Source organism: Toxotes jaculatrix, chromosome 22 (genome assembly GCF_017976425.1).
Source record: "Toxotes jaculatrix isolate fToxJac2 chromosome 22, fToxJac2.pri, whole genome shotgun sequence".
Lineage (NCBI taxonomy): Eukaryota > Metazoa > Chordata > Actinopteri > Toxotidae > Toxotes > Toxotes jaculatrix.
The window spans coordinates 42,862-111,279 of record NC_054415.1 but is presented as its reverse complement, the minus strand read 5'-3'; the positions used below and the strand labels follow the sequence as shown (position 1 = coordinate 111,279).

Below are 68,418 nucleotides of genomic sequence, written 5' to 3'. Positions count from 1 at the left end.
CCAACCAAACAGAACAGAGAGAATACTACGTGTCCTATGTGTCTCACATAGAGCTGCGTCGATAAAATCGATTCTTCTATTCTCATTTTATTTTGTAAAGATCGATTTGTACATGCTCACGTACGAATTCACGTCATCGAATTCACGCATGCGCGTGTGGTGTGAAGCTACCAAACAATGAACATCGTCGGACAGTAAACAATGCTTAGTTAATGTTAAAAATAAAAAAGTGCAAACTTAGGCATTACTAAATTATGTCGGACAGTAAGCACTGCGTACTGTCTGACGCCATGTTCATTGTTTGGTAGCTTCACACCACGCGCACATGCATGAATTCGATGACGCGAGTTCGTACGCGAGCACGTACGAATCGATCTTTACAAAATAAAATGAGGAGAATCGACACAGCTCTAGTCTCACAGTCTTGTTCTGTCCGTCCCAAACACAAAGACATTCAGTTTCCTCTGATATGAGACACCGTGGATCGTTTCTCAGATTTATTTTCTGTTTCTATCAATTTACTGATCGATTGATGAGCAGCTGGTTTCAGCTCCGCTCGTCACAAAAATCCAGGAGAAAGATTTAAACTAAAAACTATTCAATCAAACAAGTAAAACAACATCAATCAGATCTTTGATCGGACCCTGGCGTCCCGCCCAGCTCAGGCCTCTGCTCTGTGTTTGGTCCTCAGCCAGTCTGTGTCTCGGGGGGTCGGACATCTTTGTGTCGGTCAGAGAGAACAGTCCCACTGGTCAGTTCATCTCTAACATCAGTATCAGTGGAGACACAGGAGCTAACGCCATCAGACTGTGTCTGACGGGGGACAAGGCCGACTGGTTCTACTTAGAGGGACGGACCATCAGACTCAACACGTCCATCTCCAGAGTTCTGGACAGAGAGGTACACCTTACCTCACCTGAGGCTACAACGCGTGACGTCCCAAAACATCTCACCTGTAAATAAACACGTCTGCTTCAGGTGGTCACAGTAAATAAGTCTCAGAGACGTCTGTCTGTCTGTGTCTCAGGTTCAGGGATCGGTGCTGATCGCAGAGCTGACCTGTTATGAGGACGATGTCACTCAGGTACGTCACCTGTCCAACCACTGCAGTAACATTAATGAGTGTAACTCTGTTCTGAGCAGGAAATAAACCTGTTTCCTCAGAGTCAGTCCAGGATCCTGGTGGAGATTTTGAATGAAAACGACAACAGACCAAACTTCGTGCAGGACACAGTCGAGCCGTTCAGCATCAGTGAGGTGAAGAGGCCGAAAGGTGCAACTGTCAGTGCAGCTCAGGTTTCCTGGTCTGAGGTTTAACTGACCCGAGACACGGAGACATTCCTGTCCACCTCTGTCCCGATCAGTAGCTGTGATCACAGTGCTGCTTTGCTCTTAGTAACATAAACCACCAACCATAGAACACACACCTATACACACCTGTAACCTAACACCTGTAAGCTATCACCTAACCCAGAACAGCAGACACCAAACAGGAAACGATAACGTGAGCAGTAACGTGTTTTCTGTGTGCAGCTGACGGCCGTGGACTCTGTGGTTTTCACTGTGAAGGCAGTCGATGCAGATGGAGACATGATCAGTTACATCATTGATCAATCATCAGTAAGATCAGACACACTTCTGTCCATGTCTAATACATGTATTTGTGAACACACCGGGTCATGTGACTGAACACACCTGTCTCATGTCACCTGCAGCCCGACGCCCGCTTCTTCAGGATTGATCTACCAAACAGTGGAAACATAGTTCTGAACAAAGCGCTGGACTATGAGACCAGAACTCACCTGGAACTCACCGTCTGGGCCCAGGTAACGCTCAGCCACACACACACACACACACACACACACACACACACACACACACACACACACACACACACACACACACACACACACACAGCTCAGACTCCTTATTAAACTTGATCCTGAAAAGTAAACAGTGAAAACAGCAGATGTTTGGAGAAACGTTCTGTTGTAAACATGTTTGTCCTCATGTTCTGTAAACAGGAATCAAACACGATGGAGAAGTTCAACACGTCTGCAGTTTTAACTGTGAACATTGAGGATGGAGATGACCAGTATCCTCACTTCCTGCCCTGCACACCTGTTTCTCCAGGTGTTCCTGTCTGCATGAACCCAGCGTACACAGCCAACATCACACAGAAACACCTCGAAGCTTTGAGGACTGAGGTAAATGTGGAATCTGTGCTAACGGACTGTGCGTCCATGTTAACGCCTCACACGAAGGTCAAGTGATTTGCTGTGACGGTGGCGTAAACATCATATGATACAGATGATCAGGGTTCATCCTGATTTATGGACGGGAGACGTTTCTGTTTACTCGATTGTTTACTGTCTGCATTTGTTATTTTGATGTGTCAGTGATAGGTTTGTTGTCTAAAACTCAGAGTGTGTTTGTTTTCCTGTTTACGGTTGTGATGATTATTTGTGCATGTTTACGTGTTTGTGTGTTTCAGGACGTGGTTCTGGAGTTTTCTCCTGGTCCAATCAGAGCAGAGGACGGAGACAGAGGAATCAATGCTCCTCTGATCTACAGCGTCCTGTCAGGTCAGAGTCCACGCACAAACACGACGCCGCATCAGGAGGCCGTCGGTCTGAGGAGGATTTGATTTGCTGAACAATTATCAGCTGATGATGATCAATAGCTCACTGATCAGCTGACTGATCGATTTGATGTCTGTTAATTTTTCTAGTAAAGAGGCCAAAGATTTAACGGCTGCAGCTTCTTCATTTTAATAAAACAAAAACAGGACATTTGAGGACACTGAGGGACAGTTTCCAGTTTTCGTTATGAAACCAACGTCAGCCAAACGTGAATCTGATCGTGTGTGTAAAATCTGTGTGTTTGACTCAGCAGGTGATGATCAGGGAAGATTTGTGATCAACAACAGGACAGGTGAGCTCAGGTTAACCCGAGCTGTGAACAACCGACGACTGACACCAAACTTCACGCTCACCGTCATGGTAACGTCCCTACTTCCTGTTTGCCGCTTATATATTATATTATACTCTTTGTTCTCTTCATTTGAAACTGATCGTTACGAATGAAGAGAACAAAGAGTATAATCAGTTTCTCCTCACCTGTCCAGGTGCGTCAGGCTGATGACAGGCTGAAACACAGCGTGGCGTCAGTTATGGTCAGAGTTCTCTACGACAACAAGTTCCCTCCGGTTTTCAACAGAACCACCTTTAAAGGTTTCATCATCCAAAACTCTAGCCCCGCCTCCATCGTCTCCACCTATGGGAACCAGGTGTTACAGGTCCAGGTGTTAGACCTTGACTTCTCTGATGTAAGAGCACCCAAAGCGCTACTTATACTGTCACCTGTATCACACCTGGTGATTCATCACTGCTGTCAATCACAGGGCCTGAATCCAAACATCCACTACTCCCTCCATCCTCTGTCTGGACTGTACCAAGTCACGCAGAGGGGGGTTCTGATTGCCAGGACAGACCAGCTGCGCGCCTTCGACAGACACATACTCCAGGTGAGTTCTTATGTTTCTTTATGTTCAGGTGCTGCTGCCTTTGCTGTTACGCTGCAGCTGCAGTCGTGATGCTCCTCGTCCTCTCTGATCATTTTAGATTCATGCATCTGCTTCGCTCTGTTCCACAGGTGAAACCATTCATAAACAACTGAAGCCAACTGTCTGTCCACTGAAGATTCCAAATAAGATGTAGCTTTGTTCTAAATGCACAGAAAATTGGACAGAGTTTGGTTGTAGGTTGGTGTGAACAGGCCTCACGTGTGTTTGGTCTCTGCAAAGCACTGATTGGTTCTCAGGTCAGACTGATTTGAGAACAGCAGGACAACTCAAACTAAAAGCTTCACAGTGTGAATCCACTTCAGCTGCATTAGATCTGAGCCACGGTTCAGTGTGAGTCAGGGAACATGAATGTTTCTGACGAGCTGCAGAAGAAAATCCCTGTGATGTTCATCCCGGTGTTTGGTTGTGACGCAGGTCGTAGCCAGAGACGAAGAATCAGGAGAAGAAGTTTCAGCCTCGGTGGACATTGAAGTCCTGCAGAGAGGACAAACAGGTGAGCTGAAAGCTTTAGGACTGAAACACTGTTGGACCCTCGGTAAACACAGATGAGATACCTGCATCAGGTGTTCAGCTCAGTGTCCAGGTCTCTGTCAGAGCCCTGCAGGTATCACAAACCTGGAGCAGGTAAAGGAAGATCCAGATGATCCAGATGTGTCTGTATGGACCAGAGTTCACTTTGTCCTCGGACCCAGTCTCAGTGACAACATGGTTCATTCGTTCACGTGCTGAACACAGATGCTGGTCTCCGTCTCTTGTTGCTCGTGGTGCATTCACTGACATTAACCCTTCTCTCTGTGCAGTCCCCAGCGGTGCGTTCACTGAGCAGCAGATGTTTGGGGACGTGGACAGCAGACTGGCCGGAGGAATAGCAGCGATGATTCTGCTGATGTTTCTCTCAGCTCTTCTGTTTCTGCTGCTTCGAACAGTGAAGAGACAACGTTCACAGCGAGAACCTGAGGAGCACAGGGCGGTCGCTGTGGACAAGCATCCAAACGTGGTATAAACTCAGACACTGACACTTTAAAACACTGTCACAGAGCTGTTCTGTGATACAGCTGCTGTCGCACACAGGAAAATAAAAAAGATTGTACACGTAAAGAATCAGCGCTGATCCTGAAAACTGAAGAAACATTTCAAACTCAGTTTATCCAGTGTGAGGAGTTTTTGATTCTGTTTACTGAAGTAACGTTTTCAGTCCAGAGTATTTTCACTGCTTACACCTCTGCTCTCCATCTGCACCTGTGTGAAGCAGAGGATTCGATTCAAACTCTTGTCTCTGTGATATTTCCTCTGTAGCATTTACTGTGGTTTCAGACGGTGAGTTTACAGCTGCTCTGCAGCCTCTGATGTTGTGATAGTCGGTGTGGACTTCCTGTCGCGCGTGTCTGTTTATAGCCTACATGAGTGTGTGTGTGTGTTAGAGCTCATTCATCACCTGTGCTCAGGGCGGAGGTGAACAACCTTTGTGTTTGACGTCCAAAGTGACACGTGACCAAACACAAAACGACGTGTGAGTCGACGTGAACTGCAGGTGTGTAAGACTCAGCTCCTCAGGTGAACCTGCACAGGTGTCCCGCTGTGTCTCAGTGTGGATCATGTTTTTATTTGAAAAGATTCTAATCAACGCGCAGACAGTGAAATCAGACTGCAAGCACCTGTGTGAGGTGAACAGTACCTGAGTCACAGTGTGTAACTCAGGTCTGATAACACACTGATTCATGACGCAGACGCCGACCTTCCTCCTGCTGTGAGATGTGAAAAACTCAAGATCACAGTCAGAATCACAGCGTCTGACAGAGTCTGAGCTCTGAGTCGTCTGAGTGAACAGGTGTGAACTCTCTTCTCTCTGTGAACAGGTGAATTCCAGTCAACCTGTTTTCTCTCTGGACGACCCTTCGTACAACAACAGAGCTTTCAGTCATCGCAGCGAGTCTTCTTCACAGTCAGAGAGTTTACATGGCCGACAGGGCGTCTACACGAGGAAACTCTCTCTGCTTCATCCTGCATCTTCTCCATCCGGCATCATCATCACTGATCCCGCACACAGATCCAGACCTGGTCTTCATCCTCCACCGTCGTCGCCTTCGAACACCGTGAGCGAGCAGCAGCTGTAGACGTCAGGCTGAAGGGAGACGAAACACCGTCCGCCTGTGAGTCTACAGGTGTTAACAGAGACAACGTCACTGTGGGGACTCCTCAGAGACACGACAGCGTGGAAACCAACCAGTCAGAGGACACATTACTGGAATAGGAAAATGATCAGCAGCCAATCGCAGGACAGAAAAAGAAAATTCAATGATGAACACCTGAGAGATTCGATGTGAAATCAGACTCATGCTCCACTGACGACTCTTCTTCTTCTTCTTCTTCTTCTTCTTCATGTCTGTCTGAAACTACAGTTCAACTTCGTGGAGAAAAGTGTTGATCAGATTCACAAAAAAACTAAATGGCTGAAGTGTGAGGTCACGTGTGTCTGAATGAGAATAAAAAATGTTTGAAACATGAGATGTTTTTTACACCAGCTCCTTTAAAAATATTTGACCTGATTTGTTTCTCAGAATATTCTGGAGTCATGTGTTCATTTTATTTTGAACCTTAAATTCACTGACTGAACTGTTTGTGATCAAAGAACAAATCAATAATTGTATCAGATATTTGATCGGCGGCTCCACAGCAGATCTTCACTCATGAATCAATGATCAGATCTGAAGCAGGTAACACAACTTAAACACAACGAGCGACACAACAAACCACCTGCACACACCATGACACAGATCACACACCTGAACACACCTTAACAGGTAACCTGACACCAAAATGGCAACACTGACACAACTCAGCAGCTCTGACTGTGACAGAAGGAGCTAAAGAACAAAACAGCAGCTACTAGAGACGTTTAACACATCAGCAGCGTCACGGCTTCCTCACACATGAGCATCAACACACACGTGATATGTTTATATTCCCACACATGAACACAGAGCCACTACAACAAACACAGATATGTTTGACTCACCCTGTGTGAAGAGAAACTTCCATCATGGCTGCATCTCTGGACTTCAGCTCCTTCACAGTTCAAAACTCCAAACGACATTTTGGATAATTTGCTGTCCATGTCCCTCCTGTGTCCAGGTGCTCAGGCTCCTTCTCTCTCTGTCCAGGTGTACTTTCACAGCAGTCAGGTGTTTGGTTGATATTAACATGAATGGGTGTAGCTGTTTGCAGTCCACAGCTGTGACAGTTAGTCTGCAGTGGCAGTATCTTCCTCTAACAGTAAAAAGTTGTTTTTTACAAATGAGGTTTGGTGAGGCTGCTGCTGCACCTCTGATGTTCCAGTCTTTTTACAAAGATAAAGTTTGAAGCTGATGTGACATCACTTCCTGTGACACTGCCGACTTCCTGTCAGCCCGCCCTTTGATCACACCCACAGCTTTCAACTGATGAACTCATCATCAGTTTATGTGCCAATTATCCAATGACAGCTTGACACATCACAGCCCCGCCTCTACAGGGAACTGCACCTCCAACAAAGAAACTTCAAAATAAAAGTGCAGAAGAAAATATCACGTCAGTCAAAAAACATGTAAACAAATGATTTATTTAAAACTTAACACATAGAAGTGATAGACCTCATCAGTGCACACACATCATACGTGTATATGTAAATATACATGTATTGTGTGTGTGTTTATGTTTCTGTCTGTTTTTATGTTAAACATGTTTTGAGAAACTAAATTTCAGATCAATAAATGAATCAATCACCTGATCAGTGTCAGATTTTATTTCATAGAACAAAAACAGAATTCACAGGTAGATGATTCATATTTCTATCACCACAGATTTACAGAAATCAGATCAGCAGTTACAGCTCCTCCTGCTGGTCGAGCTGTTGTCATGGTAACCAGGGAGAAGAAAGAAGCATGGATCAATAAACAGGTCGGTTAGAAAGATGATATCAGACGTTGTTGATCCTCAGGATCAATTCAAACGTTACACACTGACATATTTTATGATCATACACATCATCAGTAAAAATTTTCAAACAGCTGCAGATGTAAACAAATGTAAACAATCTAAACACTAGCAAACAAAAACAAACTCAATGTGTAGAAAAACAGGTGCAATGTTCAAGGTTTCATCCTGTTAAAGGGAGTTTTCCTTTGCTGCTCTGTGGTGAAATGTCTCTTTCTCCGTCTCTAACATCTGGTCTGAACCTGCTCTGTGTGGAAACGATCGTCAGATAACTTCTGTTATGATCTGGTGCCAGATAAATAAAACTGATTTGAATTAAATTAAATATTTAAAGTTTATATAAACACAAAACATTAAATTCTAAATCAGTGTGAATACAAATAGTAATAAAAGTGCCGTGAAAAAACAAACCTGGTGAAATGCACGTGTATGGGCGGCAGGCGGCGCTATAACAAAACCAGCACTGACATTAAACACTTTTTTTCCTTCTGTCAAAAAAACAAACACAAACAGTGAACTGAGACATGATGTGTGTTTATATCTGTTCACACGTGTTTATTTGTTTTGATGATGAACTCTGTAAATAACCAGTCAGATTAGACACCGGGTTAATCACTGTTAGTAATCAGTTGGTGTTAGTATCATTGATATTTAGTCAGTATTATTGATAATTAGTCCGTATTATTGATTATCACTACGTATCAGTGATTATCTCAGATTTGTTCTTTTTAGTTTCCGTTAGTTGCGGAAGGAGGAAGGGAGGAACCTGACCCAACTTCTGTAAAACCCAGCGGCTCCTTCAGACTGTAAAGTTACCTGTGGAGACACGCAACACACCGGAAACGACTTCACAATAAAACAGTGGACGCGCACTTTACTGACCCTGTAAAACCTCTGGAAATCAGAAAAACACAGAATGAAGATTTTATTCTGGAAATCAGTAAAATACGTGAAACCAGATCCAGTGAAACGGCTGATCCGGAGTCAGATCTCAGTGCACTCACCGGAGACTTGAATCCAACAAGCTTTTATTTTGGTGGCGATGAGACATCAGAGAGGAAGTAGTCCTGGTTGTGTCAGACCTGACTCTGGTCTGATCCGGATCGTCGGGTTTCATCACGTTTCTGTTTCTTTCCTGATTCTTTCAGTTTTTCTGTCTGAGATTCACTTTGTTTGTTTGTTTGCTTATTTGTTGACGTCACCGCGACGCTATAGAGGCTTAAGATCTGAACCCGCGACTGTTTGACGACACACAGACCAGGACCAGGTGAGTTCATCATCAGGACTTCTGCACACACACACAAATGTGTGTTGGCTTAGTTTCTCTGATTAAACACAGAATCGGATTTCTCGGGACCATATCGATCCGGATCTGGATCCGATCTGATCCGGTTCTGTCTGGTCTGATGTGCGCTGTACTGATCTGAGATCTGATCTGTGACTCACTGACTTCCCAAAACTTTTAAGGAACAAAAACAGGATGAAAAACTTGAGCAGCCTCGTGTGACAGAACCTGATCAGGATTCAAAATGCTGCAAACTTTATTGAAACTGCGGACCAAGACAAAAAGCACAGTTCAATAACTGATATTTAAAACTGATCAGAGACCGATCCCAGATCAGTGTGGTAGTTTTCTGTGTGTGTGTGTGTGGGTGCGAGGACCAGTTTCACTTAAGCACTGAGGGTCGTGAGGACGCGATCACCATGGTAACTGGGACAAATGTCGGGTCGCAGCCACTAAGAAAAACTGTTCAGTTTTAAAATCATTTAAAGTTCACGTGTTTTACAGCAGCGCACTGGTGTTTGCTGAGCCCGTTTTCCTGCTCCCAGTTCTCCCAGTCCCCCTCCAGTATGAGCGTCCAGCCTCGGAGGATCCGTCTGAAGCCGTGGCTCCTGGCGCAGGTGAACAGCGGCAGGTATCCCGGGCTGCAGTGGCTCGGTTCAGAGCGTCGACTCTTCCAGATTCCCTGGAAACACGCCACGCGCCACACACCGGCGTCAGACGAGGAAAACACCATCTTCAAGGTCTGAACAACAACAAACAGCTGAGAAACAAACAACATGGGGTCGGTCTCCGTCTCCACCTGAGTTCAGATCTGCTGAAGCTTCAGTGTATTCACCTGTCAGGTGTTCAGTGGAAGCAGGTGAAACAGACAGTCAGTGGTTACTGATTGATCACAGACTGATTCCGAATCAGCAGAGAAACCGTTTCCAGCTGCTCAACTTCAGCTCCAGAAAAATAAAAACACACAACACTGAAAACATGAATGAAAAGTGGAACGTGAAGCTGCTTCTCACGGTTTTCTTTCACAGTTTGAACTGATGAGGTCACTTCCTCTTCCCTGTTTCTGCTTTTATTCTTCAGTCACCATCACATTCAACCTTTAGGTGAATTTACTAACATTTGGTTTCAGCGTTTTTTCTGCTTCTTAAGGTGGTATTTTTGTTTTAAGAAAGAATTAGTTTCGAGCAGCAGTGGTAAAAGAACAAAGTGAAACCAAAGCACAGTCTTTACATTAAATACATATGTTAACATGCACATGTATGTAAACCCTGCTCTGTGTCTTCCAGGCATGGGCTCTGGAAACAGGTAAATATCAGGAAGGTGTGGACGAACCTGACCCCGCCAAGTGGAAGGCCAACCTTCGGTGTGCTCTGAATAAGAGCAGAGAGTTTCAGCTGAAATACGACGGCACCAAGGAGACGCCGGTCCAACCGTACAAAATCTACGAGGTCTGTGAGCAGCCGGCGAACACAGGTGATCCTCGCCTCCCCGATTTTATACGTGAGCGGCTGAAGCTGACGTTCAGGTTACGTTCTCTGTCGTCTGTCTCGGAACATCTGTGAGTTTACTTCAGATCACAAAACACTTCACTTAGAGTCTGATCCTGATCCTGATCCAAACCTGACGTTCGCTTCTCACAGAGGAAAGTTGTTCTTCAACAAGAGTTTTTGATCTTTCAGGGAGTTGAACCGTGTTTTTACTGGTCTGATCCCAGTAAACTCGTCAGCAGATCACAGATGTTTGTTGCCATGTCGAAGCCCTGATGTCTGACTGCCACTGTTTTTTCTTTCAGACGCTGTCGATGAGGATGATGATGAGGAGGTGAAGAGTAAAATGTGTAGAAATATGAAATACTCAGTTTAGCTTTTATCACCTGACTGAAAAACTTTACTGTTTCATCCTCAGATGCCCAACCTGACGGACCTTACCATCAGTGAGTACAACTGTCACGTCACGGTCTTCATGGAAACGAGGTGGTAGAGGCTGTCGTGATGATATCATATGATGATGTCATGTCTCCTCAGACCCCAGGATCGGTGACCCCCCCTCCTTCAGCTCCTTCCCGGCTCATTCAGATGTGAGTCGGTTCGGTTTATCTTCTAACGAGACCTTCGGACCGCCTCATCTGATCCCGATGCCCCTCCTCCCTGACGGAGTCCTCTCTGTGACCTCTGACCTCCAGGCTCAGGGTCACGTGGTGGATCAGGGGAGCTTCGTCCCTTCTGTGGGACTCCCTAACGGGCTCCAGGACCTGAACTCTCTGCCCCCTTCCGCTTCTGCTCCACCGGGGCCAGACCTGATGGAGGGCGGCGGCATGAGAGGCATCGAGAACCAGGGGGACACTCAGAACCACCAGCCCTGCAAGTACGACCTGCTGAGCAGCGTCCCACGTGAGTCTGACCTTTGACCTCTGACCTTTGACCTCTGACTTCTGTTCTGGTTTTACTGATGATTTACAGCAGGAACGATCAGAAGGTGTAACTTCAGCGTGTCCAGTAAAAGGTCTTGATGGGTCCAGAAGGTTGGCCCGGATTCAAACCTATCTGCAGAAAGAAATGTTGAACCGAATGGACCAGAGGACAGTTTGACCTGATGCATGAGAGACTTCAGAGATAAGTCCAGGTTCAGGAAGGCTAATGTGGATTCTGTCCTAGTCCTTGATCAGAGGTCCAGCTGTTTACTGTTGCAGGGACCCTGAAGGGGCCACGGGAGAGTGTCCATGCAGCCTACATGTGACCTGTAGAAGGTTTACTTTCACGTCCTCTGGGTATCTTGTGGGGAGTACTGTGGGAGTGTGGACATCAGGACTGACATCAGGTTTAAGTGGTTTATTTGTCCCTCAGTTGGCTCTGTTGCTTCACCTGGACGTCACGCCCACCTGTTGGCTCACAGTGATGATGATGTGTTTGATGGTGTAACAGGTTCTGTGGTTGAAATGACTGATATAGTTAATTCAAACAACATTGTGAGTCATCAAGACAACTGCAACAGTCCTCTCTCTCTGTCGCTGTAGTAACAGATCTGGACCTGAAGTTCCAGTACCGGGGCCGGACCATGGGCTCTCTTACTGTCAGTAACCCTCAGGGCTGCCGGCTGTACTACGGGCACTTGGAGCCGACACCTGAGCAGGTGGACCTGTTTGGACCCGTCACCCTGCAGCAGGTCCTGTTCCCGGGGACTTCGGAGATCCAGAATGAGAAGCAGCGGTTCTACACCGAGGCCCTGCTGGATGTGATGGACCGAGGTCTGATCCTGGAGATCTGGGAACAGGACATCTACGCTGTCCGCCTCTGTCAGTGTAAGGTGTTCTGGTCTGGACCGGGCATGCCCGAACAGGGTCCACCAAACCCGATGGAGAGGGAGAAGAAGATCAAAGTGTTCAGCCTCAACGACTTCCTGCAAGGTGACGAGCTTCACTGCTCTAGTGTCAGAAACCTTTTCTCTAAAAGTTTCGTTTTGACACGTCAGGTAAAAGTAAACGTTCTGTCCTTAGGACTGATCCTGTTCCAAAAAGGTGAAACTCTGAACCCTCCACCCTTCGAGATTTACTTCTGTTTTGGGGAGGACTGGCCAGACAAGAAACCCAAAGAGAAGAAACTCATCATCGTCCAGGTCAGTGGGCAACACTCAACCAACTGGGGGCGCTCCAGCTCATCTGCTGACTTCAGCTGTTAAAAAGGTTCCTGCTGCAGTTTTGTCATTGGGACCAACAGCGTCCTCTGAATTTAGTTATTTGACGACACTGAACCAGGTTTGGGGTTTGTAACAAGCTTTGGAAACCTGAACCAAAGATTTTAGGGATTTTGACTAATTTGAACCTGGTCCTCATCATCCAGGAGTTACATGGTTGTTGTGGTTCTGGTTGTCCAGCTCTAACCTGGTTCCCGTCCTCAGGTGGTTCCTGTGGTGGCTCGGATCCTTACTGAGATGTTCTCTGGAGAACTCAGCTGGTCCACAGACAGCATCCGACTACAGATCTCAAACCCTGACGTAAAGGACCAGACGGTGGAGCAGTTTAAAGAGCTACAGAGGCTCCTGCAGAGCCAGCACATCCAGGGGCCCTGGACCCCCAACGTGTCCTGATCAACACATCCTGCAGCTCCGGACCCCCAGAATCCCCTGAACGCCAGGACTCTGACAAGGGGGAAGGTTGATCATCAGCACCAGGACTCATGGAGGTTCAGCAGGACCTGAGAGCAACGGAGGATCCATTTCCTGTCCAAAGTCTGGTCCAGGAAGTGTCTCACTGATCTGGTCCTTAATGAACCTGTCATGCTGTGAAGTCCTGGTCCAGGCCAATGCTGCTGTGATTGTTTCAAGAGAATCTGCTAAAATTTTCAACAGATTATTGATAATTGATCAAAACTAATCAGATCAAATTTCAGAAGAGATGAAAGTTTCGATAACATCAGATCATTTCAAAGAAAAATCTGACGGAAAAAAAGTTTTTAACTTTTGTTCGGCTGAAAAGAAAATCTCGTCTGCAGAGAAAAGTCAAACTTGTTGACTTGTCTGATCTCAGCGTTACAGGAAGTGAAAACGCTGGTTTCCTCTTTATGAGCTGATCATCAGTGTTGACCTGTGTTAACCTCTGACATGTTCAGTGTTTTTACCTGAGTGTTTCCTCTCGGAGAGCGTGCTCAGCATTTCAATAAACGCCGCTGCAGTGTTCGTCCATACACGTTTTTTTTTACTTTAACCAGGAAACAAACTGAATCAAAATAAAAAGCAGATTTAATGAATCAGGTTCCACAGACAAACTGAAAACACTCACAGAAAATTAGTTTTTTCAGAGCTGAGACATTTCCTGTATAAATCGATCAACAAGAAATTAATCAACAATCGACTTTAACAGTTAATAGTTTATAATGTTTAGAGAGAAAAACAACATTTTCTGTTTCAAACTTTTCCGTCAAATCGAATCTTTTGGTTTTGGACTCTTGAGCCAAACTGAAATAAATAAATAAATAAATAAATCCTTTTAGATTTAAATGGACAAACTATAAAAACATGAAGAGCAGGATGTTTGTTCAGCTTCTGTTTCCTGTTTGTTTACTTTTCACTGTTTTGTAAACAGATCCACGAGGTTCAGCTTTTCAGGATCAGGTCTGAGTATTTAGGTGATAAACAGAAACCAGTCTAACCAGAACTCCCAGCAGATGGGGTCTGCACAGGTAAAGGTAAACACAAAGGAAGGAGGTGTAATGAAGACATCACATTACCCAGAGGGCAGCAGTGACCTCACCTGTTTGCCTTCATTAGACGGGATCAGAATACAGAGCAGGTCCTCACCTGGTTCACACCTGTAAACCCCACAGACCCTGACCCTTTGCACCTGCACAAGGACTGAAGCTCTGAGGCTCTGCTGAGGGAAACAGCTGATAATAATAATAATAATAATACATTAAGCTTGTACAGCATTAACAGGGGAAACAGCAGTAAATCAAGTATCAGCCTCTCTGCTGGTTAAACTGGAAACTTCCCACTGTCAGGAAACTCGCATCAAACCTCAGTACTGAACTGAACGCTGGGTTTGGTTGGTCGGACGTTTGAAGCGAGCAACTTTAAACACGCTCAGGTAAAATCTCACCTGGGTGATTTTCAGTCTTCTCATTCTGGTGCACCAAACCTGAGCGGACTCAGCACTGCCCCCTGTGGCAGGTCGTCCTTCGTCAGACCTGCTCAGCTGCAGCTCTGTGGATCAGACGTCTCACACAGAACAAACAAACATTAAAACACTGAACAATCACTTTGTTGTTTCAGTTGTTTTTTTTATTGTTTACGACAAAGCTACATCACCGACGGCGTCGTGGCGTCAGTCTCTCCATCTCATCACAGTTCACTCACTTTGTGGAAAAACAACTAAAATTCAACCAAAGTTTAAAAGGTCAAAGGTGACGCCAAATTCTCCAGCATAACGCCTCCTCAGGCAGCCGCTCAGCCAAGAGAATCATGGGAAATCTTTTGGCTCTTTTTATGGCACGGACAAAAAACATCACGACCAAAGTCCCAAAAATAAATCTTCTCTTAAAAACTGTTGACCAGGCACGTCCTCCATCCGCCACGAGTGAAGATCCAGCTAGACTGATCCGCAACAGGTCACTGCTCCTGGTCCTGACCCTGCCCACCTGACACCTGCTGCAGGTGAGCTCAGGTGAGGTCAGGGGTCAGATCAGTCTGTCCAATCAGTCCTCACTCTCAGTCTTTCAGAGTGATTCGTCCTGTTTCACATTCAAAGTCCCTCCATCATCGTCATCCTCACCGTCGTTTTCACCATCCTCCCCTTGTCCCTTTGGATCCTCGTCTGCAGTCGCAGCTTTTTGCCGTCACCTCTGAACGTTGGTCAACGAAACATTTAACCTTGAGACGAAGAAAAAGTTCAGCACATGATGGATACACTTATTTTCCCGTGTGTTCAGGTGTAAATGATTAACGGACAAAAATCTTTGTTGCAACACTGAGCAACGTTTCTGTAACGCTGGAATCAAACTGTCCAATTCAAAAGCAGCATTTAGTGTTTGCCAGGTTTACCTGGTTAACAGCTGACAGGTGTGTGACACATGTTGGGAAAGAAAAGCTGAAGCTTCAAATTCACCAAATGAAACAACAAAATGTTTAAACTACACCTAAAGGTTTTACAGTTACCTGTGCTGAGCAGGTCGTAGCTATCGGAACAGTCTGGTGAACTCTCTGATGGCCCAGCAAACCTGTTTACACTCCTCAGCACTGGAGAAACAAACACAGTAACAACACATCCTAATTTATTCTTTAGAGAGAGAGAGACACGGTTACTATGGTGACAGACACGGTTACTATGGTGACGGGCAGTGACCTCAGTCTGATCCTGATACTAACCTCTGATCCAAAGTTTACCATTTATTATAAACAGTAAACCTGTTTGTGTTTTACAGGTAAACTGCTGATCAGATTCCAGCAGGTGTAAAGATATTACTGACACACACCTGTGTTTGCTGGCTGAGTCTGACTGAGTCTGGCTGAGTCTCCCTCCTGTAGCTCAGCATGTTCAGGTAACCTCAGCTCAAGTGTCTGACTCACCTGATTTCAGGACAGGTGTGAACTTGCTCTAAAGGCTCCGGTTTTTCTGCGTTCCACCTTGAGGCCGACACGTCTGAACAGAAACCTGTCACCTGCCTCGAGATGCTGAGACGACCAATCACTGATCTGAGTGGGTCTGTTCCACACAGAGACGACCAATCACAGCGTCCCTGACAGCTGTGCAGATCCAGATTCTTCAGGTTTGCTCTGCGTTCGTTTAAATGTCGACATGGTACCTGTCGACATGTTACCTGTGACTCCTGTGTTTAATCAGCTGCGAACATTTCTCTGATGTTGGATCACGTTCGCCTGAGAGCCCTGATAACCTCTACATGTGACTTATACGTGTCAACCAATCAGAGCGCTCAGTAACACCTCGCTGCAGCTAACCTCAGGATCTGATCCAATTAGAAGCTCTGATCCGGCTCAAGCTGGAGACAAAGTTTGGACAAACACCAAAGAGTAAACCGCTGAGAGGGGTCGGTCAGCTGATGGTGATTTGAGTGTTGTAGGCGTCTCACCTGGTGACCTGCTTGTGGAAGTCAGTCAGCTGTTTGTGAGTGACGGTCACAGCTCCTCCTGACGTCTCCTTCGGTAAACCTTTCAGAGCGTTTTCTAACCAGCGACAGAACGTCTGAAACAACACGGAGACGTCCCACAGCGGTCAGGACACGAGCGACAGTAACGAACGAACCTGCGCAGGTGTGTTTACTCACAGGTCTGTCGAACACCATCACCTCCCACAGCACCTCGGCCACGTCGGGCAGCGTGTACGGCGGCAGACAGAAACAACACGAATGCATGAGCTGAGTGATGAGCTGCTGACCGTGCTGCTCCATGGCCTGACCAATCAGCTGCTTCCTCACCTCGAAGTCGTCCTCGTGCTGCAGAGAGACGTTCGTTACGTTTGTGATGTGAAAGCACGATGACAGACGACAGGTGCAATTTGAACCTTCCAGGTTTAACGACATTCAGTGTCTCGTAAACTTTAAATCTCTGAGCTTCGCTGACTCACGTCGTTGGCGACTCCAGTGTGGACGAGGTCTCGGACAAACTTCATGACGCTGCAGTTGGCGTCTCTGTGGTCCAATGAGGTGGCAGCAATCGCACACTGGATGATGTGAATGATGATGCTGCTGCTGAGTAAAGTGACGGGACTCCTCTGCACAAACCTGAGTGGACACACAGGTGTCAGAGGAAGTTCCTGAGTCAGCTCTCAGCGAGTAAATGTGGTCAGGTGACCCCGCAGACTCACCTGGTGGCCAGTCTGAACAGGTCGTCCACAGTGTCAGGATGATTCCTCAAACCGTTCGGCTGCTCCAGCAGCTGGAAGGTCGGCATGCACAGAGCCTGAAGGAGGAAAGGTCATCTTCATCACCACCATCAGCCAGGAGTGACTCACACCTCAGACCCAGGTGGATTCTTGTCTACAGGTGTGTGTTCACCTGGTCTGGAGGTGAGTTTACCTGATGGACATTTACGGTGATGTATTGTTACCTGTAACATGTCGAGCAGTCCCTGCCTGCAGCCTTCCTCCATGCCGTACTCGTCCACCAGGATGCTGCCCAGGTACAGGAAGCAGGAGTGTGGATACACCTGGTACACATTCACCATCTGATGACACCCAAACACGTGAACACAGGTGAAAGTGTTTACCTGAACGATCAGAGTGACCGATCAATAAGAATTTAACATCACCGATCAACCATGAAATCGATGCTCTACCAGAAGTGTGATGTAACAGAGTAACAGCGCCTCCCAGAGGAAATGACCCGTACCAAAGGATACACAGTCCAGGTGTGTCAGTCAACCTATAACACAGTACACACGTCTCACCTGAGTGACAAGTGGCTGGAGCAGGGAGGCGGAGCCTTTCCCGACACATCGTACAGCGAACCTGAGACAGCGACAGCACCTCTCCACAATCCTGTTATCAGCCTGATGAGTGTTCAGAGTGTCCGACAGCACCGGCCAGATCTACAGGTGAGTTACACAGGTAACGTATGTCAAAAATATATCATCTGAACTACAGGTGAAAGGATACAGGTGAGACAGGTTAATATCTCGTGTGATCTACAGGTAGGTCACATGATCATGGCTGACTTTTTTATATGTAAGTATTCAAATGATCCTCCCAGGTAAACCACATGACACAGGTGAGCTCAGGTGTTTTACCTCCTGGATGACTTTCTGACAGGGGTGAGTCTGTCCGTTCTCTACAATGGGGTTTGTGTGTCTGAAGGAAAAACAAACAAAAGCTATGAACACCTCCAGTGTTCATTTAAATAAAGTTTGAATACAGTTTGACCACAGGTAAATACACAGGTAACCTCACCTGAAGATAACAGCCAGTCTGTCAAGCCAGACGGTGGGATCAGCTGTTTTACCGTTTGTGGATTCTTCTGACAGAAGCTGAAACAACAAGAACATGAAACATGTTTTCAGTGTGTGTGTGTGTGTCATTTAACGAGTCACACAAACACACAAACACACAAACATTAAACAATAAAACACAAACACACTAAACCTCAGTCAAACCCGTGAACTCTGACCTTTTTTAGAGCCATGACCTGAACGGCACAGAGGTCACTGAGACACTCTGCAATCTTCTCCAGAGGAAGACGAGCCAGGACCAGAGCTGTACCTGCACAGTCAGCACAACAGGTGAGAACATCAAGATCCGTTTTCACATAAATCTACAGATTTAAATACTTCTATTCTTATGTCACTTCCTGCAGCTTCTGTCGATCACAGGTAAATAAAGGTGCACTACCCCGAAGATGTGTCTGTGGGTGTACAACAGGTGTACCCACGTACCTTTGAGCAGTCCTACGGCGGCCTCTGTGGACAGGGCGAAGGAGTCGAGGGAGCGTGCGATGTCCAGCAGACCCTGGAAGTGTTGAGCCATGTGATCTCTGCAGACCGAACAAATGTTGTGGATCGCCTTTGCTGCCGCCGAAGCCAGAGGTTTTTCTCTGAGACCTTTCATCAGGTAGTTCAACACCGGGTCTGACAGGAAATAAACCGTTTGACAAAATAAAAGTCAGACAGCCAGAGGTTTCTCTCTGAGACTCTGGGCACTGACAGGAAGTCCGGCCTAAAACTAAACCTCCATCACAAACAGTGGTTACAGGTGTGTGATCTACCTGTCTGCCTGAGGTGAGTCCTGACTACAAACCTGAACGTCTGCTATTGTTTCATCAGTTAAATCTTGGCGTAGAGAAACAGCTAGAGCCTGAAACTGGCTGATTTTTGTCTTTGATAAGATCAGGCCAAAAACTCATCTGCTTTTATTTTTCAGACGCATCTTCTTACCGAGGAATCTCGGGTTTCTGTCCACGACCTCACTCATCTCTCCAACCAGCTCGATGCTCGTGAACCGAACAGCCATGTGGACGCTTTCAGGAAGTAAGACCACCTGCTGCAGCACCTCTGACAGCGTCGGGTTGTTCTCTCTGAAACAGTCAGAGAACAAATCAGGACACGTCAGGACTGACGATCGCTGGTGCCCTAAAATCTGAATCTGTTCAACCTTCTGTCGGAAAATGGTTTTAGACGATGCACAGAATTCTCATCTACTCACGGATCAACACTTTTTGCAATCGCAGCCATGATGAAGAGAACAGCCTCCGTCACCTCCCAGGGAGGGTTCCCCTCTTTTAACGTAGAATATAACTGAAGACAAACAGAGAATCTTTTAACGTAGAAAATAACTGAGGCCAAACTGAGAAGAGTAAAAAGAGTCCATCTGCGAGAATTTAAAATGAGAGTCACCTGAGAGAAACACTCCATGGATCCAACAAGAAAAATGACGTCTTTAACGAGGTCGGACACTCTCATCCTGAACTCTCCAAAATCGTCCGTGTCCTCTGGGATTCCCTCCTGTTGGGTGAAAACGATTATATGCTGAAAGATTAATGAAGAAATGTTTGCTTTACGTGTTTAACTCGTTCATAAATACAACCACAGTGAATCCAGTCAGTCAGAGGTGGCTCTGTGAAAACCGGACCGGGGTTCTTACATGGTCTGGATCGAGCTGACAGTGTCGAGCCAAACAGTGCAGAAGTCTCTGGATGTACGGTCTGAAGATGGAGTGAAGGGCTGCATCGTTTATTTTATACAGGTGTTCTCCAAGACGGTACCAGAAGTTGAAGGAAATCTCTACCACCTGGATCACACACACGAGACAGAGAGCAGAGTTATGATCGAAAAACAGAATTCAGGGGAAGCTCTGAGAGAAACCCTAACCCAAGTTAGAGGAGACACTGAGACTGGAAGGTGTCGCCGTGTTCTCGCACCTCCTACTTTGGTGGTGTGTTTATTTTTATACCTCATACTGCGGGTGTCCTGCACAGATCAGCAGCAGCTCCAGTGTCCTCAGGTCCCCCATACCCTGACCTGGACTCCTGACAGTTGTCTCTAGAAACGTCTCGCAGAGTTCGGTGAAGATCCTGCAGTAGTTCAGCACTCTGAGAATAAAAACCAAACACGAACGTGACCGAGGATACAGCGACAGTCCACTGAACAACACAGAACCAGCGTCCTCTGTGTCCTCACTTGTCGAGGTCTTCTCGGGCTACAGCCATGTGATAGGCCGTCTCCAGTGTCAGGACGCCCTGGAAGAGCTGCAGAGCTAACGACATGTTGGTGTCCACATTTTCTATGGCGTACAGAGCCGAGCAGACACAGTCCGAGGCCGCCTCGTGAAGGTTGGTGGAGGTTTGATCCCTCTGCTGTGGAGACACCAGGAAATCAACAGCTCATTAAACACAACATGAACACACACACACGCGCACACGCACGCACTTCTGCTTTTATCGTCCGACTCAAACACGAGGCGGTTCTTGGTGTTTTAAGTTTAAACTGTGCAGTTATGAACGTCTCAGACGAGTACGTGTGAATCTCACCAGGACTTGGAAGAGGACCATGAGTAGCTGGTTACTGGCCATGAAGTTACTGTCGAGGACGCCCAGGTTGAACCAGCTGCCCAGACAGCGAAACACTTTGATGAGCATCTTCTCATCGTGACCCGTCTTCTCCACACACGTTGTCTGAAATGAAAACACAAGCAGCAGGATGACGTGTGAAGAAAGAAAACAACAAAAACAACACACAGGACGATTACTGTGTGTTAAAGCCATTTAGAAAATAAATATAAAAACTTTAGATTCCAGACACAAGTCATTCAGACTCTGAGTCGATATGATGCGATGAAACCTGCTGCTGAACCGTCCTCTGCTTCAGTTTGTTCTAACAGGAGTCACTGAGCTCAGGGAAACAGTTTGATATGAAAACAAAACATGACAGAGAGTCAGGGTGACAGAGGACAGGACAAACAGGGCAGGACAGAGGACAGGACAGAGAACAGACAGAGAACAGACAGAGGACAGACAGAGGACAGACAGAGGACAGGAGAGAGGACAGGAGAGAGGACAAGAGAGAGGACAAGAGAGAGGACAGACAGAAGGACATTTAAACCAGCAGAGAAACCTCAGTGGCAGATTTCTACAGATCAATAAAGCGAACAGAGCGATGCTTCACCAGCAGAGTGACCACGGTGCTGGAGTAATAAGCCAGATCCTCAATGATTTCCGTCCTCCGATTGGCTCCGATCCGTAGAGATCGACTGTGAACTTCCTCTGGCAGCACGGTCAGGATCTCCACCAGGAACGGCATCGAGCTGATGTCATTGTTGTACCTGAGAGGACACAGAGACACGGACGGGTGAGTCTGAATATCAGAGAGGGTAACTGCAGCTGACTTTAGAGGTTTGATGTTCAGGTGTGCATGTTACAGGTGTGGCTGTGAAGTGTCCTGCAGGTGTCTAACCGTCCTCAGTGCAGTTAGAGACGTGTCTGTAATCATCAAAGATGCTTTAATCCTGAATATTTGATCTTTTTTGATCCAAACAAATTTAGAATCCATCTGCTGAGTCATCTTTGCATTTCCTGTCTACAGTCAACACATCCTGTGTGTGAAAACCTCAACATGATTCTGTGAACTCTTACTTTTCTATGAGCGTGTGAACACATCCTTTCCACGAGGCCATCTGAAGAGCGAGGTCTGCGATCGCCAAAGCCAGCTGACACCAAGAAAAGACACCAATCGACACATTAGATCACAGAGTTACAGCCATCAAACTATTCACTGACCTTCAACTTTCTCTAACAACTTTGTCTTGTTTTGACATTTGGGCTAAAAAAACAAACAAACAAACAAATGAAACTAAACGTGTCGAACAGGTTGGAAAAGATTTCTCGTAAAGTCGTCAGTTCACAGTCTCCAGTCGGTGACGACACGCAAACAAAGGAATGCAGATAAACTCATGGTTGGACTGCAACTCAGGAAGATGGTGCCGACCGTAAAGACCGGTCAGGTGACCAGTGTTTGTTTTAACATGAGGAAGTAACGAAGCCGTCGCCACTCGGCAGGTTGTGAAACACAAATCTGATTTGGTAGCTGAAGCCACAGAGACTGTTCACCCTGCAGGACGCTGAGCTCAGGTAAATGTGACAGAAACATCACGTAACGTCAGGTCATGCTAACGTAACCTCTGGTCTCACCTAACCCCAACCCTGACACTGTCCTGAACTAGAAAGAAACAAACATAAGACGAGTCTCTGGGATTTACCAGGTTCTCAAAGGTTCTGGTTCTGTTTGGAACACGGTTCCAGGAGGATCAGTTCAGACTGATGATAAAAGAAGAGGCAGTCAGCAGCTGACCGGTGTTACCTGTGTGACGATGATGGGGGACAGGTCTTTGAGGTTCTGGATGTGGGTCAGCAGAGAGTCTCGCAATGCATTGTGGGTCTCAGGTGGAAGCTCATAGAAGGAGGTCTGGATCTTCATCTTCATCGTTTGAGCAGCGAAATAACAGGATTCCACGTCCTGTTTGAGCTGCAGCAGCTGGTCTGAGATCTCCCACGCATACATCTGAGGAGACGAGACAGGACAGGATAGGACAGGACAGGAAGTGACTGCTCCGTGATTCTGACAGCGTCCAGAAATCTGAGGGTCCTCTGAGTCAGAAATATTCTGCTGGTCGTCACAGAGTGAACCTGTTGCAGCTGCATGTGATTTTCTTCTGTTCTGCTGATCACATCCATCATTTATACACCACAGTCCTGCTGCACCTCACATAACAAACAGGTCAGACTGGGTCAGTCTCAGTGTCTCACACCAGGTGAGCTCACAAAGTGTGAGACACAGAGACTGTGAGCTGAGTCTGGTCCTGATTTGGGTTTGTGCTCTGATATAAACTTAATCAGTTCACACAAACATCAGAACCACCTGATCAGTCCAGTTGTGATCAGGGTCAGAGTGGGTCTGATCTGACCGATTTGCATTTGTCTTTAAACGTCTTCACGCTGGACTCGAACTAACTGTAGACGAGTGTGAATCAGCTGAAGGACTGGACAAAACCCAGGACATCGGAGATGTGGACCACAGTGATCTGTCTGAGGCGATGAACTCTGACCTCTGAGATCAGAGATGTGGATTAAAAATCAGGTGACTAAAGAATAAATAAATAAATACGAAACACCAGCTGATCAAACAACGTCATCTCCATTATAATCAGTGACGGGAACTTCCATCAGACCAAGAACAACCTGAGAAATGATTCTTCAAAGAACGTCTAAAGCCTCTGAAGCCGCACAGACTGGTTTTCTTTAAAGGGCCCACAGTGATAAACTGACTGCATGGAACTGATACTGAAGGTGGGAACAGTGGTCAGTAGTGTGCTGAGGGAACAACATCCAGACTGGATGCTGATGGTTTGTGATATGGAAACAGGTTGTTCAGGCTCAGGAGGAGACGGAGGAGCTCAGGTTAGCAGGTTAGCTCTGACTCAGAGTCAATAAGTTAAACAATAAGTGTGAAAAACTGCGTTAACAAACTGTGTTTTTCTAAAACTCTCAGACAGGTGACAGTCACCTGTGCAGGTTCAACACAGTCAGTTAGTCCATTAAGACAGAAGCAGATTGCGTTCATCCATGATGTCAACAGACTATCAGCCAATCACGGTGATGGAAAATGTCCAGTGTGAACTGGTTCGTGTGGAATTAATAATCAGATTTTAAAGTGTTATGAGGACCAGAGTATGCCGGTTCAGGTCCATCACACAGACCGCGGCTGTAAACATGAAGTGAGGCTTCACTGCACAGAAACACAGCATGAAACCGGAACAGTGAACCGACTGGAGACAAACAGCGTTACTTTCTAAAATCTCTGATCTAAAACATGGACTCTGGTCCTGGTCCGACTTTGTGCCACGCCCTGTGATACTGAAACTCACTTCAGTTTGACACATTCCCAAAATACAGAGAAAGATAAGCGCACATTTTAACACCTGCAGTTTCCGTTCAGCGTTAAAATCTAACGTTAACCCGTCTGAACCGACGCTTTAAACTCCGTGTTTTACTGGAACAGGTTTAACAAACTGGAACAGTAACAAACAGCTGCAGATAAAATGTAACACTTCTGAATGGAGTTTGGTGAATGCCTGTTCTCCGCTAACTAGAGATGAACACGAAGCAGGTCACTAACTTTAACTAATATGACCAGTGACACGAAGTCAAAGATTAAACTTGACCGTAGCAGTGATATTAGCCATGCTAACATGCTAACATGCTAGCAGTGTGCATCAGACCGGGCCTGCTGAAACCCTCAGAGACTAAAACACCGAGCTTCAGTCTCACACAGCAACACTTTAATTCTTTACACAGAAACACACACTGTGGTTAAACCCACAGTCTGTGCGTTGTATCGTATCACTTGACATCAGAGCTAATGAAGCTAACAGTTTGTGTTTTCATCCATTCATTTAGCTAGCTCCTTTTAGCTGTGATGCTAACGGGAACCTGCGGGTCCTCTGAGATTGCGCACTTCAGTTCACCTGTTCTTCTTAAAGCAGGTAAACAGTTAAAACCCGGTCCAGGCAGACCACGTTAAATCCCCTCAAACCTTTCCGTCCTCCATGCCGTCGCCACCCCGCTCTCGTCCCCGGCCTCTCCCATTTTCTTACCGATCTCTGGAGCTCTCCAAGCCACACCGAGGCTCGCTCCTTCCCGGTCGGGTCCGGGTCATGGTACAGGGCTTGGACCGCCTGGTAGACCAGGGCCAGGCTCGGTTTCCCGCCCTCCATATCTCGGGTCAGAAGCAGGGATAAGATAAGGCAGAAAGCTGACCAACACAGCGGAACAGAAAGAACCCTAAACGGCCTGACCGTCGACCGCCATCTCGCACAAGCTTCCCGCGTACAGCCACGATCCTTTCCCGACTGGAAACACGGGCGTGAACATTCGTTCCGCTCTGTCAGGACGGGAAGACTACAAACAGAACTCTACTCAGAATATCGTAAATTTAACATGACTGTTTATGGACAAAACACAAAAACCCATTCAGGCTGTTGTGAACCTATGGACAGAATTCCATAAAAAATTAAAAAAACGTGTATTTGCATATTGTTCAAGGACAATTTACACAGCTGCGTTCAAAATACGTTAAAGATTATCTGGCTGTTTTATGAACACGGTGGTATACTGTATACTGTATACTGTGGGTCATATAACTGGAACTCAGTCTGAAAAATAGTCATATTGAAAATACAGAGAACTTTACTGTATTTTAACGTTTCCATCCAGTCACTGTTCTCTTTGCTGCAGGTTACAGTGGGATGTTTGTGGCTGGATGTGAACTGAATAAAATCTAAAACCTGTACAGTCTGAAGAGAAACATTTAGTGTTAGTACAGTGGCTAAGGTTTGTAAGGTGTAATAAAACAGAAACAAACAAACAAAAAACAAATTGTCTACATATGAACTCTTAATGTGTCCATTTCTCTGAGCCACCATATTATATCAACATTTATTACCGACACAGTTTTTTGTTTTATCTCAGCAGGAGGCCTTTGATACAAAACTGAAGGAAATTTATTGCTTCTGTAAAAAAAATGAAATAAAGTTATAATTGACAATAGATAACATATTTAAGGAAAACAGAACAGAACAGATGGAACAGATTTTCTAAATCTGTGGTGAAGGCCAGTCCAGGTCAGTCACTCTTTGTATGAACTCACCTTTCATTAATGACAAGTTTATTTTTCTGACTTTTGTTTATCTCATCCGATTCAAAACACGTTAAATCCAAGGAGACCCATAAACCTTTTTCAAAACCTTTATATTCCAACACTAACTTTCTATTACCTTTTAATGAATAAATTGTCTGTAGTGATGAAATGAATGAGGTCCATCAAAGTTCACTGATGCACCATAAAAATGTCACTTATACAGACAAAGCAGGTTTATTGTTCTGATGGTTTTTATGTTTTCTTGTGGTTTATTTGACATAAAAGAACATAGAGTTATCCAGTGCTGTCAGGTGCATGATGGTCCTTCACCTGTCCACGTGGAAAAACACCTGACACGTGTGTAATGCCTCGCAGATTCTGTCGAAACTAAATAAAACTGAACAAAACCAACCAACCAACAAACAAAACTAAATTCTAAATTCATTGAAATAAAAAACACTGAGTTTTTAAAGTTTTTTCATTATAAAGTGTTTACTTAAAGATGAACAACGCTTAACTCGGCTTCGTATAAACTAAACTCTTCCATCAGAGGTAAAACACATCAGTTATCACACAAAGCTGTGATCAGCGGGGACTTATAATGTGAAAAACTCTTCAAGTATAAAATGATACAAGAGAACATTAAAGTTAAAGTTACTCCTGGAAGCTGCAGTGAATCACCTCCAAACTCAGGTCGTATCATACCCATGCCTCATCCAGCTCACAGCCTGGTTATGATACAGCCCCAGCTCTGAAGGTAAGTCATCAATTACTGTGACTGATTTGGCCCCGAAGCAGAAGGATCAATCATTACGACCAACTTTAATGATTTATACCAAAAGCTGAACCAGTTGATCGTGTCCTCACGTGTCAGAGTTGCAGGGAGAGAAACAGAACGTGAACGACAAACAGAAAACAAAGATGAGTTAAAGTTACAGAGATAATCAAAGATCAGCAGATAATAACACAATGAATTCAAATTCATATGAAAAAATACCTTTATATCTTCAGTTTTGAACATCGACCCTGTGACGATGAAGCGAAGTGAAGGAGCAGAGGAGGGTTTTTAAAAAAGAGGCAGAGATTTACACCTTTATCCTCAGATCCTCAGATTAACCCCTCGTCATTTCAGACCAGTTTAGACCAGTTTAGTTGGAGTCTCTAATTGTCTCTAATTGTCTCTAATCTGATTGTGTGATGATGTTTGGAGGATTTGGAGGATTGAGAAGGACGACCTGCTCAGGTAAGTCTGAAACATCCGGATTAAATCTGAAGTCACACAGAGAAAACTAAAAGGTTCTTATTGGATTTTTATCTGTTGACCACCTGCTGCTGCTCTTGCACTCTGAGCCCGGTCACAAACAAACGCTATGGGTTAAATACTGCACTTTACCAAACTTTATATTTTATATATAACAATGTTGATCTGTTACTGAAATTTAGAGAAAATGTCCAAGCAGGAAATGAACAGGCTGCTCAGTGAGACTGTGCTGAGTCTAAAACCTGTAAATAACTGGATACATGATTGTTTAATTCTTTAATGAACTGGTTAATTCAATGTTTACAAAGATTTAATTTAGTTGTTAAAAGTCTAAACTGTTGAACATGTGAATCACCGGCAGGATTAAATCATGTTTGCAAGTTTAATGGTTTAATTCTGCTGTGATTGCCAATAGTTTAATGGTTTAATAGTTTAACTGTAGGAGGTTTGTGAGCGAGTTAACTGTATTATACAGATCGGATCAATCAGTGATAATTCAATGACTGATGACTGAAGGCTAATTACGATCATACACACCGGCTATTGATTGTGTTCCCCTGTCACCTGTGGAAGTGTGTGTGTCTGTCAGGTCGCTCACACGCTTTGACACTAAATTCAACCTAAACACTTTTTTTCTCAGTTTTTAAATTATAAAAACAAAATTTAGTTCAAAGCAAATAAATAAATAAATAAATAAATGAATGAATGAATGAAACCAAATTCATGACATTTAAAACCAAACTGTTTTCCAAACAGTTTGAATAATTCACGTTTATGATGAACAGGGACAAAGATTCAGCTGTGTCTGCTGTTCACACACATCAACAGTTACACTGGTTTAATGAAACCAACAGTTTTCTTCACACATTCAGTGTAAATGAATTCATTCATGATTTTCCCACCAACAAACATGTTCCTGATGTGAATCACAGCTGGAATGTTCGGGACACGACTGCAAACATGAAGCTGTTGATACGAAAGCTTCACTTTTCAGAGACTTGGACCAAGCGCCTGTTTTCATACTCACATTATAAATACTCGGGCTGATCTCTGAGTGTTCTGCCTGTAATCAGATTAACGTGTGATGCAGAAAAGGTCTTCAGACAGAAGGGAAATGTGACGATCTTAATCCTGAAACTCAGGAAAACTCCTGGCAGCTAAGTCTTTGGTGTAAGTGGTTTATGAGGGAATATAAAGAGGCTGAAGTCCTCAGATGTGGTAGAAAGCTCACAGTCACGATGGGGAAACACTTCCATCTGTACGAGAACATTTCAAAGGTGAGTCCCTTTGAGGGGCCCCAGTATTACCTGGCCCCTCAGTGGGCCTTTCACCTGCAAACCATCTTCATGGGCTTCGTCCTGTTCGCTGGAACTCCCTTAAACTTTATTGTTCTCCTCGTGACGGTCAAGTACAAGAAGCTGCGAGTCCCTCTCAACTACATCCTTGTCAACATCTCCTTGGCAGGATTCATCTTCGTTGTTTTCTCAGTCAGCCAGGTGTTCGTCGCCACCATGAGAGGTTACTACTTCCTGGGTCACACCCTGTGTGCCCTGGAATCTGCCATGGGCTCAATAGCAGGTAAATAAACTTTATTTGATCTCAGGTAAATGAAGTACCGATGGCCGATCTCACTGATAAATGAAACTCTCTCCTCTGTAGGTCTGGTGACATCCTGGTCTTTGGCCGTTCTGTCGTTTGAGAGATACCTAGTCATCTGTAAACCTTTCGGAGCCTTTAAGTTTGGTAGTAACCACGCTTTGGCTGCTGTTGCCTTCACCTGGTTTATGGGGATCGGCTGTGCCATCCCACCTTTCTTTGGTTGGAGCAGGTAACAGCCCTGAGTGAGAGGCCATCACAGTGTGACGTATTCAACATGAATAAGTTGAACTTTTCTTGTTTTCATGTTCAGGTACATCCCCGAGGGTCTGGGCTGCTCCTGTGGACCTGACTGGTACACTCACAACGAGGAATACAACTGCAGCAGCTACACAAACTTCCTGATGGTGACCTGCTTCATTGCTCCACTCTCCATCATCATCTTCTCCTATTCCCAGTTACTGGGCGCCCTGAGGGCTGTGAGTTTCAAATCAATCAATCATTTTCTCCAATCATCAGTTACTGAGAACTTGAAAACTCTGAGTCTAACCTGTGTTCAATCGCTGCTCTGTGGACTTTCACAGCTTCAGGTTCAGGTCTGAACTGATCACTGATCAGTAACCGATCGGTTACTGATCGGTTACTGTCAGCTCGTGGCAGTGGATTACCTGCTTTACCTGGTCGACCGTGGAGTTTGCCTGGTTAACCCAGAATGAGCGTTTAACCGTTGACCTTGCTGTCGTTTCTTGTTCAGGTTGCAGCCCAGCAGACGGAGTCAGCCTCCACCCAGAAGGCGGAGAAAGAGGTGTCAAGGATGATCATAGTGATGGTGGGTTCCTTCATCACCTGTTACGGTCCGTACGCTCTGGCTGCTCTTTACTTCGCCTACTCTTCAGATGAAAACAAAGATTACAGACTTGTCACCATCCCAGCTTTTTTCTCCAAGAGCTCGTGTGTCTACAACCCACTCATCTACGCCTTCATGAACAAACAGGTGAGCAGAAACAAGCCTGACCTTTAACAGGTGACAGACAGGTGAACAGGTAACACAAGCAGGAGGACAGAACATGTCACAGTGCAGGTTCCACATCAAGACACAATGACAGAGTGAAAGTCAGAAGATATGGAGGGGGGTGGGGGGTCTGCCTCCCAGACCCAGACCAGTAGATGGTTCGAGCCTGAGAGCTGAAGGATCTGAGTCCTGTTCTACTTCTGGAGACTCCAGGAACCACAGTGAGGCTGCGTCCTGGGAACTCAGTGTTCTAATGGAGTCACAGGGAACTGTGAGCTCCTTCAGATCAGATGGTGTCTGAGCACTGAGGACAAAGATGATGTGTGATTTCAGAGATGAGCTCCATCACACTTCTGAGTTACACTGAACATCTTCAGTAATGCAGCTGCTTGTTTCTAATGGTGTTTGTGTTGCTGGCTGTTTTCTGCTGAGCTCCGGTTCTAATGAAACCCTGATCGTTGTTGTTGTTCCTCTTCAGTTTAACGGCTGCATCATGGAAACAGTCTTTGGAAAGAAAATGGACGAATCCTCTGAAGTTTCTTCAAAGACAGAAACATCTTCAGTTTCCACAGCTTCTTAATGTTTGGAACGAGACAACACTGGAGTCAGATGGACATTGTCTTTACACTTTCACAGGCGGGACATTGGAGAGAAACGTTCTCTGTAAGCTCAGAGGAAATGTGCTAAAAACATGTAAACACGACAAACTGTTCAGCTGCGGCTGCTGATGTTTATTTTACTGTAGAATTTCTTTGTTTAGATAAAATGCAACAAAAAAAAAACCCTAATAAAAATATGATAAACATGTTCGCTGTCTGCTTTAGGACATTTTGTTCTGTGATTATTCTTCTCTATCTACGCTGAACAAAGTGACGGCGAGTTTTTCCATCGTTTTGCTCTAAAAGGCTCAAAAAACAAACCTGTGGACGTTTGTTTTATTGATGAACAGTAAAAGTTCAGTGCAAAATATAAATCACTCTCAGTCCGAGAGTGAGTTCAACACAAAGGTGGAAATTAGTTTTATAGTGTTATAAAATGTGCAGATACAATGACTTTTCAAACGCACGTCACTTCATCTCGTCTCCTGCAACTTTGACTTTTTAATACATGAAATAAACTGATGCACAGAAGTGAAAGAAATATCAGTGAACGGTGACGTGAACCTGCAAAGCACCAATACCAGGAGAATCGGCAAAGACTGAAACATTTCAAAAGAAAAAAATCGAGTGTCATACGAGCAGAAACAAAGAGAACGTGTGTTTAAAGATCAAACTGAGCCGTCAGAGCTGTTTCCACGTCTGATCAGAGGTTTCCACCTCAGAGTTAAAGCCTGAACACGGAATTCAAAGCTTTTCTTTTTTGTTTACAAAATAAATTATTCTTCAAAAATCAATTTTCAGTTTTTCAATCTAAAATCAGCTTCGTCTCTAAAACTCGTCGTGTTGTAGTAAAGCTTCTCCAAAGTCCGTCACCTGACTTCCAACAAACACGTCGGATTTGTCCAGAATTTCTTTCTTGCTCAGTTTTCCATCCTGAACAAAGACATAAAACACAGGTGTTACACAGGTAAAGAGAGAGCAAACAGGTGAGAGTGGGTACGAAGCCGACGTGTTAAACTACAGTCTGACCTTGTTGGCATCAGACTCGTGCAGCAGGTGTTTAGCTTCGGCCTCAGCGTGGTCGTAGTCAGAAGGAAGAATCCAGTCCAGAGTTTCCTCTTTGTCCATCTTCCCGTCATTGTTCTTGTCTCTGAACTCTGAAAACTGTTGCCGTTCTGTGGCCACCCACTCCGGCTCGTCCTCATCGTCCTCTGCAGCGTACATGTCACCTGCAGGAGAGGACACCTGATTAAAGCTCAGAGGAATCGGACTCTTCAGGCTGTCGTCTCTGTACACGCTCACAGTGCAGGAGCAGACAGGAAGCTCCTGGTGGACTGAGCGACATGAACTGACTGTACTACCTGTCCACCTCAGGTGGCCTGCTCTTCCTCCCCGTCCTCCTCCTCCTGACTCATCTCCAAACCTCCTCTAACCCTTTGAAACCAAACTCCTGTGGCGTCCGTCCACGTGTCCCTAACCCTAACACAAGCTTCCCTCTGAAAATCTGCAGTGAACTTTTTCTCGTCTGTTAAAAGTTGCGAACTTACCGATATACTCCTTCAGATCGATGAATCCGTCTCCATTCTTGTCGATGTCTTCCATCGTTTCCTGTGACGGCAAACAGACACATCCTGACTCTGTGACACGCTATGACATGAGTGACATCACATCAGGTGAGTGATATCAGCCTCACCTGTACCACGATGTCCTTCATGTGTTCGTGATCTTCAGGATGAAGGAAAGCGGTGAACTCGTGTTTGTCTGCGATCAAATCTCCGTTTCTGTCTGCGACTCTGAAACGTCTCTCGTCCCTCAGCATCATGTGGGTGTAGTTATACTCTGTGTCTGTGTGAGGGTCATCTATCAGAGGCAATCAATCAATCAAATGATCAGAAGATCAATCAGAGAACTGATCAGCGTCTCTGCTGTTTGACTTGTTTGATTCAGTAAAAACAAATGAACTTTTTACAAATGATTAAAAACTTTTTGAGTGAAAAGTGAGTGAAACTCTTTTCAGTTTTTACCCAGATAGCTCCCGTACGTGACGTTCTTATACTCGTCCCAGCTGATCAGGCCGTCGTCGTTCACGTCGAAGTCTTTCCACTGACGCTCCACGCTGTCGTAGACGTGCTTCTTCTGAGCGTCTTTGATCCAAAGCTTCAGTTCCTCCTCAGAGATAAAACTGTCTCTGTTCCTGTCCATTTTGTCCACGATGATGCTGCAGAGACAGAACCGTAAAAGTTAGAAACACAGAAAGTTTTCAGTCCCGTCTGTGACGGTGAAGTCGGCCATATCCCTCATCACACTCAGAGTGTTGATGTGCTGCAGAGGAATTCTCCTGTGTCCAATGCTGTTAATGTTTGAAATGCTTTAACAGGTGAACGCTGATAAAACCTCAAACATTTCGTTTCCACTTGTTGAGTCTGTGGCATTAAAGCTAAATAAATGAAGAAACAACAACAGAGTCAGAACTCGCTGATTTCCACCCAAGAATGTTTCTGACAGACATCGACATGCCTGAGTGTCGAGCAGCGAAACGAGGATCAGTGCGAGGAAAGTGCTGACGCACACATCAACACGTTTCATCACTGGACTCCTAACACTGTTTACTTTATGTTCTGTGTCACGAACATGTCCAAACATTTCAGTGCAAAGGAAAGACAACGACACAAAAACACAAATGTTCCGTCCAAAGTCAAACTGAGGTGAACAGGAAACGTCCATCCTCAGCTCAGAGCAGCCTGTGATCATCAAAGCCAGGTGAGATGACGTGTGTACACACAAAACAAACAAGGGAATCTGCAATAAAATGACACAAGTAGCTTCTACACAAATGTGGACAGGTATGTCTCACACACACACACAGGTGCACAGGTCACGCGCAGCTGTGCAGAAAGATTTTGTGCTACATGTCACAGTTTTCTATGTGAGTTGTGCGACGTGTCTGCTGAGATCTGATCCTGTTTCTGTCTGACAGTCAAACGTCCTCTGACTCTGCGTCTGACCTCCTGACTTCATGGTCGTTATATTAACAGAGGATGAGCGTTGAGCTCTGAACTCACCCGAGCCTTCGTTTGCTCTCCTCTGGTGGGAGGTGGTCGAAGGTCTTCGCTTCATCTTGACCCAGAAAAGCTTCGTGGTCATAGTCGTAGTTCTTGTTGTCGTCGTGTTCGAGGCGGCTGAGCGGTTCTTCGTGAAGAACTCTACTCTTCTTGTCTGTCGGTTTCGTGCTGCCGTACACGATGCAAAGGACGAAACACATCAGCAACGGACGCATCATTGAGACACTGACACAGACACAGATTCATTAAACGTTAGAGACATTAACATCAGACATAAAGGAAGAGAAGGGTTAGGGTTGTGAGTTTTCCTGCAGCTGCGTGGTCAGGAGCTAATTCCATGTTTGTCTGCAATATTTTCATTTTCTGCTGTTTTGCGTTTGTTTCACTTCATTAGAGGTAAATTTGCCTCACGTTCGTGGTTCCTGAAAAAAGTTTTCTGAAGTTAATAAAATAAGTTTTCACCAGTTAAAACACAAACAGTTCAAACACTGAGCTGCGGAAACGTTCTGCTAACATTAATACAACAAACATTACTGAGGCGTTTTACAGGATCTTCCATCTTTAGAGGAGCATTTTTTACAGTGTGGTTCAGTAACTTTCTCTGCTGCTCGTTCTGCAGACTCTCACCTGATGCACGTGGCTGTTGGGTAATTTTTTACAGTGTAGACAGTGAAAGAGTTTATCCTCCATCAACACAAACTGTGACGAACTCAGAGACCGTGCAGCTGTTAAACCTCTGTGCACGTGATGAAATCAAGCTTTACAGAAACGACCTGTTTTTAAAAGAATAAACCCACATGAATGAAACTCGGTCACTGAACTCAGGTAAACTCCGCTGTGAATGTTTGAACAACTAAGTTATTAATAACTGACGTAATGAAACAGCTGACTGATGTGAAATCACTGACGATGATGATGATGAAGCGTGAAAAGAAACCATAGACTGTATAAAACATGGACGTAGCACCCGTGACGTCACCCATTGGTTTCGGGGAGTCGGTTCTTTTTTTTTTTTTTTTTTTTTTTTTTTTTTTCAACTTTATTGAACATCAGACAAATATGAACATACAATTGAACATGACAATCTCAAAATAACATCCAAATACAGTACAAATTTGAAAACACCTTCTTTGTTTCAAAAAAAATAAATTAAGGGAAAAGGAGTTAAATAAATACCAATAAAAAATAATAAAAATAAAATAAATAAGGGGTTTTAAGGGGCTAGAATAAATGAAGCTCATCTATAATTGTGCATAATTTATTTGCATTGGGCATATCTAAGCGTCTCAGACACTTTTGGAGGAGGGAAAATTCATTTTTAAGAGCAGGCCATGAGGGGGTGGACTTGGTATATCTACATTTGTGTATAAAGTATTTTGTAATAATGATAAAATTATTTATCAAAAATTTAATTCTTTTATCTTTAAGCACAACTCCGTTTCGAATATTTTGAAAGGACCAGAATTCAATGTTGTAATTTCTATAATTGGAAGATATTAAATCATGAAGAGATTTCCATAAATTCTGGACTGACTCACATTCATAGAATAAGTGTTCTGTTGTTTCAGGGATTGTTTTACAGATATAGCAATTTTCTACTTCAAATTTGAATCTTTTTTTCATGAATTCATTCGAAAGATAAATACTGTTTATAGTTTTAAACTGGACTTCTTTGCGTTTTGGAGAAATAGGAAATTTTAAATATTTTGTTCGAATTGATGAAATTTCAGATTTATTATAATCTCTGAGAGACAATGAACTTTTCGTTATACCTGAAAATAAAATATTTACTAAATACTTCCTAATAAATTTATTATTACATTTTTCATTTACTAGGTCCAACTCATCTAATTTCACTTTATGTAAATTTGGGCAGGATATGCACAATATATTATTTCTTATTGATTGGATAAAGGCATTTGGAATATTTTGTACAACTGTCTTGTATACGTTATATGAACAGGACATGTTATATTTGGCATTAAAATCATTGAATTCAAGTATATTTCCATTTTCATCCATTATATGTAAAATAGACCAAATTTTCTTTGTTAACCACTCTTCTATAAACATAGATTTCCTTCGATTCAATATCACCCTGTTATTCCATAAAGGTACATTATGGGGGCTGAAATTATGCTTGAATATCATCTTCCAATGTAATAGAACCTGTTGGTGAAATTTCGACAGTTTTATGGGAAGCTTGGAGATTTCAAAATCACATACGAGCAGAAATTGAATACCTCCAACCTTATTAAAAATAAAAGCAGGTAGTGAAAACCATATCCCATTATCATTTTTCAAAAAGGACTGGAGCCATCTAATTTTCAGCAAAATATTCATAATCTCAAAATCAATTGCCTTTATACCACCCTCCTCATAACCTTTTATCAAGTCTCTATTATTAATATAATGATGTTTATTTTTCCATATAAAGTTAAAGTTTGTTCTATTAATTTCCTTTATACATTTTTGGGGGATTGCTAAAGAATATGCTGGATAAATTAATCTGGATAATGACTCAATTTTGGTTAACATAGTTCTTCCAAACAGTGTTAAATCCCTTTGCAACCAAATATTTAAGCGTTTTTTGCATGTTTCACTAACATTTTGAATGTTCTTTTTTACCCTTTCATCTGCATATTTAGTTATCCAGATTCCTAGATATTTGACCTCGGTTTTGATGGGGATATTATACAATGAGGATTCAGAGGAATTGTGAATACTCATGAGTTCACATTTGTCCAGGTTCAGGAGCAGACCAGAAGCCTGAGAGAAAGTCTGTATTGTATCCAAGGCCAAAGGGATTTGTTCTTTATTTTTTAGAAAGATTGTTGTGTCATCAGCAAGCTGACTTATGATTAATCTGTTGTTATTTATTTCTAATCCTTTAATGGAAGAATTTAAGATAGTGATAGCTAATAATTCAGTGGCAACAATGAATAAGAGAGGTGAAATGCTGCAGCCTTGTCTGATGCCTCTTTCAATCCTGAACCTGGGACATGTGCCGTCTGAGAGGGAGACACAGCTGTTAATATCTTTGTATAACATGGCAATCATATCAATAAATGTATCACCAAACCCAAAGAGTTTAAATGTATTAAGAATGAAAGCATGTTCGATAGAGTCAAATGCTTTGTGGAAGTCCAGAAACAATATAAAACCGTCATCCTTAATTAGGTGATTATAATCAATAAGGTCCAAAACCAAGCGGATATTATTATGTATCGATCTGCCTTTAAGAAATCCTGACTGTGTTTGACTAATTATTTTGGAGATGCCAACTTTTAATCTTGTAGCCAAGACCTTTGTGAGGATCTTGTAATCCGTATTTAAAAGTGTTATAGGTCTTAAGTTATTTAGAATTTTTTTATCTTTCCCGGGTTTTGGAATGAGTTTGATTACCCCTTGTTTCATGCTTTCCATGAGTTCATTTTGATCTATACATTCAATTATAGCTTGGAATAATAACAGTTTTATATCTTCCCAAAAATGTTTATAAAAATTTGTTGTTATTCCATCTGGCCCTGGTGAGCGGTCAGACGCCATGGTTTTAATGGCACAATCAAATTCATCCAACCTTAAATCTTCATCACATATTTCTTTAAAGTTATCATCAATTATTGGAATTTGATTATTTAATTTGTCAAAGAAGGATGTGGCATTTTGTTCTGAATATGATGATTTGTAAAGGTTACTGTAAAAATTATGGACTTCCTTTGAGATGAGTTTATTATCTGTGCATTCCTCCCCATTTATTATCAGACTACAAATTGAATTATACTCTTGTCTCCGTTTTTCTAAATTGCAGAAATAGGCTGTATTTTTTTCTCCCTCCTCTATCCATTTGGCTCTGGACCTTATATACGCACCTTTGGCTTTGTGTACATACATCTCATCCAATTTGGATTGTAATTTGTTGATATTTTCTTTGTCTTCTTCAGTCCAATTCAACTTACTATAGAGACTCATAAGTTCTTTGATCACACTTGTTTCTTCTTCTCTTCTCACTTTGTTTAGATTTTTGCTAAATGTTATTGAAAGTTTTCTAATACTGAATTTTAGATATTCCCATTTTGATATTGCTGTGCCAATAGCCTCATCATTTTTGATATCCAAAATAAGTGTTTTAATAGCGTTACAGTATTCTACATTTTTTAACAATTGGGAATTGAATTTCCAATAATTTTTGAATTTATTATTTTGGTCTTTGTTTTTAAGATTGAGAGAGATAGTGCAATGATCACTTAAAGGGGAATTAGATATTGTTGTCTCTGTAATATATTGTAAAACTGAATTTGAAACCAACCAATAATCAATACGTGATCTGCTTAGCCCATTAGGTTTGAGCCAAGTGAACTGTCTCACATTTACATTTAAAGTTCTCCAGACATCAATTAGATTATTATTTTTGGTGAAATTTTCCATTATCGGGTTACTGTGTTCCCTTAAGAATTTTGAGGGCCATCGATCCATCCATTCATCAGGGGTTATATTGAAATCACCACCAACTATTACCTGATCAGTGAGGAATTTTGACTTCATTTCGTTGATAAGTGTTGAAATTTGATAGAGCAAAATTTTGTTTTTTTGATCATTGTTGTACCCATAGATATTAACCATACTAAACATCACGTTGTCCACATTCAAAACACAAGCAATCCAATGTCCATCTTTATCTGCCTTGTTCCACAAAACCTTACCAGGACATCTGTTGAGGCAGATGGCAACTCCAGCTGACCGGTTTGTACCATGACTGAAGAATATTTTATCTCCCCATTGTTGTGACCAGAACTTAACATCAGTCTCATCAGAATGAGTTTCCTGTAGAAAGACACAATTGGCTTGCTGCCCCTTACAAAACAGAAAAATAGCTTTGCGCTTAACTGAGTCTTTAAGTCCCCTTGTATTAACAGAGAAAAAAGAAATGTCAGTTTTTAACTGAAACAGAGAACACATAAGCAAGATTTATGAAAGGTATAAGAAGGTGGGTTAGAAAAATCTTGAGGCAAAAGTCCCATCTTCTGAACTGTACCACTGATTATTCCTTTCAAACTAGTATCAGCCCATACCAGGAGTTTCTGTGATGCGCTTGCCCTCGATGAATCCATAGGGGCCTCTGAACCCCGCAGCCTTCCCTTCCTTCCTCGCCTGATCGATCTGAGGCCACAGAGCCTGTCTGGACCTCCAGTCCTCTTGGGTTAAGTCTTCGGCGAATCGGATTCCCTCTACTTTGCACACCGGAGAAGCCCTCGTTCGTTTCCAGATGTCATCCCTTACGGCACGTTTCACAAACAGGATGATGATTTGTCGGTTTTTATTCTCCGTCGCTCGCCCGACTCTGTGAACAACATCCACCTCTTCATCCATCTTCGTCTTCAGGTCTGGAGCGATTCTTCCCAGAAGCTCCACAACCTCTGCTCTGATGTTTTCATTCACTTTCTCTGGCTTTCCTTTAACACGAAGGCACCATCTTCTTTTATATCTTTCTTGCATCAATAAACGTGCTTTGATGTTATCATTATCTTTCGAGAGAGATTCCATCTGTTTTTCCAGGCTTTTTATTTTCGTTTTACACTCTTCCAACTCTTCTGAGTTAAGCTGCACAGATTTAGCGATATTAGCTAGCATGGTGCTGTGTTGTTGCATTTGTTTGCTAACTTCCTCCATTCGGTCATCAAAACGTTTCCCCAGCATTTCGATAGCTTTCAGAATAGCGTCGGTAGAAGTGTCGGTAATGTCTTCCCGTGGTGAGCTTTTGGCTTTCTTCTCTGTGTGTGACTTTTCTGGGGTACTTACAGGTGTCATCATCCTGTCCCGTTTGTTGCAGCTAGCATTAGCTGTTTCCATGGGAGTTGAATAGTCGTGCTCGCTATTAAGCGAGAGGTTTTTTACAGCTGAGGGTTTAGCGCTGATATTTTTCTTCATATTTAGGCTGAGTCTTATTATCAATCAAAAAAGTGGAGTATCAAGCCTCAATAAACTTTCACATCGGGACTCTATTAGGAGCTCGGGCTGATGCGACTACTCAGTACGCCATCTTGGTCGGACTCCTCGGGGAGTCGGTTCTGTGACCAAACCATGGGCATTGGAGCTGCGCCATCTTGGATTTTAGTGGGAGTGTACTTTCCATATTTGACGGAGAGGCGGTTACTGTACGGGTCAGCCGGAGTCAGCCGGCCGAGAACCCGGCCACTTAGCTCTGAGCAACCGAGCAAGCCTAAGGCTAATCAGCTAGGCTAGCAAGCTAAGCGGCAGCTACATCCACTACACAACAGTCCCCGAGTCCGACCCGACTAGCTCGACCCCGTACGACCGCGACACACAGCATACAACAGAGATCATGATGTTGCTGCTGTGTTTTAAACATGACTGTTTCAGATAGAGAGGCTTTAGGTGGAGCTGCAGGGTTTGGTGGAGTTGTGGGGGGGGGGGGGGGGGGGGGGGGGGGGATTTATTTCTAGCCTGTTATTTAACTGTTAAACATTCATATTAATAAAATATATTAAAACATTATTATTATCGTCATTATTATTAATGACAATAATAAAAATAATGATAATAATAATAATAATAATACATTCAAATGTTTAATATTTACCGGCTTTCACCGCTGCCTCCATCCACTATCCACTTAAAGTTACAGCAGCCGCTGACTGACGGAGCTGCTCTGTCCATGCAATGTCGGACTTTTTAAACAGAAAAATGAGACCAAATAAAATTGTAGCCTAGTATTCCCACAATAAACGGTCTCTGAGCACGGAACACACCGCAGCAGCGTTCCTAACATTAGCTGCTCCGGTCCTCTATCTGTATCAGCAGCGACCAGAGATCGGCAATGAAGTCATAAGCTAGCGGCAAAATATGCTAATACATGCTAATTAGCGCAAACATCCAGGTAAAATAGTGAGAAATTTACTTACCGAAAAAAAAAAACTGTAACACAGACTCCTTAGACGGTCGGTCTAAGGACGGTCTACACTACAACAAGCCAACAAGCCCCGGCCCCCCAGTTTTCACGGAGGTGGAAACTATCAATAGAGACCAAAAACAAAAAATGTACCAGGCTGTAAATATGATTTTCAGGCTGTAAAGTTCGCTATTTTAACATGGGGGTCAATGGAGAATTGCTCACTTCTGGAGCCAGCCTCCAGCGGCAGCCGAGGAACTGCAGCTTTTTGAACACGGAAGTGATCCTCACTGCTGAAACCTTCAACTCCCCCCTTGAGAGAAACCGTAACGCAGACTCACACGTGCATGGATGGAAATCTGCACCGTGCTTTGCTGAGGACACAGACACCGGAGCTCTTACCTGATCGCTGGCACCTGGACGCTTCTACCGTCCGCCGACGTTGTCTCACCGTCTCCGTGTCCACTGTCTCTACATCACACATCGCGGCCGCTTCCGTTCCTCCGCAGCCAATCCGGAGCCTCGTCGGACCAGTTTCCCGACGCGATAGGTCCACTTCAGCAAAGGCCCGCTGTTTGTCAATGACGTAAGAGGGCGCGCTCATCGTTCTCGCTCGTCATTGGTTTTTTTGAAAGTTTGGACCAATGGACGCGGCCGCAGAAAGAAATCGGTGAGAAAAGTTTGAACTGCCACGTCGTCAAAGCTAAAAAATAAAAAAACGTTAGAAACGATGGAAAAGTAAGAAATTCATTTAATTTTTATCAAACACTGAAGAAAATGGGTAGGGTAAAATAAGTGACGGTTATGAACAGGCAGAGGCTGCATTCTGTTTTTATTCTTCAAGAATCCAAAACTTTATTTGTATTTGTACACAAACAGTCTGGACACAGCAATTCCTGTGTGCTGCTCACAAGTTAAAACTCCAATAAATACTGTACAAGTGGAAAATAAAAAAAATAAAAGGATTACATGCTATAAAAAAAACACAAAAATACACTGTGTATCCATATTTATTGCATGTGTTAAAATGCACACAGACACTTCAGATTAGTGAGGTAGTTGCTGTGAACAGTCCATTGTTTTTCCTTCACTCTGACTGTGGTCGGAGAGAAGCTGCTGAGGAATTTTTCATCTTCTGTTTTGTTCTTTTTTTAGAGTTTACAGTTCAGTCCTGAATAAAATCAACACATTCACGAAGTGGATGAAAGTAGTGAGTGTGTTAAAAATAAAAATCAGACCAAACTGTAATCTGCTGAGCACACAGTATCCACTGTTCTGAGATCTGAATGCTGTCCCTCTAACATTGTCCACTTCCTGTTTGTATCATGTTCTATATGATAGGGGGTTTTAACCACGATCAGTTTTGACTGATCCTCGGGGGACCCAATTTGTGTGTACCCCGAGTTCAACGGTACCATCCTTGAGTCTCTACGACCTTCCGTTCCTGAGTTATGGTAATTTTAAATCTCCCATATAAGTCAACGGGAGAGTGAAAATTTACCCAAGTATGAGAGGCCATAAGTGTCCTCCAGAAAGTGTTTAGGAGTACATTTCAGAGCATTCTGAGTCAATTGGACCCCCCTTTGTGTCAAGCTGAACTCAAGCTGGTTAGGGGCTTTAACCAGAGACATGGGAGCTTTTCCCCCCCCCCCCCCCCGAGTCCAATGGTACCAGCCTTGAGTCTCTACGATCTACGGTTCTGGAATTATGGGCATTTGAAGCTCCCCAAATATAAAGTGACAACGTTTCAAGTTATTCAGGTCTTCCTCAGGTCAAAGGCACACGAGAGAAAACTATCCAGGTGCTGCTTTCTGCTACGATGTTTCCTCCTCAGCAGTCTGAGCAGGAATGAGCACTCTCAGTAGCTCTCCCTTTATATATCCTCCAAGCTCCACCCCTCTCAAACTTTCTCTCTCCCTGAATTCAGGTATGAAACTTAACTTTTAAAGTCTTTAACCCTTCCCCTGCCAAATAGTATTAAAATAAACAGTTTTTAACCTTCATAACATTGAAAGCCACATAAACATGAATTTAAATTTAAAAATGTTCATTATTGTATTATTTTATGCTGTTTTTTAATATTTTTTTATTTTTTATGTAATTTTTTTGTTTTTAACTAAACAACAATACACATTTAGTTGAACTTAGGGTCAAGATTAAAGATAAAAATAGGATTGAAATTAGGATAATTAGGAAATTAGGACTATCTTGGTGACCCCCCCCCCCCCCCCCCGTCTCATCCGACGACTGGACAGTTAACAGGGAGCCAAAGGCAATGCACTGGCCGACGCACGTTATTGGTAGCTCTCCACTCCTGTATCCCCCATACCTTCTATGACTATAATCTGGCCTCAAAGAATACAGTCGTGCCTTTAAATTCATTTTCAAAGTACGATTATAGTCCAGATCAGGTTTCATACAGTAATATACTCTTTAATTATCCTGAAATTAATAGATTATGTTTCCAGTCCAGTAAGCTGTTAATATCCTCAGGGCACAGATCCTAGATGATTTGATTTCCAGTAGTTTTAAAGTTGTTGTGATAATCTTCAGTTAAGGATTACGTTTAAATTCCAGCATCACTCTTATACTAATATCTTTTTTAAAGGTTTATGCTTTTCAGCTCTTTGATCTTGGTTAAGGTTTATCCTCAGTTAAAGGCTGGGTTTAAATTTTTCACTCCTTCTGGTGTTAATCTCTTTCTTAAAGGCTTATGCTATTCTACTTGTTAGTGCGGCTCCGTCTGTTATTTCAAAAATGCCCACTTAAGCCGTAGAGTCCATGAGTGTAGTTGGCGCGTGCATCAATAAAAAACTCCGTTCTCAATTTGTTCCGGGTTTATCTTTTACTGAAGATTTTCTTTGTTGAACAAATACATAAAAACATAAACTTAAACGAGCACGGTCAAAAACTAGTGTGCTCTCCTGGCTCCACAGCTTCAACTAAAAACTCAAATAACCACACGCAAGCTATTACGTTTACAGCCAATCAGAGGCCAGCGCTGTGGAGACGCTTGTTCTTAGCCAATACAACAGTTCTGTTATAAATGGCTCTAACACTACTTTTATGTTGTGGTTTATATTTACGGTCATTGTGATATTGATATCTTTAATAAAAAATTATGCTTTTCTAATCCTAGTTTAGTTTTATCAATAAGTAGTTTGAATTCCTATATCCGTCTGTTTGGATTAATCTTTAGTCCAGACCTGGGTTTGAATTTCCTCCTCCTTCTGATGTTGCTATCTTTTTTAAACATTTATGCTGTTCAGCCTTAGGTTGTCTTATTTTTTATGGTTCAGTCAAACTTTCAGGACACATCATCAGTAGTGGACCACAGGATCACAGAGTGTTTTGGCCATTATCACTAGACACTCTCAACCGAGTGCGGCCCTCATGGGGTTAGAGTCTTTAATGTCAGGTTTTAAATCTTATCTTTCAGTTTTAATAATTAGGCAGACCCCTCTTTAGAATAGGTTTTAAATTTCCTGTTTTTTCTGTTCTTAGTGTTAAAGCAGCCCCCTATTTGGGATAGGTTTTAACTTTTCTGTTTTTTAGAATTAAAGAAATCTTCTATTTGGGATAAGTTTTAATTCTCAATGTATAAATGGTTCGATTCTCTAACTCAGGTTGAGTGGTGGAGAGATACCTGATGTAGATTGTCCCCTTGTGATGAATCCAAGGTCTGGCTGAAGAGTTGAATAAGTGATGAAGGAGAGTTGAGTATCCTGATGCTGGTGTCTCCGTGTCCCATTTCCTCTCTGTTGTTAATCTCTGAAATCTCCTGGTTCTACACAAAACATGATATAGGAAACCAGAAAGAAAAAGGGCCTTATCCTGTGTTCCATACACCGCACAACCCCAGGATATGCTGGTACTAGTATAATCTTAACCATACTTACCAAAAAAGGTAAAAAATATTTTTTGGGAATTGTTCCTTTAATTTAAAAAAACAAAACAAAACGTTTTTATTAAATTTTCTTTATTAAGGAAACAAGTCATTTACTACTTTAGTTGTACAGAGAAACTGAGACAAATACTGACCATGAAAATAAATTCACAGTAAGTTCCTTTATGTCCTGGAAGTGAGGATTCTCAGAGTCACTCATCTTTCTGTCTTTTTCAGTCATGGTTTTAAAACATTTTCTGTTATAATGATGTGTTTCTGCTTTTCCTCCTTTGCAGATGTATCCGACCTGTGATTGTACACATAAATCTTCTCCTCCCGATTCTTGAACACATGAGTATCCTTCATTTTCAAATCAGGTGTGTGAAAGCTGTTCCATTAGAAATAAACGTCCTCTTCCTGGTCCTGTCTGTTTCTCTCTTCTGTTTTTAGAAATAGGGAGGTCCCCTTTTTGGAATAGATTTTAAATTTCCTGTTTTTTTCTGTTTTTAGTGTTAAAGTAGTCCCCTATAGGTCTTTTGGTGTGCAGGGGACACTCCTAAAGACCTTCTATGACTCTGTGGTGGCTTCAGCCATCCTGTACGGTGTAGTCTGCTGGAGCAGCAGACAACAAGGAGACAACAAGGAGATGGCCACCAAGACAACACCCTCAGCAGACCATCAGCCCCTCATGTTCACCTCCACAGATGTCTACAATGCACTAAGCCGGATCAACGCACGCAAGGCTGCTGGCCCAGACGGCATTCCTGGACGCGTGCTCAGGGCATGCGCGGAGCAGCTTGCAGGGGTCTTCATGGACATCTTCAACCTGTCCCTCACCCAAGCGGCTGTGCCAACATGCTTCAAGTCCACTTCCATCGTGCCAGTGCCAAAACACTCCTCCCCAGCGAGCCTGAACGACTACCGCCCTGTAGCACTCACACCTATAGTTATGAAGTGCTTTGAGCGACTGGTCCTGGCTCACCTCAAAAACTGCCTCCCACCCACACTGGACCCTTACCAATTTGCCTATCGCAGCAATAGGAGCATAGAAGATGCGGTATGCACAACTCTGCACTCTGTACTCACACACCTGGACAACAAAAACACCTACGCCCGAATGCTGTTTGTCGACTTCAGCTCAGCATTCAACACCGTCATCCCCTCCAAGTTGACCACTAAACTTGGAGAACTGGGCATCGACACCTCCCTCTGTAACTGGATTACGGACTTTCTGACCAACAGACCTCAGCATGTCAGGTCAGGCCACATCTGCTCCAACACCACCACACTCAACACCGGCGTACCACAGGGCTGTGTGCTGAGCCCATTCCTCTACTCCCTCTTCACCCATGACTGCAGACCTGTAAATGGATCCAACACCATTATCAAGTTTGCAGATGACACCACAGTGATTGGCCTCATCAGCAACAACGATGAGACTGCCTACAGGGAGGAGGTACAGCACCTGGCCACGTGGTGCGGCAACAATAACTTGCTCCTGAACACCAGCAAGACAAAGGAGCTTATTGTGGACTTCAGGAGGGTGAAAAGAGGCACACGCAGCCCCATTCACATCAATGGGATGGCTGTTGAACGTGTCTCCAGCTTCAAATTCCTGGGGACTCACATTACAGAGGACCTGTCCTGGTCCACCAACACCTCCAGCCTGGTCAAGAAGGCTCACCAGCGCCTCTTCTTCCTGAGGACACTGAAGAAGAACCACCTATCTTCAGCCGTTCTGGTGAACTTCTACCGGTCTGTGATTGAGAGCATCCTGACCAGCTGTATCACAGTCTGGTATGGAAACTCTTCAGTCGCTGACCGAAAGGCACTGCAGCGGGTGGTGAAAACTGCCCAACGCATAACTGGGACTCCACTTCCCTCCATTGAGGAGGTCCAGAGAAAACGCTGTCTGCGACGAGCTCGCAACATTCTCAAGGACTCCTCTCACCCTGCAAATGGTCTGTTTAACCTCCTGCCCTCCAGGAGACGCTTCAGGAGCCTCCGCACAAGAACCAGCAGACTCAGGAACAGCTTTTTCCCCACAGCTGTTTCCTTATTGAACTTAGCCCCCCTGTAACCCCCCCACCTCCACCTCCCACACCAACCCTGCCCCCCGACGACATCCCCCCCCATTACCCACACACACCAACCATACTCCTCACACCACCCACTTTTCTTCTCTATATAGTGTACATATATTCATAAATCCATCTATATAGTAAGTTCATATTACCTGTATATCTGTACATACACTTAGATACATAATGCATCTGTATAGTATGTCCATAATACTTATTAACTGTACATACTGTTATAAAACACTCATCTGTATATCATGTTTATATATATTCATATATGTATATATCTTATGTGAATACTGTACATATTGCACTTTTTTTTTTTTTTGCCATATCCTGCACTTGCTGCTTTTGCACTTCTGGTTAGATGCTAACTGCATTTCGTTACCCTGTCCCTGTACATGTGTAATGACAATAAAGTTGAATCTAATCTAATCTAATAACTGAGAAGGAGAGGAAGAAGCTGGACAAAGTCATCAGGTAGTCCAGCTCTGTCCTGGGCTGTCCTCTGGACTCAGTGCGAGAGGTAGGAGACAGAAGGGTCCTAACAAAACTGTCATCTATGTTGGACCATGAGTCCCACCCCCTGCAGGACATCCTGTCAGCTCTGCAGAGCAGCTTCAGTGGCAGACTGACAGACAGATGCTTCCTGCTGCTGTCAGACTGTATAATGAGCATTGACACACAAACTTGATAACAATTCCAGGCAACTATCATTGCAATATCAATATCAATGTGCAATAATTCAATTATTAGTGAAATATCAATGTGCAACACTTATCTCCATCTCATAATTATGTATGTACATACTGCAGATTTCTTTCTTAGTTTAGTGCTTAGTTATTCTGTTATTGGAATAGTGCTTATTTAATCTTGTTCCAGCCATATTGGCCTCTTACTTATATTTACTTAATGTACTGTACCCCTGCTGTTGCTAAATGCAATTTCCCCACTGAGGGACTATTAAAGGATTTCTTATTTACCTTTGAGTTGGTGTTATATTTGATTTAGGTAAAACGAAAAAGTTGAGCATGAATCACAGTCATATGTTGGCTAATAAATGGCCAGTAGCATGATAATTTCAAATTTCTTGTCAGAGTTTCAAACATACAGCAGCCACACATTATATAAGGGTTTGTCTTTTTTTCGGGGGGTAAAAGTTTCCTTATCTTTGCCCTCCTGCAGAGCCAGCGGCTGCGTTTTCCAGCGCTGACAGAATGAGTGCGATGACAGGTTAAGAATGATTAATGATGATTGTAGTTATGATGGTTTTGGGGAAAGAGTATGGAGTGAATATCCGCTGGAAGTGTGCTCTTGAGTGAAATATGTGGGTGGCTCTTAAAAGAGCTTTTTGTCGAGTTTGAAATGATTTGCTGGACTTTTTGTGTGTTTTGTTGGCAGCGAGCTTGTTAGTTTTGGCCGCCTTCTTCGGGCTGTTTGGAGGTTTCTTAGCTTTCTTCGCTGTTGCCTTGATTGCTTGGGGCTTCTTGGTGGCTGCTGGCTTCTTGACAGCGGCGGCAGCAGCGGTCTGGTCCAGATTTGTTGCTCGGCTTTGCGGCCTTCTTCTACGGTGCTTTCGCCGGTGCGGCTGGGGCGGCTGTGACGGCGGCTGCAGCTGGAGCGGCGGGTGCAGCTGTGGCGGCGGGCACAGCTGGGGCGACCTCTGCCGTCTTGTTGTCGAACAGCTCCTGTCAACGACTCGGATCAGAATGATACACAGTTCCCTGCTAAGACATTAATTTATACCCACCGTGAGAACCGCGGAGACTCAACCCAGCCCGCCGCGCTCTGCTGCTGCAGGAATACAGGAGCCACTTGTGCTTTCTCTGCCGCATTAAATCTGTAAAATACACGTTTGGTGGAAGTAGTAAAGCGTAAAATCGAATCGAAGTGATAGCGTAGGAGTTTCTCTTCATGTGGAATCCATGTAAAGCTTAAGATTTTTCTCCATTTTGTTTTAAAGCGTTTAAAGCTCTCCCATCTGCCGGCGCTCGGTGTCTTTTCTCCGTGATTTCTCTCCTAAATGTTTTAAAATCCAGCAGAAGCCCAATGAAACGAATTTGACAGCGAGACGACAGGTTTGTTCAGAGACACGGTGCAAAAACATTCAACTCTTGACTGTATTTTTTCGTTAAACAGCAGTTTTTTCGGCATCTACAAACACACGCACGTTGGTGGAGACCACCGGCTGAGCTACTTCCTGCCACAGTGTGTGTGTGTGTGTGTGTGTGTGTGTGTGTGTTTGTGTGTGTGTCATCTGTTTACCTCCGTTTTTCCCTTTAATTCATAATAGAATCAGACGTGAATCGTAGTTCTGACAGTCTGAAATGTGTCAGGCAGATAATCAATGGCTGCAGTACAACAAAGGAGATAATAAAACAATCATTTAGTGATATGATTTGTGAAATAATGAGCTTAAATCATTGCATGTGAATCCGATTTTCAGAACTTACCTCTGAATTGGTGTTGTCGCCACTTGATCGAATCACTGAGATCCTTTCTGTTTAGGTAAAACGAATAAGTGGAGCATGAATCACAGTCATATGTTGGCTAATAAATGGCCAGTAGCATGCTAAGGGATTCAACGCCGTAACTCCGCTTCTGGTCCAGCTGAAGCCGTTTGACTGATGAGGCAGCAGGCGGAGCAGGTGATACTGATTGCGTTAGCCTGACCTGTGCACGAGCAGCACGCCGCTTCTGATCGGTGAGCTCGGCAGGTATGTGTAAAATAGTGGACACAGCAGATCCTGGCTCAGTCAGGAGCCCTGCAAAAAGCCCGCAGCTTCGGCAATCAGGTGATCGTGGAACTTCAAGCGGAAGGTCACATAAAATTGAAAGAAAAAAAAAAAGGAGACAATAAAACAATCATTTAGTGATATGATTTGTGAAATAATGAGCTTAAATCATTGCAAGTGAATCCGATTTTCAGAACTTACCTTTGAATTGGTGTTGATCGAATCACTGAGATCCTTTCTGTTTAGGTAAAACGAATAAGTGGAGCATGAATCACAGTCATATGTTGGCTAATAAATGGCCAGTAGCATGATAATTTCAAATTTCTTGTCAGAGTTTCAAGCATACAGCAGCGACACATTATATAAGGTTTTGTCTTTTTTTTCGGGGGTTAAATGTTTCCTTATCTTTGCCCTCCTGCAGAGCCAGCGGCTGCGTTTTCCAGCGCTGACAGAATGAGTGCGATGACAGGTTAGGAATGATTAATGATGATTGTAGTTATGATGGTTTTGGGGAAAAAGTATGGAGAGAATATCCGCTGGAAGTGTGCTCTTGAGTGAAATATGTGGGTGGCTCTTAAAAGAGCTTTTCGACGAGTTTGAAATGATTTGCTGGACTTTTGGTGTGTTTTGTTGGCAGCGAGCTTGTTAGTTTTGGCCGCTTTCTTCGGGCTGTTTGGAGGTTTCTTAGCTTTCTTCGCTGTCGTCTTGACTGCTTGGGGCTTCTTGGTGGCTGCTGGCTTCCTGACAGCGGCGGCAGCAGCGGTCTGGTCCAGATTTGTTGCTCGGCTTTGCGGCCTTCTTCTGCGGTGCTTTCGCCGGAGCGGCTGGGACGGCGGTGGCGGCGGATGCAGCTGTGGCGGCGGGCGCAGCTGAGGCGACCTCTGCCGTCTTGTTGTCGAACAGCTCCTGTCAACGACTCGGATTAGAATGATACACAGTTCCCTGCTAAGACATTAATTTATACCCACCTTGAGAACCTTGGAGACTCAACCCAGCCCGCCGCTCTCTGCTGCTGCAGGAATACAGGAGCCACTTGTGTTTTCTCTTCACCATGAAATCTGCAAAATACACGTTTGCTGGAAGTAATAAAGGGTAAAATCGAATCGAAGCGATAGCGTAAGAGTTTCTCTTCATGTGGAATCCATGTAAAGCTTAAGATTTTTCTCCATTTTGTTTTAAAGCGTTTAAAGCTCTCCCATCTGCCGCCGTGTGAGGCACCGCTCGGTGTCTTTTCTCCGTGATTTCTCTGCTAAATGTTTTAAAATCCAGCAGAAGCCCAATTAAACGATTTTGACAGCGAGACGACAGGTTTGTTCAGAGATACGGTGCAAAAACATTCAACTCTTGACTGTATTTTTTCGTTCAACAGCAGTTTTTTCGGCATCTACAAACACACGCATGTTGGTGGAGGCCACCGGCTGAGCTACTTTCTGCGACAGTGTGTGTGTGTGTGTGTGTGTGTGTGTGTGTGTGTGTCATCTGTTTACCTCCGTTTTTCCCTTTAATTCATAATAGAATCAGACGTGAATCGTAGTTCTGACAGTCTGAAATGTGTCAGGCAGATAATCAATGGCTGCAGTACAACAAAGGAGATAATAAAACAATCATTTAGTGATATGATTTGTGAAATAATGAGCTTAAATCATTGCAAGTGAATCCGATTTTCAGAACTTACCTTTGAATTGGTGTTGATCGAATCACTGAGATCCTTTCTGTTTAGGTAAAACGAATAAGTGGAGCATGAATCACAGTCATATGTTGGCTAATAAATGGCCAGTAGCATGATAAGGGATTCAACGCCGTAACTCCGCTTCTGGTCCAGCTGAAGCCGTTTGACTGATGAGGCAGCAGGCGGAGCAGGTGATACTGATTGCGTTAGCCTGACCTGTGCACGAGCAGCACGCCGCTTCTGATCGGTGAGCTCGGCAGGTATGTGTAAAATAGTGGACACAGCAGATCCTGGCTCAGTCAGGAGCCCTGCAAAAAGCCCGCAGCTTCGGCAATCAGGTGATCGTGGAACTTCAAGCGGAAGGTCACATAAAATTGAAAGAAAAAAAAAAGGAGACAATAAAACAATCATTTAGTGATATGATTTGTGAAATAATGAGCTTAAATCATTGCAAGTGAATCCGATTTTCAGAACTTACCTTTGAATTGGTGTTGATCGAATCACTGAGATCCTTTCTGTTTAGGTAAAACGAATAAGTTGAGCATGAATCACAGTCATATGTTGGCTAATAAATGGCCAGTAGCATGATAATTTCAAATTTCCTGTCAGAGTTTCAAACATACAGCAGCCACACATTATATAAGGGTTTGTCTTTTTTTCGGGGGGTAAAAGTTTCCTTATCTTTGCCCTCCTGCAGAGCCAGCGGCTGCGTTTTCCAGCGCTGACAGAATGAGTGCGATGACAGGTTAAGAATGATTAATGATGATTGTAGTTATGATGGTTTTGGGGAAAGAGTATGGAGTGAATATCCGCTGGAAGTGTGCTCTTGAGTGAAATATGTGGGTGGCTCTTAAAAGAGCTTTTTGTCGAGTTTGAAATGATTTGCTGGACTTTTTGTGTGTTTTGTTGGCAGCGAGCTTGTTAGTTTTGGCCGCCTTCTTCGGGCTGTTTGGAGGTTTCTTAGCTTTCTTCGCTGTTGCCTTGATTGCTTGGGGCTTCTTGGTGGCTGCTGGCTTCTTGACAGCGGCGGCAGAAGCGGTCTGGTCCAGATTTGTTGCTCGGCTTTGCGGCCTTCTTCTACGGTGCTTTCGCCGGTGCGGCTGGGGCGGCTGTGACGGCGGCTGCAGCTGGAGCGGCGGGTGCAGCTGTGGCGGCGGGCACAGCTGGGGCGACCTCTGCCGTCTTGTTGTCGAACAGCTCCTGTCAACGACTCGGATCAGAATGATACACAGTTCCCTGCTAAGACATTAATTTATACCCACCGTGAGAACCGCGGAGACTCAACCCAGCCCGCCGCGCTCTGCTGCTGCAGGAATACAGGAGCCACTTGTGCTTTCTCTGCCGCATTAAATCTGTAAAATACACGTTTGGTGGAAGTAGTAAAGCGTAAAATCGAATCGAAGTGATAGCGTAGGAGTTTCTCTTCATGTGGAATCCATGTAAAGCTTAAGATTTTTCTCCATTTTGTTTTAAAGCGTTTAAAGCTCTCCCATCTGCCGGCGCTCGGTGTCTTTTCTCCGTGATTTCTCTCCTAAATGTTTTAAAATCCAGCAGAAGCCCAATGAAACGAATTTGACAGCGAGACGACAGGTTTGTTCAGAGACACGGTGCAAAAACATTCAACTCTTGACTGTATTTTTTCGTTAAACAGCAGTTTTTTCGGCATCTACAAACACACGCACGTTGGTGGAGACCACCGGCTGAGCTACTTCCTGCCACAGTGTGTGTGTGTGTGTGTGTGTGTGTGTGTGTGTGTGTGTGTGTGTGTGTGTGTGTGTGTGTGTGTGTGTGTGTGTGTGTGTGTGTGTGTGTGTGTGTGTGTGTGTGTGTGTGTGTGTCATCTGTTTACCTCCGTTTTTCCCTTTAATTCATAATAGAATCAGACGTGAATCGTAGTTCTGACAGTCTGAAATGTGTCAGGCAGATAATCAATGGCTGCAGTACAACAAAGGAGATAATAAAACAATCATTTAGTGATATGATTTGTGAAATAATGAGCTTAAATCATTGCATGTGAATCCGATTTTCAGAACTTACCTCTGAATTGGTGTTGTCGCCACTTGATCGAATCACTGAGATCCTTTCTGTTTAGGTAAAACGAATAAGTGGAGCATGAATCACAGTCATATGTTGGCTAATAAATGGCCAGTAGCATGATAAGGGATTCAACGCCGTAACTCCGCTTCTGGTCCAGCTGAAGCCGTTTGAGTGATGAGGCAGCAGGCGGAGCAGGTGATACTGATTGCGTTAGCCTGACCTGTGCACGAGCAGCACGCCGCTTCTGATCGGTGAGCTCGGCAGGTATGTGTAGAATAGTGGACACAGCAGATCCTGGCTCAGTCAGGAGCCCTGCAAAAAGCCCGCAGCTTCGGCAATCAGGTGATCGTGGAACTTCAAGCGGAAGGTCACATAAAATTGAAAGAAAAAAAAAAGGAGACAATAAAACAATCATTTAGTGATATGATTTGTGAAATAATGAGCTTAAATCATTGCAAGTGAATCCGATTTTCAGAACTTACCTTTGAATTGGTGTTGATCGAATCACTGAGATCCTTTCTGTTTAGGTAAAACGAATAAGTGGAGCATGAATCACAGTCATATGTTGGCTAATAAATGGCCAGTAGCATGATAATTTCAAATTTCCTGTCAGAGTTTCAAACATACAGCAGCCACACATTATATAAGGGTTTGTCTTTTTTTCTGGGGGTAAATGTTTCCTTATCTTTGCCCTCCTGCAGAGCCAGCGGCTGCGTTTTCCAGCGCTGACAGAATGAGTGCGATGACAGGTTAAGAATGATTAATGATGATTGTAGTTATGATGGTTTTGGGGAAAGAGTATGGAGTGAATATCCGCTGGAAGTGTGCTCTTGAGTGAAATATGTGGGTGGCTCTTAAAAGAGCTTTTTGTCGAGTTTGAAATGATTTGCTGGACTTTTTGTGTGTTTTGTTGGCAGCGAGCTTGTTAGTTTTGGCCGCCTTCTTCGGGCTGTTTGGAGGTTTCTTAGCTTTCTTCGCTGTTGCCTTGATTGCTTGGGGCTTCTTGGTGGCTGCTGGCTTCTTGACAGCGGCGGCAGAAGCGGTCTGGTCCAGATTTGTTGCTCGGCTTTGCGGCCTTCTTCTACGGTGCTTTCGCCGGTGCGGCTGGGGCGGCTGTGACGGCGGCTGCAGCTGGAGCGGCGGGTGCAGCTGTGGCGGCGGGCACAGCTGGGGCGACCTCTGCCGTCTTGTTGTCGAACAGCTCCTGTCAACGACTCGGATCAGAATGATACACAGTTCCCTGCTAAGACATTAATTTATACCCACCGTGAGAACCGCGGAGACTCAACCCAGCCCGCCGCGCTCTGCTGCTGCAGGAATACAGGAGCCACTTGTGCTTTCTCTGCCGCATTAAATCTGTAAAATACACGTTTGGTGGAAGTAGTAAAGCGTAAAATCGAATCGAAGTGATAGCGTAGGAGTTTCTCTTCATGTGGAATCCATGTAAAGCTTAAGATTTTTCTCCATTTTGTTTTAAAGCGTTTAAAGCTCTCCCATCTGCCGGCGCTCGGTGTCTTTTCTCCGTGATTTCTCTCCTAAATGTTTTAAAATCCAGCAGAAGCCCAATGAAACGAATTTGACAGCGAGACGACAGGTTTGTTCAGAGACACGGTGCAAAAACATTCAACTCTTGACTGTATTTTTTCGTTAAACAGCAGTTTTTTCGGCATCTACAAACACACGCACGTTGGTGGAGACCACCGGCTGAGCTACTTCCTGCCACAGTGTGTGTGTGTGTGTGTGTGTGTGTGTGTGTGTGTGTGTGTGTGTGTGTGTGTGTGTGTGTGTGTGTGTGTGTGTGTGTGTGTGTGTGTGTGTGTGTCATCTGTTTACCTCCGTTTTTCCCTTTAATTCATAATAGAATCAGACGTGAATCGTAGTTCTGACAGTCTGAAATGTGTCAGGCAGATAATCAATGGCTGCAGTACAACAAAGGAGATAATAAAACAATCATTTAGTGATATGATTTGTGAAATAATGAGCTTAAATCATTGCATGTGAATCCGATTTTCAGAACTTACCTCTGAATTGGTGTTGTCGCCACTTGATCGAATCACTGAGATCCTTTCTGTTTAGGTAAAACGAATAAGTGGAGCATGAATCACAGTCATATGTTGGCTAATAAATGGCCAGTAGCATGATAAGGGATTCAACGCCGTAACTCCGCTTCTGGTCCAGCTGAAGCCGTTTGAGTGATGAGGCAGCAGGCGGAGCAGGTGATACTGATTGCGTTAGCCTGACCTGTGCACGAGCAGCACGCCGCTTCTGATCGGTGAGCTCGGCAGGTATGTGTAGAATAGTGGACACAGCAGATCCTGGCTCAGTCAGGAGCCCTGCAAAAAGCCCGCAGCTTCGGCAATCAGGTGATCGTGGAACTTCAAGCGGAAGGTCACATAAAATTGAAAGAAAAAAAAAAGGAGACAATAAAACAATCATTTAGTGATATGATTTGTGAAATAATGAGCTTAAATCATTGCAAGTGAATCCGATTTTCAGAACTTACCTTTGAATTGGTGTTGATCGAATCACTGAGATCCTTTCTGTTTAGGTAAAACGAATAAGTGGAGCATGAATCACAGTCATATGTTGGCTAATAAATGGCCAGTAGCATGATAATTTCAAATTTCCTGTCAGAGTTTCAAACATACAGCAGCCACACATTATATAAGGGTTTGTCTTTTTTTCTGGGGGTAAATGTTTCCTTATCTTTGCCCTCCTGCAGAGCCAGCGGCTGCGTTTTCCAGCGCTGACAGAATGAGTGCGATGACAGGTTAAGAATGATTAATGATGATTGTAGTTATGATGGTTTTGGGGAAAGAGTATGGAGTGAATATCCGCTGGAAGTGTGCTCTTGAGTGAAATATGTGGGTGGCTCTTAAAAGAGCTTTTTGTCGAGTTTGAAATGATTTGCTGGACTTTTTGTGTGTTTTGTTGGCAGCGAGCTTGTTAGTTTTGGCCGCCTTCTTCGGGCTGTTTGGAGGTTTCTTAGCTTTCTTCGCTGTTGCCTTGATTGCTTGGGGCTTCTTGGTGGCTGCTGGCTTCTTGACAGCGGCGGCAGAAGCGGTCTGGTCCAGATTTGTTGCTCGGCTTTGCGGCCTTCTTCTACGGTGCTTTCGCCGGTGCGGCTGGGGCGGCTGTGACGGCGGCTGCAGCTGGAGCGGCGGGTGCAGCTGTGGCGGCGGGCACAGCTGGGGCGACCTCTGCCGTCTTGTTGTCGAACAGCTCCTGTCAACGACTCGGATCAGAATGATACACAGTTCCCTGCTAAGACATTAATTTATACCCACCGTGAGAACCGCGGAGACTCAACCCAGCCCGCCGCGCTCTGCTGCTGCAGGAATACAGGAGCCACTTGTGCTTTCTCTGCCGCATTAAATCTGTAAAATACACGTTTGGTGGAAGTAGTAAAGCGTAAAATCGAATCGAAGTGATAGCGTAGGAGTTTCTCTTCATGTGGAATCCATGTAAAGCTTAAGATTTTTCTCCATTTTGTTTTAAAGCGTTTAAAGCTCTCCCATCTGCCGGCGCTCGGTGTCTTTTCTCCGTGATTTCTCTCCTAAATGTTTTAAAATCCAGCAGAAGCCCAATGAAACGAATTTGACAGCGAGACGACAGGTTTGTTCAGAGACACGGTGCAAAAACATTCAACTCTTGACTGTATTTTTTCGTTAAACAGCAGTTTTTTCGGCATCTACAAACACACGCACGTTGGTGGAGACCACCGGCTGAGCTACTTCCTGCCACAGTGTGTGTGTGTGTGTGTGTGTGTGTGTGTGTGTGTGTGTGTGTGTGTGTGTGTGTGTGTGTGTGTGTGTGTGTGTGTGTGTGTGTGTGTGTGTGTGTGTGTGTGTGTGTGTGTCATCTGTTTACCTCCGTTTTTCCCTTTAATTCATAATAGAATCAGACGTGAATCGTAGTTCTGACAGTCTGAAATGTGTCAGGCAGATAATCAATGGCTGCAGTACAACAAAGGAGATAATAAAACAATCATTTAGTGATATGATTTGTGAAATAATGAGCTTAAATCATTGCATGTGAATCCGATTTTCAGAACTTACCTCTGAATTGGTGTTGTCGCCACTTGATCGAATCACTGAGATCCTTTCTGTTTAGGTAAAACGAATAAGTGGAGCATGAATCACAGTCATATGTTGGCTAATAAATGGCCAGTAGCATGATAAGGGATTCAACGCCGTAACTCCGCTTCTGGTCCAGCTGAAGCCGTTTGAGTGATGAGGCAGCAGGCGGAGCAGGTGATACTGATTGCGTTAGCCTGACCTGTGCACGAGCAGCACGCCGCTTCTGATCGGTGAGCTCGGCAGGTATGTGTAAAATAGTGGACACAGCAGATCCTGGCTCAGTCAGGAGCCCTGCAAAAAGCCCGCAGCTTCGGCAATCAGGTGATCGTGGAACTTCAAGCGGAAGGTCACATAAAATTGAAAGAAAAAAAAAAGGAGACAATAAAACAATCATTTAGTGATATGATTTGTGAAATAATGAGCTTAAATCATTGCAAGTGAATCCGATTTTCAGAACTTACCTTTGAATTGGTGTTGATCGAATCACTGAGATCCTTTCTGTTTAGGTAAAACGAATAAGTGGAGCATGAATCACAGTCATATGTTGGCTAATAAATGGCCAGTAGCATGATAATTTCAAATTTCTTGTCAGAGTTTCAAGCATACAGCAGCGACACATTATATAAGGTTTTGTCTTTTTTTTCGGGGGTTAAATGTTTCCTTATCTTTGCCCTCCTGCAGAGCCAGCGGCTGCGTTTTCCAGCGCTGACAGAATGAGTGCGATGACAGGTTAGGAATGATTAATGATGATTGTAGTTATGATGGTTTTGGGGAAAAAGTATGGAGAGAATATCCGCTGGAAGTGTGCTCTTGAGTGAAATATGTGGGTGGCTCTTAAAAGAGCTTTTCGACGAGTTTGAAATGATTTGCTGGACTTTTTGTGTGTTTTGTTGGCAGCAAGCTTGTTAGTTTTGGCCGCTTTCTTCGGGCTGTTTGGAGGTTTCTTAGCTTTCTTCGCTGTCGTCTTGACTGCTTGGGGCTTCTTGGTGGCTGCTGGCTTCCTGACAGCGGCGGCAGCAGCGGTCTGGTCCAGATTTGTTGCTCGGCTTTGCGGCCTTCTTCTGCGGTGCTTTCGCCGGAGCGGCTGGGACGGCGGTGGCGGCGGATGCAGCTGTGGCGGCGGGCGCAGCTGAGGCGACCTCTGCCGTCTTGTTGTCGAACAGCTCCTGTCAACGACTCGGATTAGAATGATACACAGTTCCCTGCTAAGACATTAATTTATACCCACCTTGAGAACCTTGGAGACTCAACCCAGCCCGCCGCTCTCTGCTGCTGCAGGAATACAGGAGCCACTTGTGTTTTCTCTTCACCATGAAATCTGCAAAATACACGTTTGCTGGAAGTAATAAAGGGTAAAATCGAATCGAAGCGATAGCGTAAGAGTTTCTCTTCATGTGGAATCCATGTAAAGCTTAAGATTTTTCTCCATTTTGTTTTAAAGCGTTTAAAGCTCTCCCATCTGCCGCCGTGTGAGGCACCGCTCGGTGTCTTTTCTCCGTGATTTCTCTGCTAAATGTTTTAAAATCCAGCAGAAGCCCAATTAAACGATTTTGACAGCGAGACGACAGGTTTGTTCAGAGATACGGTGCAAAAACATTCAACTCTTGACTGTATTTTTTCGTTCAACAGCAGTTTTTTCGGCATCTACAAACACACGCATGTTGGTGGAGGCCACCGGCTGAGCTACTTTCTGCGACAGTGTGTGTGTGTGTGTCATCTGTTTACCTCCGTTTTTCCCTTTAATTCATAATAGAATCAGACGTGAATCGTAGTTCTGACAGTCTGAAATGTGTCAGGCAGATAATCAATGGCTGCAGTACAACAAAGGAGATAATAAAACAATCATTTAGTGATATGATTTGTGAAATAATGAGCTTAAATCATTGCAAGTGAATCCGATTTTCAGAACTTACCTTTGAATTGGTGTTGATCGAATCACTGAGATCCTTTCTGTTTAGGTAAAACGAATAAGTGGAGCATGAATCACAGTCATATGTTGGCTAATAAATGGCCAGTAGCATGCTAAGGGATTCAACGCCGTAACTCCGCTTCTGGTCCAGCTGAAGCCGTTTGACTGATGAGGCAGCAGGCGGAGCAGGTGATACTGATTGCGTTAGCCTGACCTGTGCACGAGCAGCACGCCGCTTCTGATCGGTGAGCTCGGCAGGTATGTGTAAAATAGTGGACACAGCAGATCCTGGCTCAGTCAGGAGCCCTGCAAAAAGCCCGCAGCTTCGGCAATCAGGTGATCGTGGAACTTCAAGCGGAAGGTCACATAAAATTGAAAGAAAAAAAAAAAAGGAGACAATAAAACAATCATTTAGTGATATGATTTGTGAAATAATGAGCTTAAATCATTGCAAGTGAATCCGATTTTCAGAACTTACCTTTGAATTGGTGTTGATCGAATCACTGAGATCCTTTCTGTTTAGGTAAAACGAATAAGTGGAGCATGAATCACAGTCATATGTTGGCTAATAAATGGCCAGTAGCATGATAATTTCAAATTTCTTGTCAGAGTTTCAAGCATACAGCAGCGACACATTATATAAGGTTTTGTCTTTTTTTTCGGGGGTTAAATGTTTCCTTATCTTTGCCCTCCTGCAGAGCCAGCGGCTGCGTTTTCCAGCGCTGACAGAATGAGTGCGATGACAGGTTAGGAATGATTAATGATGATTGTAGTTATGATGGTTTTGGGGAAAAAGTATGGAGAGAATATCCGCTGGAAGTGTGCTCTTGAGTGAAATATGTGGGTGGCTCTTAAAAGAGCTTTTCGACGAGTTTGAAATGATTTGCTGGACTTTTTGTGTGTTTTGTTGGCAGCAAGCTTGTTAGTTTTGGCCGCTTTCTTCGGGCTGTTTGGAGGTTTCTTAGCTTTCTTCGCTGTCGTCTTGACTGCTTGGGGCTTCTTGGTGGCTGCTGGCTTCCTGACAGCGGCGGCAGCAGCGGTCTGGTCCAGATTTGTTGCTCGGCTTTGCGGCCTTCTTCTGCGGTGCTTTCGCCGGAGCGGCTGGGACGGCGGTGGCGGCGGATGCAGCTGTGGCGGCGGGCGCAGCTGAGGCGACCTCTGCCGTCTTGTTGTCGAACAGCTCCTGTCAACGACTCGGATTAGAATGATACACAGTTCCCTGCTAAGACATTAATTTATACCCACCTTGAGAACCTTGGAGACTCAACCCAGCCCGCCGCTCTCTGCTGCTGCAGGAATACAGGAGCCACTTGTGTTTTCTCTTCACCATGAAATCTGCAAAATACACGTTTGCTGGAAGTAATAAAGGGTAAAATCGAATCGAAGCGATAGCGTAAGAGTTTCTCTTCATGTGGAATCCATGTAAAGCTTAAGATTTTTCTCCATTTTGTTTTAAAGCGTTTAAAGCTCTCCCATCTGCCGCCGTGTGAGGCACCGCTCGGTGTCTTTTCTCCGTGATTTCTCTGCTAAATGTTTTAAAATCCAGCAGAAGCCCAATTAAACGATTTTGACAGCGAGACGACAGGTTTGTTCAGAGATACGGTGCAAAAACATTCAACTCTTGACTGTATTTTTTCGTTCAACAGCAGTTTTTTCGGCATCTACAAACACACGCATGTTGGTGGAGGCCACCGGCTGAGCTACTTTCTGCGACAGTGTGTGTGTGTGTGTCATCTGTTTACCTCCGTTTTTCCCTTTAATTCATAATAGAATCAGACGTGAATCGTAGTTCTGACAGTCTGAAATGTGTCAGGCAGATAATCAATGGCTGCAGTACAACAAAGGAGATAATAAAACAATCATTTAGTGATATGATTTGTGAAATAATGAGCTTAAATCATTGCAAGTGAATCCGATTTTCAGAACTTACCTTTGAATTGGTGTTGATCGAATCACTGAGATCCTTTCTGTTTAGGTAAAACGAATAAGTGGAGCATGAATCACAGTCATATGTTGGCTAATAAATGGCCAGTAGCATGCTAAGGGATTCAACGCCGTAACTCCGCTTCTGGTCCAGCTGAAGCCGTTTGACTGATGAGGCAGCAGGCGGAGCAGGTGATACTGATTGCGTTAGCCTGACCTGTGCACGAGCAGCACGCCGCTTCTGATCGGTGAGCTCGGCAGGTATGTGTAAAATAGTGGACACAGCAGATCCTGGCTCAGTCAGGAGCCCTGCAAAAAGCCCGCAGCTTCGGCAATCAGGTGATCGTGGAACTTCAAGCGGAAGGTCACATAAAATTGAAAGAAAAAAAAAAAGGAGACAATAAAACAATCATTTAGTGATATGATTTGTGAAATAATGAGCTTAAATCATTGCAAGTGAATCCGATTTTCAGAACTTACCTTTGAATTGGTGTTGATCGAATCACTGAGATCCTTTCTGTTTAGGTAAAACGAATAAGTGGAGCATGAATCACAGTCATATGTTGGCTAATAAATGGCCAGTAGCATGATAATTTCAAATTTCCTGTCAGAGTTTCAAACATACAGCAGCCACACATTATATAAGGGTTTGTCTTTTTTTCGGGGGGTAAAAGTTTCCTTATCTTTGCCCTCCTGCAGAGCCAGCGGCTGCGTTTTCCAGCGCTGACAGAATGAGTGCGATGACAGGTTAAGAATGATTAATGATGATTGTAGTTATGATGGTTTTGGGGAAAGAGTATGGAGTGAATATCCGCTGGAAGTGTGCTCTTGAGTGAAATATGTGGGTGGCTCTTAAAAGAGCTTTTTGTCGAGTTTGAAATGATTTGCTGGACTTTTTGTGTGTTTTGTTGGCAGCGAGCTTGTTAGTTTTGGCCGCCTTCTTCGGGCTGTTTGGAGGTTTCTTAGCTTTCTTCGCTGTTGCCTTGATTGCTTGGGGCTTCTTGGTGGCTGCTGGCTTCTTGACAGCGGCGGCAGAAGCGGTCTGGTCCAGATTTGTTGCTCGGCTTTGCGGCCTTCTTCTACGGTGCTTTCGCCGGTGCGGCTGGGGCGGCTGTGACGGCGGCTGCAGCTGGAGCGGCGGGTGCAGCTGTGGCGGCGGGCACAGCTGGGGCGACCTCTGCCGTCTTGTTGTCGAACAGCTCCTGTCAACGACTCGGATCAGAATGATACACAGTTCCCTGCTAAGACATTAATTTATACCCACCGTGAGAACCGCGGAGACTCAACCCAGCCCGCCGCGCTCTGCTGCTGCAGGAATACAGGAGCCACTTGTGCTTTCTCTGCCGCATTAAATCTGTAAAATACACGTTTGGTGGAAGTAGTAAAGCGTAAAATCGAATCGAAGTGATAGCGTAGGAGTTTCTCTTCATGTGGAATCCATGTAAAGCTTAAGATTTTTCTCCATTTTGTTTTAAAGCGTTTAAAGCTCTCCCATCTGCCGGCGCTCGGTGTCTTTTCTCCGTGATTTCTCTCCTAAATGTTTTAAAATCCAGCAGAAGCCCAATGAAACGAATTTGACAGCGAGACGACAGGTTTGTTCAGAGACACGGTGCAAAAACATTCAACTCTTGACTGTATTTTTTCGTTAAACAGCAGTTTTTTCGGCATCTACAAACACACGCACGTTGGTGGAGACCACCGGCTGAGCTACTTCCTGCCACAGTGTGTGTGTGTGTGTGTGTGTGTGTGTGTGTGTGTGTGTGTGTGTGTGTGTGTGTGTGTCATCTGTTTACCTCCGTTTTTCCCTTTAATTCATAATAGAATCAGACGTGAATCGTAGTTCTGACAGTCTGAAATGTGTCAGGCAGATAATCAATGGCTGCAGTACAACAAAGGAGATAATAAAACAATCATTTAGTGATATGATTTGTGAAATAATGAGCTTAAATCATTGCATGTGAATCCGATTTTCAGAACTTACCTCTGAATTGGTGTTGTCGCCACTTGATCGAATCACTGAGATCCTTTCTGTTTAGGTAAAACGAATAAGTGGAGCATGAATCACAGTCATATGTTGGCTAATAAATGGCCAGTAGCATGATAAGGGATTCAACGCCGTAACTCCGCTTCTGGTCCAGCTGAAGCCGTTTGAGTGATGAGGCAGCAGGCGGAGCAGGTGATACTGATTGCGTTAGCCTGACCTGTGCACGAGCAGCACGCCGCTTCTGATCGGTGAGCTCGGCAGGTATGTGTAAAATAGTGGACACAGCAGATCCTGGCTCAGTCAGGAGCCCTGCAAAAAGCCCGCAGCTTCGGCAATCAGGTGATCGTGGAACTTCAAGCGGAAGGTCACATAAAATTGAAAGAAAAAAAAAAAGGAGACAATAAAACAATCATTTAGTGATATGATTTGTGAAATAATGAGCTTAAATCATTGCAAGTGAATCCGATTTTCAGAACTTACCTTTGAATTGGTGTTGATCGAATCACTGAGATCCTTTCTGTTTAGGTAAAACGAATAAGTGGAGCATGAATCACAGTCATATGTTGGCTAATAAATGGCCAGTAGCATGATAATTTCAAATTTCCTGTCAGAGTTTCAAACATACAGCAGCCACACATTATATAAGGGTTTGTCTTTTTTTCGGGGGGTAAAAGTTTCCTTATCTTTGCCCTCCTGCAGAGCCAGCGGCTGCGTTTTCCAGCGCTGACAGAATGAGTGCGATGACAGGTTAAGAATGATTAATGATGATTGTAGTTATGATGGTTTTGGGGAAAGAGTATGGAGTGAATATCCGCTGGAAGTGTGCTCTTGAGTGAAATATGTGGGTGGCTCTTAAAAGAGCTTTTTGTCGAGTTTGAAATGATTTGCTGGACTTTTTGTGTGTTTTGTTGGCAGCGAGCTTGTTAGTTTTGGCCGCCTTCTTCGGGCTGTTTGGAGGTTTCTTAGCTTTCTTCGCTGTTGCCTTGATTGCTTGGGGCTTCTTGGTGGCTGCTGGCTTCTTGACAGCGGCGGCAGAAGCGGTCTGGTCCAGATTTGTTGCTCGGCTTTGCGGCCTTCTTCTACGGTGCTTTCGCCGGTGCGGCTGGGGCGGCTGTGACGGCGGCTGCAGCTGGAGCGGCGGGTGCAGCTGTGGCGGCGGGCACAGCTGGGGCGACCTCTGCCGTCTTGTTGTCGAACAGCTCCTGTCAACGACTCGGATCAGAATGATACACAGTTCCCTGCTAAGACATTAATTTATACCCACCGTGAGAACCGCGGAGACTCAACCCAGCCCGCCGCGCTCTGCTGCTGCAGGAATACAGGAGCCACTTGTGCTTTCTCTGCCGCATTAAATCTGTAAAATACACGTTTGGTGGAAGTAGTAAAGCGTAAAATCGAATCGAAGTGATAGCGTAGGAGTTTCTCTTCATGTGGAATCCATGTAAAGCTTAAGATTTTTCTCCATTTTGTTTTAAAGCGTTTAAAGCTCTCCCATCTGCCGGCGCTCGGTGTCTTTTCTCCGTGATTTCTCTCCTAAATGTTTTAAAATCCAGCAGAAGCCCAATGAAACGAATTTGACAGCGAGACGACAGGTTTGTTCAGAGACACGGTGCAAAAACATTCAACTCTTGACTGTATTTTTTCGTTAAACAGCAGTTTTTTCGGCATCTACAAACACACGCACGTTGGTGGAGACCACCGGCTGAGCTACTTCCTGCCACAGTGTGTGTGTGTGTGTGTGTGTGTGTGTGTGTGTGTGTGTGTGTGTGTCATCTGTTTACCTCCGTTTTTCCCTTTAATTCATAATAGAATCAGACGTGAATCGTAGTTCTGACAGTCTGAAATGTGTCAGGCAGATAATCAATGGCTGCAGTACAACAAAGGAGATAATAAAACAATCATTTAGTGATATGATTTGTGAAATAATGAGCTTAAATCATTGCATGTGAATCCGATTTTCAGAACTTACCTCTGAATTGGTGTTGTCGCCACTTGATCGAATCACTGAGATCCTTTCTGTTTAGGTAAAACGAATAAGTGGAGCATGAATCACAGTCATATGTTGGCTAATAAATGGCCAGTAGCATGATAAGGGATTCAACGCCGTAACTCCGCTTCTGGTCCAGCTGAAGCCGTTTGAGTGATGAGGCAGCAGGCGGAGCAGGTGATACTGATTGCGTTAGCCTGACCTGTGCACGAGCAGCACGCCGCTTCTGATCGGTGAGCTCGGCAGGTATGTGTAAAATAGTGGACACAGCAGATCCTGGCTCAGTCAGGAGCCCTGCAAAAAGCCCGCAGCTTCGGCAATCAGGTGATCGTGGAACTTCAAGCGGAAGGTCACATAAAATTGAAAGAAAAAAAAAAAGGAGACAATAAAACAATCATTTAGTGATATGATTTGTGAAATAATGAGCTTAAATCATTGCAAGTGAATCCGATTTTCAGAACTTACCTTTGAATTGGTGTTGATCGAATCACTGAGATCCTTTCTGTTTAGGTAAAACGAATAAGTGGAGCATGAATCACAGTCATATGTTGGCTAATAAATGGCCAGTAGCATGATAATTTCAAATTTCCTGTCAGAGTTTCAAACATACAGCAGCCACACATTATATAAGGGTTTGTCTTTTTTTCGGGGGGTAAAAGTTTCCTTATCTTTGCCCTCCTGCAGAGCCAGCGGCTGCGTTTTCCAGCGCTGACAGAATGAGTGCGATGACAGGTTAAGAATGATTAATGATGATTGTAGTTATGATGGTTTTGGGGAAAGAGTATGGAGTGAATATCCGCTGGAAGTGTGCTCTTGAGTGAAATATGTGGGTGGCTCTTAAAAGAGCTTTTTGTCGAGTTTGAAATGATTTGCTGGACTTTTTGTGTGTTTTGTTGGCAGCGAGCTTGTTAGTTTTGGCCGCCTTCTTCGGGCTGTTTGGAGGTTTCTTAGCTTTCTTCGCTGTTGCCTTGATTGCTTGGGGCTTCTTGGTGGCTGCTGGCTTCTTGACAGCGGCGGCAGAAGCGGTCTGGTCCAGATTTGTTGCTCGGCTTTGCGGCCTTCTTCTACGGTGCTTTCGCCGGTGCGGCTGGGGCGGCTGTGACGGCGGCTGCAGCTGGAGCGGCGGGTGCAGCTGTGGCGGCGGGCACAGCTGGGGCGACCTCTGCCGTCTTGTTGTCGAACAGCTCCTGTCAACGACTCGGATCAGAATGATACACAGTTCCCTGCTAAGACATTAATTTATACCCACCGTGAGAACCGCGGAGACTCAACCCAGCCCGCCGCGCTCTGCTGCTGCAGGAATACAGGAGCCACTTGTGCTTTCTCTGCCGCATTAAATCTGTAAAATACACGTTTGGTGGAAGTAGTAAAGCGTAAAATCGAATCGAAGTGATAGCGTAGGAGTTTCTCTTCATGTGGAATCCATGTAAAGCTTAAGATTTTTCTCCATTTTGTTTTAAAGCGTTTAAAGCTCTCCCATCTGCCGGCGCTCGGTGTCTTTTCTCCGTGATTTCTCTCCTAAATGTTTTAAAATCCAGCAGAAGCCCAATGAAACGAATTTGACAGCGAGACGACAGGTTTGTTCAGAGACACGGTGCAAAAACATTCAACTCTTGACTGTATTTTTTCGTTAAACAGCAGTTTTTTCGGCATCTACAAACACACGCACGTTGGTGGAGACCACCGGCTGAGCTACTTCCTGCCACAGTGTGTGTGTGTGTGTGTGTGTGTGTGTGTGTGTGTGTGTGTGTGTGTGTCATCTGTTTACCTCCGTTTTTCCCTTTAATTCATAATAGAATCAGACGTGAATCGTAGTTCTGACAGTCTGAAATGTGTCAGGCAGATAATCAATGGCTGCAGTACAACAAAGGAGATAATAAAACAATCATTTAGTGATATGATTTGTGAAATAATGAGCTTAAATCATTGCATGTGAATCCGATTTTCAGAACTTACCTCTGAATTGGTGTTGTCGCCACTTGATCGAATCACTGAGATCCTTTCTGTTTAGGTAAAACGAATAAGTGGAGCATGAATCACAGTCATATGTTGGCTAATAAATGGCCAGTAGCATGATAAGGGATTCAACGCCGTAACTCCGCTTCTGGTCCAGCTGAAGCCGTTTGAGTGATGAGGCAGCAGGCGGAGCAGGTGATACTGATTGCGTTAGCCTGACCTGTGCACGAGCAGCACGCCGCTTCTGATCGGTGAGCTCGGCAGGTATGTGTAAAATAGTGGACACAGCAGATCCTGGCTCAGTCAGGAGCCCTGCAAAAAGCCCGCAGCTTCGGCAATCAGGTGATCGTGGAACTTCAAGCGGAAGGTCACATAAAATTGAAAGAAAAAAAAAAAGGAGACAATAAAACAATCATTTAGTGATATGATTTGTGAAATAATGAGCTTAAATCATTGCAAGTGAATCCGATTTTCAGAACTTACCTTTGAATTGGTGTTGATCGAATCACTGAGATCCTTTCTGTTTAGGTAAAACGAATAAGTGGAGCATGAATCACAGTCATATGTTGGCTAATAAATGGCCAGTAGCATGATAATTTCAAATTTCCTGTCAGAGTTTCAAACATACAGCAGCCACACATTATATAAGGGTTTGTCTTTTTTTCGGGGGGTAAAAGTTTCCTTATCTTTGCCCTCCTGCAGAGCCAGCGGCTGCGTTTTCCAGCGCTGACAGAATGAGTGCGATGACAGGTTAAGAATGATTAATGATGATTGTAGTTATGATGGTTTTGGGGAAAGAGTATGGAGTGAATATCCGCTGGAAGTGTGCTCTTGAGTGAAATATGTGGGTGGCTCTTAAAAGAGCTTTTTGTCGAGTTTGAAATGATTTGCTGGACTTTTTGTGTGTTTTGTTGGCAGCGAGCTTGTTAGTTTTGGCCGCCTTCTTCGGGCTGTTTGGAGGTTTCTTAGCTTTCTTCGCTGTTGCCTTGATTGCTTGGGGCTTCTTGGTGGCTGCTGGCTTCTTGACAGCGGCGGCAGAAGCGGTCTGGTCCAGATTTGTTGCTCGGCTTTGCGGCCTTCTTCTACGGTGCTTTCGCCGGTGCGGCTGGGGCGGCTGTGACGGCGGCTGCAGCTGGAGCGGCGGGTGCAGCTGTGGCGGCGGGCACAGCTGGGGCGACCTCTGCCGTCTTGTTGTCGAACAGCTCCTGTCAACGACTCGGATCAGAATGATACACAGTTCCCTGCTAAGACATTAATTTATACCCACCGTGAGAACCGCGGAGACTCAACCCAGCCCGCCGCGCTCTGCTGCTGCAGGAATACAGGAGCCACTTGTGCTTTCTCTGCCGCATTAAATCTGTAAAATACACGTTTGGTGGAAGTAGTAAAGCGTAAAATCGAATCGAAGTGATAGCGTAGGAGTTTCTCTTCATGTGGAATCCATGTAAAGCTTAAGATTTTTCTCCATTTTGTTTTAAAGCGTTTAAAGCTCTCCCATCTGCCGGCGCTCGGTGTCTTTTCTCCGTGATTTCTCTCCTAAATGTTTTAAAATCCAGCAGAAGCCCAATGAAACGAATTTGACAGCGAGACGACAGGTTTGTTCAGAGACACGGTGCAAAAACATTCAACTCTTGACTGTATTTTTTCGTTAAACAGCAGTTTTTTCGGCATCTACAAACACACGCACGTTGGTGGAGACCACCGGCTGAGCTACTTCCTGCCACAGTGTGTGTGTGTGTGTGTGTGTGTGTGTGTGTGTGTGTGT

The 68,418-nt window shown here is 44.3% G+C and overlaps 6 protein-coding genes across 9 annotated transcripts in view; 3 read left to right on the top strand and 3 right to left on the bottom strand.

Annotated features, from left to right (window-relative positions):
* LOC121175905 (cadherin-related family member 5) overlaps window positions 1–6,091 on the top strand; it is a 7,518-nt gene extending 1,427 nt beyond the window's left edge. For both annotated transcript variants that reach the window (XM_041029781.1, XM_041029782.1), the window contains exons 3-15: window positions 692–900; window positions 1,028–1,084; window positions 1,165–1,257; window positions 1,534–1,620; window positions 1,716–1,826; window positions 2,025–2,207; window positions 2,495–2,585; window positions 2,896–3,002; window positions 3,128–3,328; window positions 3,404–3,526; window positions 4,001–4,079; window positions 4,387–4,583; window positions 5,443–6,091. In XM_041029781.1, coding sequence (XP_040885715.1) covers window positions 692–900; window positions 1,028–1,084; window positions 1,165–1,257; window positions 1,534–1,620; window positions 1,716–1,826; window positions 2,025–2,207; window positions 2,495–2,585; window positions 2,896–3,002; window positions 3,128–3,328; window positions 3,404–3,526; window positions 4,001–4,079; window positions 4,387–4,583; window positions 5,443–5,700 — 1,796 coding nt within the window. In that variant the 3' untranslated portion in view covers window positions 5,701–6,091. The remainder of the gene's footprint in view (window positions 1–691; window positions 901–1,027; window positions 1,085–1,164; window positions 1,258–1,533; window positions 1,621–1,715; window positions 1,827–2,024; window positions 2,208–2,494; window positions 2,586–2,895; window positions 3,003–3,127; window positions 3,329–3,403; window positions 3,527–4,000; window positions 4,080–4,386; window positions 4,584–5,442) is intronic.
* A 2,563-nt stretch (window positions 6,092–8,654) lies between these two features.
* On the top strand, window positions 8,655–13,520 carry irf5 (interferon regulatory factor 5). Of its 2 annotated transcripts, none has more exons than XM_041029784.1 (9): window positions 8,655–8,825; window positions 9,348–9,583; window positions 10,130–10,316; window positions 10,636–10,664; window positions 10,749–10,776; window positions 10,868–11,233; window positions 11,857–12,246; window positions 12,337–12,455; window positions 12,738–13,520. In XM_041029784.1, exons 2-9 carry the CDS (start codon window positions 9,410–9,412, stop codon window positions 12,924–12,926), a joined length of 1,482 nt encoding a protein of 493 aa, XP_040885718.1. In that variant the 5' UTR covers window positions 8,655–8,825; window positions 9,348–9,409; the 3' UTR covers window positions 12,927–13,520. The 2 variants fall into 2 exon arrangements, with proteins under 2 accessions (XP_040885718.1, XP_040885717.1); XM_041029783.1 differs by having other exon boundaries at window positions 8,656–8,825; window positions 9,389–9,583.
* A 1,077-nt stretch (window positions 13,521–14,597) lies between these two features.
* On the bottom strand, window positions 14,598–25,162 carry tnpo3 (transportin 3). The gene is made up of 23 exons (XM_041029780.1): window positions 24,925–25,162; window positions 22,632–22,832; window positions 21,908–21,981; window positions 21,441–21,597; window positions 20,807–20,950; window positions 20,457–20,632; window positions 20,230–20,368; window positions 19,921–20,067; window positions 19,674–19,781; window positions 19,483–19,574; window positions 19,215–19,354; window positions 18,717–18,908; window positions 18,452–18,543; window positions 18,235–18,311; window positions 18,075–18,135; window positions 17,736–17,876; window positions 17,397–17,513; window positions 17,155–17,249; window positions 16,915–17,071; window positions 16,616–16,783; window positions 16,421–16,533; window positions 15,489–15,569; window positions 14,598–15,203 (listed from the first exon to the last, which is right to left on the bottom strand). The coding sequence occupies exons 1-22, from the start codon at window positions 25,042–25,044 to the stop codon at window positions 15,509–15,511; spliced, it is 2,772 nt and encodes a 923-aa protein (XP_040885714.1). The 5' UTR covers window positions 25,045–25,162; the 3' UTR covers window positions 14,598–15,203; window positions 15,489–15,508.
* Window positions 25,163–28,466: 3,304 nt separating this feature from the next.
* opn1sw1 (opsin 1 (cone pigments), short-wave-sensitive 1) lies at window positions 28,467–30,416 on the top strand. The gene is made up of 5 exons (XM_041029844.1): window positions 28,467–28,806; window positions 28,888–29,056; window positions 29,138–29,303; window positions 29,579–29,818; window positions 30,315–30,416. The coding sequence occupies exons 1-5, from the start codon at window positions 28,467–28,469 to the stop codon at window positions 30,414–30,416; spliced, it is 1,017 nt and encodes a 338-aa protein (XP_040885778.1).
* A 341-nt stretch (window positions 30,417–30,757) lies between these two features.
* calua (calumenin a) lies at window positions 30,758–40,905 on the bottom strand. Of its 2 annotated transcripts, none has more exons than XM_041029843.1 (7): window positions 40,810–40,905; window positions 33,498–33,722; window positions 32,460–32,653; window positions 32,129–32,295; window positions 31,983–32,043; window positions 31,465–31,664; window positions 30,758–31,368 (listed from the first exon to the last, which is right to left on the bottom strand). In XM_041029843.1, exons 2-7 carry the CDS (start codon window positions 33,713–33,715, stop codon window positions 31,264–31,266), a joined length of 945 nt encoding a protein of 314 aa, XP_040885777.1. In that variant the 5' UTR covers window positions 33,716–33,722; window positions 40,810–40,905; the 3' UTR covers window positions 30,758–31,263. The 2 variants fall into 2 exon arrangements, with proteins under 2 accessions (XP_040885777.1, XP_040885776.1); XM_041029842.1 differs by lacking the exon at window positions 40,810–40,905 and adding an exon at window positions 40,421–40,746.
* On the bottom strand, window positions 34,498–38,456 carry LOC121175953. The gene is made up of 2 exons (XM_041029841.1): window positions 38,201–38,456; window positions 34,498–36,508 (listed from the first exon to the last, which is right to left on the bottom strand). Exons 1-2 carry the CDS (start codon window positions 38,454–38,456, stop codon window positions 34,719–34,721), a joined length of 2,046 nt encoding a protein of 681 aa, XP_040885775.1. The 3' UTR covers window positions 34,498–34,718.
* Window positions 40,906–68,418: the final 27,513 nt, after the last annotated feature.

What these genes read in the sequence shown, in the direction of transcription:
- irf5 (XM_041029784.1), top strand. Translation starts at nt 9,410, where the DNA reads ATGAGCGTCCAGCCTCGGAGGATCCGTCTGAAGCCGTGGCTCCTGGCG. An exon ending in TGAGCAGCCGGCGAACACAG is followed by an intron (nt 10,317 to 10,635) that starts GTGATCCTCGCC and finishes TTTTTCTTTCAG; the next exon opens with ACGCTGTCGATGAGGATGAT. An exon ending in CCTGCTGAGCAGCGTCCCAC is followed by an intron (nt 11,234 to 11,856) that starts GTGAGTCTGACC and finishes CTGTCGCTGTAG; the next exon opens with TAACAGATCTGGACCTGAAG.
- tnpo3 (XM_041029780.1), bottom strand. Translation starts at nt 25,044, where the DNA reads ATGGAGGGCGGGAAACCGAGCCTGGCCCTGGTCTACCAGGCGGTCCAA. An exon ending in GCCCGAGAAGACCTCGACAA is followed by an intron (nt 20,369 to 20,456) that starts GTGAGGACACAG and finishes TTTTATTCTCAG; the next exon opens with AGTGCTGAACTACTGCAGGA. An exon ending in CCATGGAGTGTTTCTCTCAG is followed by an intron (nt 19,575 to 19,673) that starts GTGACTCTCATT and finishes GTTTGTCTTCAG; the next exon opens with TTATATTCTACGTTAAAAGA.
- opn1sw1 (XM_041029844.1), top strand. Translation starts at nt 28,467, where the DNA reads ATGGGGAAACACTTCCATCTGTACGAGAACATTTCAAAGGTGAGTCCC. An exon ending in TACTGGGCGCCCTGAGGGCT is followed by an intron (nt 29,304 to 29,578) that starts GTGAGTTTCAAA and finishes TTTCTTGTTCAG; the next exon opens with GTTGCAGCCCAGCAGACGGA. An exon ending in ACGCCTTCATGAACAAACAG is followed by an intron (nt 29,819 to 30,314) that starts GTGAGCAGAAAC and finishes GTTCCTCTTCAG; the next exon opens with TTTAACGGCTGCATCATGGA.
- calua (XM_041029843.1), bottom strand. Translation starts at nt 33,715, where the DNA reads ATGATGCGTCCGTTGCTGATGTGTTTCGTCCTTTGCATCGTGTACGGC. An exon ending in TGAAGGACATCGTGGTACAG is followed by an intron (nt 32,044 to 32,128) that starts GTGAGGCTGATA and finishes TTGCCGTCACAG; the next exon opens with GAAACGATGGAAGACATCGA. An exon ending in ACGAGTCTGATGCCAACAAG is followed by an intron (nt 31,369 to 31,464) that starts GTCAGACTGTAG and finishes GTCTTTGTTCAG; the next exon opens with GATGGAAAACTGAGCAAGAA.
- LOC121175953 (XM_041029841.1), bottom strand. Translation starts at nt 38,456, where the DNA reads ATGTGTTCTCTGTTTCAGTTAAAAACTGACATTTCTTTTTTCTCTGTT. An exon ending in CTGCCTCAACAGATGTCCTG is followed by an intron (nt 36,509 to 38,200) that starts GTAAGGTTTTGT and finishes TCTCCCTCTCAG; the next exon opens with ACGGCACATGTCCCAGGTTC.